Source organism: Lepus europaeus, unplaced genomic scaffold (genome assembly GCF_033115175.1).
Source record: "Lepus europaeus isolate LE1 unplaced genomic scaffold, mLepTim1.pri SCAFFOLD_3_1, whole genome shotgun sequence".
NCBI lineage: Eukaryota > Metazoa > Chordata > Mammalia > Lagomorpha > Leporidae > Lepus > Lepus europaeus.
In genome coordinates, this window is record NW_026909276.1 from 14285040 (window position 1) to 14357128 (window position 72089).

At 41.0% G+C, this 72089-nt stretch overlaps 2 pseudogenes; one reads left to right on the forward strand and one right to left on the reverse strand.

The window, feature by feature from the left end:
* The first annotated feature begins 20778 nt into the window (after positions 1-20778).
* On the forward strand, positions 20779-44383 carry LOC133755236 (protein-L-isoaspartate O-methyltransferase domain-containing protein 1-like; annotated as a pseudogene).
* Positions 44384-55493: 11110 nt separating this feature from the next.
* LOC133755143 (small ribosomal subunit protein eS24-like) lies at positions 55494-55869 on the reverse strand (annotated as a pseudogene).
* Between the last annotated feature and the right edge of the window lie 16220 nt (positions 55870-72089).

The window sequence follows — 72089 nt, forward strand, 5'->3', positions numbered from 1 at the left end:
CTGAAGGCAGGAGCCAAGTGTTTCTCCTGGTCTCCCATGGGGTGCAGAGACCAAGTACTTGGGCCATCCTCCACTGCACTCTATCTTGTGTAATTCAGAGAAAGAGATTTAAAACCATGACACATGGGGCCAATGCTGTGGTCCAATGTATTAAGCCACAGTCTAAGGCACTGGCATCCCATATCAGAGTTCCCAGTTCATTTCTCAACTGCTCCACTTCCAATCCTACTCCTACTAATGTGCCTGAGAAGGCAACAGAGGATGGCCCATGTGCCTCCCATGTGGGAGACCCAGATGGAGCTCCAGGCTCCTGGCACTGTCCTGGCCCAGCCCCAGCTGTTGTAGTCATTTGAGGGAGTAAATCAGTGTATGAGAGTGCCCCCCCCCCTTAACTCTGCCTTTCAAATTAACAAATATACTTTAAAAACCCGCCTATTTGCTACCCGCCATAGGTAGCAAAGCAGCCAGAATTATGCATGGTATTCTGAATTGTCTTGGTAGACTAAAGAAAGTACCAGAGGATGGGAGTTTTTCTAGGGCTGGCATCTTGGCATTGCTCTGTTTCTAGGATCTACATGTGCATTTAATTCATAGTAAATGCCCAATAAAAATGATCTTTAGTTAATATAAAATTTTAGTTACCTATAGAGACTCAATGACTAGGTTTGGTTAAACATATATCAAAATAAATGTTGTAAACTTGCACATTTTTCATCCTTTATAGATCAGTATGTTCCTGTTGGGAGGACTCTGTGGCCAACCAGTGGAAAGAGGCCACATTTGATAGGATCAGTGTTGTAGAATAATTGTGTGTGTGTGTTTTATGTGTGTGTATTTAGCATTGCTGCAGCTGGGTGATGTTCTCATAGAGGTTTTAGTCTATCTTTGTACATGTTTGGAAACATCTATAAAACACTTAAAAAATACAATGTGTTGGGTGACATTGTGGTACAGCAGGTAAGTTGCCGCCTAAAATCTTGACATCCCATATTGGTGCCTGTTCATGTCCTTGCTGCTTCACTTCCAATATAACTCCCTGAAAATGGTCTGGGAAAGCAGTGGAAGATGGCCCAAGTGTTTGTGCCCTTGGAACCCATGTGAGAGACCTGGATGAAGCTCTTGGCTCCTGTCTTCAGCCTAGCCCCACCCTGGACATTGTGACCATCTGGGAAGAGAATAAGCAGATGGAAGACCTCTGTCTCTCTCTCCCTACATAACTCTGACTTTCAAAGAAATAAACAAAAATCTTAAATAAAAGTGTGCACAAAGATTCCATGCATCAACAAAACGAAAAATTTGAGCTCTCTTATCCCATCCATCACCAGGAAAGGAAGTTGCCCTGCAGAGATGTTGACAGCATGTCAGAAGATGAGGAGGGGTCAGCATTGTGGCCTATTGGGTTAAGCTGCCACCTGCAATGTCAACATCCCATATGACCAATGATTCAAATCCCAGCTGCTCCAGTTCCAATCTAACTTTCTGCTAATGCACCTAAAAAAGCAGCACCCATGTGGAAGACTTTGGTCTCCTACACCCATGTGGGAGTCCTGGAAGAAACTCATGAATCTTGGCTTCAGTCTTGCCCAGCTCTGGCCTTTGGGGAGTGAATCTGTGGATGAAAGAGTTCTATCTCTCCATCTCTCTTCACCTTTCAAATAAATAAAACAAATATTAAAAAAGGAAGATGACAAAGTCTTCAGATATGTCACTCTGTGCCAAGTAGTGTATGATACCTAAAACAACAGACTACAAGCATTATAATTAAATATCAATATATGAGTATGTGTCATTGGATAGCTGAAAGAATGGGCTCTGGAGTCAGACAACCATATTCAAAAACCAAAATTTCCTCTGTAGTTTTCAGCTTGTAATTGAGTTCATTACTTAATTAACCTATGCCTTATTTTCTACCTATGTGAGATGGGAATAATTAGAATTTGGGGGTAAATTAAATAAGATATATGTAAGGGAGATAGAACAGTGCTTGGTTCATAATTGACTGCCGGTAGTTGCTACTGTTATCCTGGGGGAATGAAGTGGGAGGAATCCCGATACGTTCAGTTCCATGGATTGAAGGACCATGGTGAATTTCTATGAAGTAGTAACACTGATGCCAGCCAGATATCATGACCAATAGAATCCACAGTACCAACTTCATTAGAACTGGAGTGTTTGAACTTCAGCTCTTCCCATTTTGGTCTATGTCCTCAATAGTTTTTTGTGATGACACAAGAATAGTGAAGTTCAAGGTAGCTGACAGAATGGGTTGTAGAGAAACACTCTGACTCACAGAAGGAAGGCAAAGTGGCGTGACTCATGTTGGACAATAAATAGAGCTGTCTTACACACTTGGCAGAGATGACAATTTCCCACTTAGGCAGTTCCATGGATGCTGGGAAAGCCTTAGAGCCTCTTCCCAAATTCACCCTATACATTGATTGATGTCTCATATTTCCTTGTGAGACTCAATCATTTTATTTAAATGTGTAAGCCTTGTCAAAATGCACATTTCCTGATAATGTCACATTTTGAGTCATTCTAAGACTTTTTTTAAACTTTTATTTAATGAATATAAATTTCCAATGTACACCTTATGGATTACAATGGCTTCCCCCTCCCATAACTTCCCTCCCACCCACAACCCTCCCCTCTCCCACTCCTTCTCCTCTTCCATTCACATCAAGACTCATTTTCAATTCTCTTTATATACAGAAGATCAATTTAGTATATATTAAGTAAAGATTTCAACAGTTTGCATGCACATAGCAACACAAAGCGAAACATACTATTTGAGTACTAGTTATAGCATTAAATAAAAATGTACAGCACATTAAGGACAGAGATCCCACATGAGGAGCAAGTTCACAGTGGCTCCTGTTGTTGACCCAACAAATTCACACTCAGGTTTATGGTGCCAGTAACCACCCTAGGCTCTTGTCATGGGTTGCCAAGGCTATGGAAGCCTTCTAAGTTTGCCAACTCTTATCACATTTAGACAAGGTCATAAAAAACAGGATGAGGATACTAACCAATGATCCTAAGAGTGGCATTAACCAGGTCTGAACAATTATACAGCATTAAGTGGGGAAGAGGACCATCTGTACACACAGGTTGGGAGTAGAGCCATTGGTGGTAGAGTAGAGGTTATTATTACAAAGGAATGAGGCCCAAGTGCGCTAGACAGGGTCTAGAACAAAGGACAGAGTCATTAGTAGAGGAGCTAAGAAAGGTGCTGTCTAAGCTACAATTAAGTTTTCTGATTGAGAGGCAAATAGAACCTGACAGAAGGGGCTTGATAATAATGTGTTGAGCTTTAGGCCTTGTAAGTTAAGAGGCCCAGACCTATCTATCTCTTCACATGGGGTGCATCCTAAGGGAGGTGTGAACCTCCTAGGGGAAGGCACTCTGTTGACTTTCATGACTTGGCTGGCCTGGGAGGAGAGCTGGCCAGGTAAAGGCAGGGGGCATCTCTAACAAGAAATTTACAGTTCTGCCTGCAATGTTGCTGACCCTACTTGGCCGTCCCCTCAGCTGCAGTGGTCACTTTGGAAGCTAGGCTGAGTGAAGGGCTTTTCAGCTTAGAGCCAATAAGATCTCTGGACTCCAGGGCAGGTCCATTTCCAGTGATCCAACTCTTGGCAGAGCTGCCAGGGCTCTCCACAAGCTGACTTCTGCTGAAGCTCAGGCTTACCACATTGAAAGCCACTGCAGTGGACTGGTCTGTTGGGTCTCCTTGAGGGCAGATCACTGTACAGATCAGCCATTAATAGGCCTGCCACCCATTGCTTCTGAAGCCTAGCTTTCTTTTCCTCCTGGTTTTTGTTCAAGCAGACCAGAGGATACAAGTCAAGGGAGTGCCCAAGTCCAATCTCTAATCTTTGGTGGCCTAAACTACAAGCCTATAGTCACAGGCATGTTCTGTAGTAGTTTTTCTAAGGTAGACAATGCCCATGAGGAAAATTATATTCTCACTTTAAAACTTTCTTTCCCTTTGGTCTGAAAGGGAGGTTTTTTCTGCTTACTGTTTACTTTGCTGATGGCGAAGTAAATCTAGCTATGAAATTATAATTTAAGCTCTTATTTTGGATATTCTATTACAGAAAAATGTCAGCCATCTTTTTTATAAGGTCTAAAGATTAAATTGTGCATCCTACAGATTCCTTCATAATAGAATTAGTTTCCTACCTTGAAGAGAATAGAGAAATGAAAGAACAAGTTGGGCTTAGAATAGAGAAATGAGGGAGCAAGTCCTAGATTGCTTGCTGACAATAGCAATATCACAGAATACTTAGCAAACCGTTTCAACCATTAGATAACAACTTAAGAAAACATTTACCAGAAGGTCCAATGCCTTCTATAAATTTTAAGAATCATGTATTTGGAAATAACTCTTAAATATCTAACATGGTGTAGTTTGTTTAACCAGTAAACTTAAGCACAAACATATAAAATGTTTTTAGTTTCTTTCTACCAACAAGTTTAAAACATATGATACAGAGATTCAGGTCACATGAATTAAAATGTATCTTTGATTAATTTTAGCAGCTTAAATTTATGGACAATCTTATCTATAAGCCATTTAAAATAAAACTCTTAATAAAATTTCCCCATGTGGACATACAATATGTACACACATATAACATAACATAATAGACTAATATAGCAATTTTAATACTAGCTTTTAAAGTCTTTATCTCTTTTTGTAAATTGCCAATTGATTTGAATTGCTTTTTGTTTTTAGTACCCTCAGTTAACCATACTTTCTCTCAGTTGGTACTGTTCATACATTATTGGCTTCATCTGTTTACAGAGCCATCCCAAAGTACTGAATACAATAGAATTGGCTAGAAAAAGTCCATAGGAACCTATAGGAGGACAGCTAAACACAGAACCAACAACACTTTAGTTTCATGAGCAGCAAATCATATATAACTGTGGATGACAAAAGACTTTAAGTCGCCATGTTTAAAATTATAAACTCATCAACCAACAAGAGGCACTTGCTTACTTCACAGTATTTTTGAAAGCACCTGTAGGATTTTACAAGTATTTAACCTTTTAGGCCTCTGGGGCTTTCTCATTAAGATAACTATCATGTCTAGTAACATAAGATCATTAGACTTTTTAATTCTCAAACATTTGTATTAATAGCATTTTCCATTATAGAAACTTAAAATTTAGTACCATGTCACATCTTGAAAGTACTTCTAATATAATCCAAATAGCCTGATTAGTTGGTGTCTCTATAAGATGAGAGACATAGGTCCTTTGATTTTTTCAGTTGGGCCCAAACTGGAAAAACCAAAGTCCAGGATTTACTGGAAATTTTAGAGACCAGATTGTTTGAAACTTTGATTTTTTGAATGCCTCTCAAGAATGCCAAGAAGGCTCCAAATCCGAAATATCTGGTTGAAATAAGATTCCTTAAAATCATGACATAACATAGACCAAATTTGATCATTGTTACAAGGTGATTATTCAAATCTTTGAAAATAAGCACATATTTAAATAACCCATAGCTCTTAATAAAAATTCAGCTGTTTTTGAACAATTAGAATTTAACAGACATCAAGAGAATATAATAGATTACTTTAACACATTGCTTTAACAGAGCATCAGATTTTAATTCTATGTCAAAGAGAAATTGAGCTTCCTGTGATCTTTTGCTGTGAGGTTTCCTTCCTTTACCTTCTTTCATATTGGTGACCATGTTTCTGTGTTTCTGTGTGTAACACATCTTTAAGCATCTTTTGCAGGGCAGGACGAGTGGCAACAAATTCTTTCAATTTCTGTTTGCTATGAAAAGTCTTTATTTCATCTTCATTCATAAATGAGAGCTTTGCAGGATATAATATTCTGGGCTGGCAGTTTTTCTCTCTTAGTACCTGGGCTATGTCTCGCCATTCCCTTCTAGCTTGTAGGGTTTCTGATGAGAAGTCTGCTGTGAGTCTAATTGGAGATCCTCTGAGAGTAATCTGACATTTCTCTCTGCACATTTTAGAATCATTTCTTTATGTTTCACTGTGGTGAGTTTGATTACAACATATCGTGGTGAGGATCTCTTTTGGTCATGTTTATTAGGAGTTCTATACGCTTCATGTACTAACATGCCTCTGTCCTCCAAACCTGGGAAATTTTCTGCTAGTATCTCACTGAGAAGGCCTTCTAATCCTTTCTCTCTCTCCATGCCTTCAGGAACTCCTAGAACCCAAATGTTGGTTTTTTTAATAGTATCCCGTAGATTCCTGACAATATTTTTTAGGTTTCTAATTTCCTCTTCTTTTCTTTGGTTTGCCTGTTTCTTTTCCTGTTCTCTGTCTTCTAATTCCGATATTCTCTCTTCTGCTTCACCCATTCTGTTTTTAAGGCTCTCCAATGTGTTTGTCATTTGATCTATTGAATTCTTCATTTCATTATGATTTCTCATCACTATCACAGTTTCTCATTCTACTAGTTGTTTCATTTCATTTTGATTCCTCCTTAATATTTCATTTTCACGAGAGAGATGTTCTATCTCGTCCATTAAGGATTTCTGTAGCTCAAGAATTTGTTTTTGAGAATTTCTTAATGTTCTTATCAATTTTTTGAGATCTGCTTCTTGCATTTGTTCTTTCTCATCATCTTCATAATCTTGAATTGGGGTGTCTTTTTCATTTGGGGGCATCATAGTGTCTTCCTTGTTCTTGTTACCTCAGTTTTTGTGTTTGTTGTTTGGCATGTTGGGGATATTTGATTTCTTCACTGTGGTGTTTTTTCTTGTTATACTATGGCTCTAGATTAGGTAGACTGTCTGCTTTTGGTGGAGCCTTAGAGGCTTGAGATGAGTGTGGCCTGAGAGCTCTGTTTGGTTCCTCAGGGTTGAGGGTGTGCCAAAGGTGACACTCCCAGGTTAGGCGTGGTAAATCTCTTTCTTTCTTTCTTTCTTTCTTTCTTTCTTTCTTTCTTTCTTTCTTTCTTTCTTTCTTTCTTTCTTTTTTTGATTCAATAGGGAAGTAATTCCACACAGCTGAGTGGAATTGGAGGTAGTTAGCAGGCGAATGATATACCCACAGGAGCCAGAGATCAGAAGCTCTTTCCCAAGGACCACACAGGGAATCTGTGCTGCCCTCGGTGTGGGCTCCAATTCTCCTGCAGTCTCCCACTCGGTTGCCAACTTAGATCCTAATCTCCTGTTATTTCACCCCCCCAGAGTCAGGTGTTCCTGCTAGGCTCAGGGCCGGTGCAGACCTGAGGTTGCCTTGCTTATGACATATGTCCAAAATGGTGCCTGCTCTTTGTCTTGCATGCCTTTGAGAGGTGAGCAGAGAGAGAGAAACTCATGTCCATATCGGTCACTTTTTTTGTCTCTCTGTCTCTCTTCTAGTTAGCCTGGTGAGCTTTTCCCCAAGGAGTTTCAAGCCTCATTCCCTCTAGTCTCCTTTTTCCACTTGCCCACCAGTGTCTTGGGCTATTGAGGTTCGGCTCACCTCACGTTCCAGTGCTGGTGTGTTGAGTCTGCCACTGGTGTCCTGAACTTGGGCTCCCATGCTCTCCACGCAGGTTCACTGTGAATCACTAGTTCCAGGATAGTTTCCTCTGCTGTTTCTTCCCCTACTCTTCCTTGAACCTGCAGTATCTCCACTTTTATTAAACTGTCTCTTCCCGGACTATCAGTGTGCTCCCTTCCTATTCCGCCATGTTGCTGCTCTCTCTTTCCATTCTAAGACTTTTATACTTTATTCTAAATAAATATTCATATAATTTTATATGATTACATATATGTGTGATGGGCAAAGAAACTTGATAATTTCTGGATGTCTTTGGAGAAAATGTGGTGAGGACATTGCAGAAACAGTTGCAATGTGGAGAGACTGAAGGCCAGAAATCACTGCTTACATTTCACTTCTCTTTAGAGAGCTAGTTCTGGGTAAATGCAGTGGCCACACAGTTACAAAGCTCAGTAAATAGGCCCCTTCAGAGCCAATGTTGAGTAGTAGCATGGAACATGGACTCAGCCACCTGGGATTTTATTCTGGCTCTGCTAGTTTCCTCTTCCTTAACCAGCTTACTTAATCTGTTTTCTCATGTGTAAAATGTGGATAATAAAATTCTATAATTCTTAAGATTTATGTGAGAATTAGAGGAGTTAATCTTTCTAAAGTGCTTAAAATGGAAGCAAGTATGCAGGAAAATTTCAATAAATTTTAGGAACACATTTAATTTACTTGCTATGGTACATATTAGAGAGCATATATACTGAACAACCACCATTGATGTTGGGATGGAATGAGGGGTGATGTAAGACATGAAAGGGAGAAAATGGCTTCTGCCCTCATATAACTTCCAGTTATTTGGGGGATGTTGTATTTTATCAAATGCTTTCTCTGCATCTACTGAGATAATCATATAGCTTTGATTCTTCAATTTGTTAATGTGATGTATTACAGTTATTGATTTGTGTATATTGAACCATCCCTACATACCAGAGATAAATCCCAGTTGGTCTGGATGAGTGATCTTTCTGATGTGTCAATTACCTAGTATTTTGTTGAGAATTTTTCATCTATGTTCATAAGTGATATTATTTTATCACTCTCTTACCAGCACCCATATCAGATGCCGGCACTGCAGGTGGCAGCTTTACCTTCTATGCCACAGTGCTGGCCCTGATGATTCTTTTTTTATATGTGATATTCATTATAACATCTCTTTTTTCATCCCCAATTTTCAATATGGGTTTTCTTCCTTTTCTTGGGTTAGTTGGGCCAATGGTAAATATTTTTTTATTTTTTCCAAAAATCAGCTCTTCATTTCACTGATCTTTTCTATATTTTTGGCCTCAATTTTGTTTATTTCTTCTCTAATTTTAATTATTTCTTTCCTCCAAGTATGGATTTGGTGTGTTCTTGTTTTTCTGGGTCCTTGAGATACATCTTTAGATCATTTATTTGATGTCTTTCAAGTTTCTTGATGTAGCCACTGGTTGCTATAAATTTCCATCTTAACACTGTCTTTGATGTTCAATTCCTGGGTTTACAATCTACTAGCTGTGTGATCTTGGATAGTAACTTAACCTCTTTGAAAGCTCATGTGTCTAGTTTTAAAGATTTTATTTATTTACTTTGAGAGGTAGAGTTATAGACAGTGAGATGAAGAGACAGAGAGAAAGGTCTTCCTTCCATTGGTTCACTCCCCAAATGGCCGCAATGGCCAGAACTCTGCCAATCCAAGCCAGGAGCCAGGTGCTTCTTCCCAGTCTCCCACATGGGTGCAGGGGCCCAAGGACTTGGACCAACTTCTACTGATTTTCCAGGCCACAGCAGAGAGCTGGATTGGAAAAAGAGCAGCCAGGACTAGAACCAGTGCCATATGCGACACCAGCACTGCAGGCAGAGGATTAACCTATCGCATCATGGTGCAGACCTCATGAGCTCATGTGTCTTATATAAAAAGTGAATATGACAATGCCTTCCTCCTGAATTTTGAATTGCAAATATGTATTGTGAAGTTATTATCTTAAAACTACATTAAATGCTACAAAATGGCAATAACAATTATATGCAAGTTTACACAAAGATAATAAAACCTAGAATGATCTCAATTACTTTAGAAAGCAATTGAAGTTATTAAATAATTCAACACATACTTTATAAGAATTAAATTCATGTGCAAAAGAGTGAGTACAAGATCTGAGATGCCTGAGAAATCCCTTGCAGGGAATGGTTTAAGGGAGTGGAGGCCTGTGTTGGATGCTAGCAGAAGTCAGAGAGGCAGTAGCATTGTCCAGGGCACAGCCAAGTGTGGAGCTAAGCTGAGGGAAGGATGTTTGGAAGGAAAGTGAGTGGGACTGAGTGAAGGTGGCTAGGATTCAGAGCCAAGAATTTGGACTTCATCTTGTTTATAATGAGAAGAGAGGGATATCATGAAAGAAGTTTAGGTTTTAAGAAGTGTGGTGTGGCCCATGGACAGTGGGAGAAAGTTCAGAATCTGTGCTCTATGGTCTTGTGTTAGGAGACAGCCTCTTGACCTTATGTGGTGAGAACAGACTGGCAACAGTAAAAGTCAAGAGTGAAAAGGGCCTGAATAGGCAGGAGGGTGAGGTCTGATGCTGCAGGCAACTTGTGGAATCAGCACTTGGGTGAAGCTCTCATTTGGGCAGGCAGGAGTCATGAGAGATTGTTGGGCCAGAGGTTTCCTGAGTGAAGTGAGGCAGTAATCAAACTTTTGTGAACTGAACAAAATGGCTGATGAGAAAACTTGTCAATTTATTTCTCATTTTGACAAATATTTGTCACTGATGAAAGTGACATAGTTAACAAGAGGGAATTCTTTCCTGAGAGTTTAGATATCAGTGTTGGGGATATAGATGAGTTGGGGGCAAGGGCTATTTGATATGTCACTTACTATGTGAGTAGAGTGGTCTACACTGGGGCTCAAGTACTTGGGCTTAAGTGCTTGGACAATGAAGTGTTGGGTTCCTCACTGCAGCTGAGGGATCTTAGTCAAGGTGGCTTACTCTCTTCTTTTTGCTCATCTAAAAATGGAAAAAATAGTAGTATCACCCTCAGAGGGAGGTTGGGAGGCTGCTGCATGTAAAGACACTTGGCACACATAGGGGTTCTTATAGGCAAACTTATATGCATAGATGTGTGCCTGGTACATGGAAATGTTCACAAAAGCACATGTGCATGTATGGATATGTGCCAAGTACACAAAGGTGCTAACATACACACACATACATGTGTATGCATGCATACATGTGCCTGGTACACAAATGTATTGGCACACAGACATGCACATGCACTGATGTGAGCCTGGTACACAAATGTGCTCACACCTGCACATGAGCACACAGATGTATGCCTCATATACAAAGGTGTTCACACAAGCACATGTGCATTCATGGATGTGTGCCTGGTATACAGAAGGTACTGCTGTGTACATGTGAATGCACAGACATGTGCCTGGTACAAAATGTTTTTACACATAGAAATTACATGCACAAATGTGTGCCTGGTACACAAAGGTGCTCACACATGCCCATATGCATCCATGGCTATTTTCATGCTACACAGAAGGTATTCACCCTCCCATGTACAAATATGTCTCCAAAGATGGAGGTAGACACAGAATGTGTTGGGTATCCAGGCACCCAATTAAGACAGGAGAGCCCAGAGCTGCAGGTGAAGCTAATTAGGTAGAGTGGCAAGTCAGAGATGTCTGAACTTCTTTGCACATAGGAGGTACCAAATATAAGTTAGCTCTCTTCAGCCTACAGAAAATGTATGGCCCACAGGGCATGCAGGCCACAATGCCTTCTCATAGCATCTACTGGAGCACATAACTGCAGAGGAGGCATTGTTCAGGCCTGTCTTGTAGTGGGATCATTTTTCTTCTGATTTCATCTGTACTATTCAGAAGATTGTGCTTTTCTCAGTCTATCAGCAGGGATCTATCTGAAGTGGAACAGGAAGGACACAAACCAGCACCCATGTGTTATACCAGTGTTGCAGATAACAATATTATGTGTTATGTCACGATACCAGACCACAATGACAAGCTTTTTGTCTAATTGTTTGATGCACTCTTATTTGATCACAATGAAACTCTCATTTCTGCCTGACTTATTAAATTAAAAAATACAATAAATACAGGTTAATTTGAGGATCATAAAAGCAATGTGATTACTCTGGGTGACAGAGTAGGGAGGGAGCTTGCTGCTTTACTCTAGTAGAAGATAGTTTTAAAAAAGTGGGCCAGTGCTGCAGCTCAATAGGCTAATCCTCTGCCTTGCAGTGCCGGCACACTGGGTTTTAGTCCTGGTCAGGGCACCAGATTCTGTCCCAGTTGCCCCTCTTCCAGGCCAGCTCTCTGCTGTGGCCTGGGAGTGCAGTGGAGGATGGCCCAAGTACTTGGGCCCTGCACCCAATGGGAGACCAGGATAAGCACCTGGCTCTTGCCATCAGATCAGCGCAGTGCACCGGCCACAGTGCGCTGGCTGCAGCAACCATTGGAGGGTGAACCAACAGCAAAGGAAGACCTTTCTCTCTGTTTCTCTCTCTCACTGTCCACTCTGCCTGTAAAAAAAAAGTGGAAGGAGTGCAGTCTCAGGGGAAATTTAAAGAGAAAACAACAGCAAAACAAAAATAAACATCCTGCCTGGGTATACACAGACAATGTTACAGTTGAGAAAGAATTTCTAAGATCAATCCCTTTCACAATAGCTACAAAAATAATCAAATACCTTGGAATAAATTTAACCAAGAATGTCAAAGATCACTATGATGAGAATTACAAAACATTAAAGAAAGAAATAGAAGGTACAATAAAAATGGAAAAATCTTCCATGTTCATGAATTGAAAGAATTAGTATCATCAAAATATCCATTCTTCTAAAAGCAATTTACATTCAATGTGATATCAATCAACATAACAGAGACATTCTCCTCAGATCTAGGAAAAAAATGAAGCTGAAATTTATATGGAAATACAGGAGACCTCAAATAGCTAAAGCAATATTAGACAATATAAACAAAGCCAAAAGCATCACAATACCAGATTTCAAGACATACTGCAAGGCAGTTATATTCAAAAAAGCCTGGTACTGGTAGAAAAACAGATGGATAGAACAATGGAACAGAATAGAAATGCTAGAAATCAATCCAAGCATCTACAACCAACTTATATTTGACCAAAAAGCTAAAACCAATCCCTGGAGTAGGACAGCCTCTTTAACAAACGGTGCTGTGAAAATTGGATTTCCACATGCCAGAGTACGAAGCAGGACCCCTACCTTAGACAAAATTCCATTCAAAATGGATTAAAGACCTAAATCTATGACCTGATACCACCAAATTATTAGAAAACATTGGGGAAAACCTGCAATATATTGGCACAGGCAAAGAGTTCTTGGAAAAGACCCCAGAGGCACAGGCAATCAAAGCCAAAATTAACAAATAGGATTACATCAAATTGAGAAGCTTCCATACAGCAAAAGAAACTCAGGAAAGTGAAGAGAAAATCAACAGATTGGGAGAAATTATTTGCAAATAATACAATTGATAAAGAATTAATAACCAGAATACGTAGAGATCAAGAAACCCCATAACAACAAAATAAACAACCCAGTTAAGAAATGGGCAAATGGGGCCAGCACTGTGGTGTAGTGGGTAAAGATACCGCCTGCAGTGTCAGCATCCCATTTGAACTCCAGTTCAAGTCCTGGCTGCTTGATTCCAATCCAGCTCTCTGGATTGGACCTAGGAAATACAACCCAGCTCTCTGGATTGACCTAGGAAAGCAGTAGAAGTTGGCCAAATTCCTTGAGCCTCTGCACTCACGTGAGAAGACCTGGAGGAAGCCCATAGTTCCTGGCTTCAGATCAACATAGTCCCGGCTGTTGATGCCAATTGGGTAGTGAACCACCAGATGGAAGACCTCTCCTTCTCTCTCTGCCTCTCCTTCTCTATGTAACTCTTTCAAGTAAAGAAATTTTTTAAAGAATTATTTATGTTATTTGAGAGAGTTACATAGAGAAAGAAGGAGAGGCAGAGAGAGAGAAGCTCTCCATCCATTGGTTCACTCCCCAGTTGGCTGCAATGGCTGGAGTTGTTCTGAACTGAAACCAGGAGTCAGGAGCTTCTTCTGGGTCTCCCATGTGAGTGCAGGGGCCCAAGGACTTGGATCATCTACTGCTTTCCCAGTCTATAGAAGAGAGCTGAATCAGAAGTAGAGCAGCTAGGACTTGAACCGGTGCCCATATGGGATGCCAGCACTGTAGGCAGCAGCTTTACCTGCTACATCACAGTGCCAAACCTGATAAATAAAGAAATCTTTAAAAAAAGAAATGGGCAAAAAACTTAAACAGACATTTTTCAAAAGAGGAAATCCAAATAGCCAACATACACATGAAAATGTGTTCAAGATTACTGGCATCAGGGAAATGCAAATTAAAACCACAATCAGTTTGACCTCACCCCAGTTAGGGTGGCTTTCATACAGAAATCAACAAAGAACAAATGCTGGTGAGGATGTGGGTAAAAAGATACCCTAATCCACTGATGATGGGAATGTAAACTGATACAACCAAAATGGAAGACAATTTGGAGATACCTCAGAAATCTGAATATAGACCTACCATATAACCCTTCCATCCCACTCCTGGGAATTTATCAAAGGGAAATGAAATCAGCAAAAAAATAGTTATCTGCACCTCCATGTTTATTGCAGTTTAATTCACAATAGCTAAGACATTAAATCAACCTAAATGCTGGTCAACTAAAGACTGGATAAAGAAATTATAGCTTATATAATTATTATTATATATTATATCATACATAATAATATATAATAATATTATATATACAAACCTATATATATTATATGCATATAAACCTATATAATATATAGGTTATATATTCATAGGTACTCTATGAATTACTACACAGTGGTAAAAAAAATGAAATCCAGTCATTTGCAACAAAATGAATCAATCTGGAAAACATCTTCATGAAATAAGCCAATCTGAAAGGGTCAAATACCATATGTTCTCCCTGATCTGTGATATATAATAGAACACCTAAAAGGAAATATGTAGAAGTGAAATTGACACTTTGAGAAGCAACGACTTGAACATCCCTTGTCTTGACTGCTGAGGAACAGTTTTTTTTTTCTCTTCTTCATACCATTTGTCAAACTCTTTACTTAACATAGAGTTAATCACATGTGTATAAAGTCAGTTGAAAATAGATCTCTCTGGGTTATCCCAGCAGTTAGCCTGAGCCCAGGCACATTTCTCCCCACCCTCACTTTCTGCCAATCAGGTAAACTGATCCCAGGTGTGGCCCTGGCCCTTTAGGCCTCCCAGAAAAGCTGAGTGGAAAGGCATACTGGTATCAGTATCAGTTCTGCCCTATAGTCAGTGTTCCCCTGAGTTAGTTATGTTCCTTCTCCCTGCTCTTTAAAAAGCATATGTGGCTGTTAATAAATGGACGTGTTCCCCAAAACTTGTCTCTGGTGTTCTTTCTGGGAAAGGACACTGCTGCCCTACTCTTCCACAATGGTATGGCTTTGCAGGACAAGCTACAGTTGGTGACCTGAACAGGGACCCGAATATGTAAGGTAGGTGAAGAGCAGGGTCCTCTTTTGCTCACTGGTCAGGCCCCCGAAACCCTCCCTCCTGCTAGGTGAAACTCCTATACATCTCATTATAGAGATTCCCCCTCCCCCCACCGCACAGGCTTCTGGGCGTCTCTGCCAGGAGAGAGGAAATCATGTCTCGTTGCACAGATTACGCCCGTGACTGGCCCCAAAGATTTCCATCTGCCATAGCCACAAGCTCCCCATGTGGAAAGGGGACCCAGCAACATGGTGAGAAATGGCTGCCCAAGCCTTTTTGCTCTGCTCCTCCTCCTACACTAATTCGTCTCTGCCCTCTGCCCAGGCTGTGGGCAGGGATGGGGAAGGTGGGGCTTGGGTGTGCTCGCACTGTAGAGCATGTTCGCACAGACCTGCCTGAGACCTGTATTGGCTTCTGCCAATGCAAGAACTCCACAGCGGGGAAGGCACCTCGTTCACGGCGGTGGTGGTGTTCACCCACACCACGGCCACCTGCATTCTGGTGGTTCAGACATGCACTGCATTCCCAGGCCACCATGAGGCATGATGGCAGTGCCCGCTCCAGCAGGCCCACCCTGGGCTCCCATGGCTCTTCAGGCTCATATGTCAACTTGCTGCTCCCAAATACAGACACAGATGAGAAAGATTTTTCAATTTAACCCTATAGTTACTGTCACAGGTTGTCCCCACCTTGTAACTGAATACTGAGAAAATCTCTCTCTTTGAATCCAGCAGAATTGCTGCCTTCAAAATTATTGCTTTGTAACATGTCAAACTTATTTTGCAATATATATTTTAACAGGTTTCCAGTGCTAAAGAAATGGGTAATCAATCAGTACTAGATGAAAACAGCAATGGGTAATCAGTACTAGTTATAGATAAATGCAGTTTTGATTTTGATTAAGTTCAGATAGAGACATAATACAATATAATATAATATAATATCAGCATCATAAGTCATTTAGGTATTAAGTGCTAAATGTAAAATTGGGTAACGCTAATGAGATGAATGTGTCTATATAGAAAAACCACTTGGGCTTGCTAACATGTTTTCCTAAATTGTCCATATGAAAATAGTTCAACACCACTTGGAAATAACTAGGCTTGAAATTTGATGTATTACCATATTTTAAAAAGTGTTGTCTTAATTCAATGTGCACTATGAGAAGTTAGCTGAACGATACCTAGAGAAACAACGGAGACTGTCTTTACCAAGCACTTTTACCACGCGGCCTCCTCTGGAGCCATCTCATGTTGGAACTTTTAGTAATAATTTACTGGGCCGTAGACCTTTTATCTCACAAGAAAATGCAGGGACTTCAACAAGACCACAGCCTTCCTACCACAGCATGCTGCACCCTTCAAACATGGTTAGAAATAATTGTCATCTTTCTTTTAAGTTTCAGACTTTTTAAAATATTTTTTAATTTTGTAAAATACTGAATTTGACTCACTTATGTTAAATGTCATAATTATCTTCATTAGTATTCAAAGGGAACACATTTCCAACTTTTTAATAACTTTATTCAATGAATGTGACCCAACAGGCACATTTTAAAGTTCTTTAAAAAAAAAAGTGTTGTCTTAATGTGGAGAATCCTAGAGGGTTATTTCAAAATGTAAATCTATTCATCTATTTGACATAGAACTAAAATCTGATCCTCTGTTACAGCAATGAAGACTTTACAATGCATGTGTTAGTAAATATTCCAAAATATTGCTAAAAATCTATTTAAAAACCTGCAGCATCTCCTTTTGATAGCTTTGTTTAATCAGTGACTCTGCTCAGTTTTCTAGCCAGCTCCAGTAAGCTATTCTCTCTTCCCTAGTTCTGACCCTGTTAAGACATCCAAATTATGGGATTTGATTCAATATACCAGCTCTTAAATTTAAGGTTTTATTTATCACTTTTGGAACAACCAAAGAGATGCAGATGTTGTGTTAACTTAACCTATTATGTTATCTTAATGTCTCTGCTAGGTTCTAATTGTTTAAAACAGCTGAGTTTTTATTTGGGTTATGCTTTGTTTAAAATATATGCTTATTCTCAAATGCATATAATCACCTTATATCAATGATCAAATTTTATCTATATGATGTCATGATGTAAAGGGATCCTATTTTGACCCGATGTTTTGGATTTTGAGCCTTTTTGGCATCCTTGGCAGGCATTCAAAAATTCAGTTCCAAAAATTTTGGACTTTGGTATTTCCAGATAGGCCCCTGGAAATATCAAAGGACATGTCTCTCATCTTGTAGAGACACCAAATCATCAGGCTATTTGGGTTGTATTAGAAGTACTATCAAGATATGAAGTGGTGCTAAATTTTAAGTCTTTATAATATAAAATACTACCAATACAAATGTCTAAAGATTAAAGTCTAATGATCTTGTGTTACTAGATATGATGGTTATTTTAACGAGGAAGGCCCAGAGGCCTAAAAGGGTTATTTCTCTTACAAAATCCTACAAGTGATTTTTTTAAAAGATATTGTATGGAGTAAGCAAGCACCTCTTGTTGGTTAATAGGTTTGTAATTTTAAACATGGCTATTTAAAATTTTTGTCATCCACAGTTTTATATACCATATCTGCTGGTCATGAAACTAAAACCTTGTTGGTCCTATGTTTAAATGTGTCATTTTAGGTTTAAAAGGATGTCTTTTTCCCTGACCTCTATTGTGTTCAATACTCTGGAACAGTTCTGTAAACAGATAAAGCCAATCACGTACTACAGGTTCCAACTTCACCAAAGTTTGGTTAATTTAGGTTATTAAGAGCAGCATGTAATTCTAAATGGTTGTTGATAGGCCGGCGCCACTACTCAATAGGCTAATCCTCCGCCTGCGGTGCCGGCACACAGGGTTCTAGTCCTGGTTGGGGCGCTGGATTCTGTCCTGGTTACCCCTCTTCCAGGCCAGCTCTCTGCTATGGCCCAGGAATGCAGTGGAGGATGGCCCAAGTGCTTGGGCCCTGCACCCCATGGGAGACTACAATAAGCACCTGGCTCCTGCCTTCGGATCAGTGCAGTGTGCCAGCTGCAGCATGCTGGCTGTGGCAGCCATTGGAGAGTGAACCAACAGCAATGGAAGACTTTTCTCTCTGTCTCTCTCTCACTGTCCACTCTGCCTGTCAAAAATTTTTTTAAAAAATTAAAAAAAATTAAAAATGGTTGATGATAATAAAAAACAGCTAAAGATTTTAGGAAACTATTAACAAAACTGCTTCATTGTTCTGTCTTGTATGTTGTGTTATATGTGTGTATATATTGTACACCTACATAGGAAAATATAGTTAGAGCTCTGTCTTAATTAGCCTATAAATGAAAGATTGCTCATAAATTTAAACTGCTAAAATTAAATCAAAGACACATTTGATTCATGTGACCTAAATCTCTTTGTAAGATGTTTTAAATCTATTGGTAGAAAGAAACTAAAAATGCTTCATATGTGTGTGCTCAAGTTTGCTGGCTAAGCAAGCTACACTGTGTTATATATTTAAGAGATATTTCCAAACATATGTAAAGGTCCTGGCAAAGAAGTGCTCATTGTTCAAGAAAGGACCCACATGACTGTTCTCCAGGTCCAAAGAAATCCTGGGATGCCTTTCATTAACCTTGTTGTCCTGTTGCAAAAGGAAGTAATATCCCCCTGTTCCCTCAGCAAGGTAGAATGGATGAAATTAAAACCCAGGAGATCTAAATAAAAGCAGTTATTTTGGCCTTAGGGTTCTTTAAAGATCAACCCTTTAATCTTATTGCTGATTCTTGATATGTTATAATTTATTGTTTCATTTACCACATGCTCAAATTAGTCAGGCTGTGAGAAGTCAGATGGGTTAATAGGCAATCAGGGTAGTCGGAATGGAATTGGGGGTGTAAAATGCTTCCTTTCTCCAAAAAGTTGTCCTTAGCAAGGTCAGAAGTGCCTGCCTGCCCAGTCTTTAGAATCTCACAAATTTACCATGAGAATAGCAGGCAAGTAGTGAGCTCCTGAGCTCCCAGTTTATTGTGAAAACAAATTAGTCATCCTACCCTTGTGATTTTTTTTTAACATAAGCAAGCCAGATAAGAAAAGGATTGCAAATTGGGTCTTTTGATGGGTTTTGTCCCTGCCTCTTAGCTGAATGCCAATCTGTCAAGTTTTTTTCCTTTAAAATTGTACTTAAGAAATTGTACTTAAAAAACCTCAGGTGCGGGTGCCATGGAATCTCTTGGGTTTTGCTTTTCTTACAGTTCCCTTTCATGCCATTCTGGCTGGAGGTCTTTGACTCTAGTAAATCTTGCTTTTAAACCTTTAAATATTGCTTTTCTCTTTACCTTATCAGCTTGGAAATTCTTCTTCCATGTGAGACAAAAATCTAGGGTAATAATAATTTCTTTGCTGCTGTTTTCCCATAACACTACCAATGATCTTAATTTACTTAGTCATTTTTTATTAACCTTACACTCTGCTATGCCAATCCCTTTGCATGCTGCTATATTCACAGTCACTCCTCTTTACCAGGTTTTCTTTCAGAAGGCAACAGACATGTGGATGAAGCTTCACATGTCAGTGTCCTACTTATTGATCCTCTTCAGTCATGAATTTTTCATTAATCAGCTAAATCTCTCCATAAACAGTTTAAAATTCCTCTTCCTGATGTTCCTGAAACAATCTGTAATTGTTCCCAATGTGATCAAACTCCTCATTATTTTCCTTTTGCTGCTTTCAACCCTCAAGGCCATCATGCCAATGAGCTTTGACAAATGGACATAACTCATTGTCCTTTATCAAAATCCTTCTCTTATTGACATGTTATTATTAATACCCATTCAGGTTACATTTGGACAACTCCACTTAAAGGAGAATCTACTTGCTATGTCATTGTGTTCAATTTTTTTTTAATAAATCAAGCCCAGACATTTGTTTATAAAAATCTATTTGGAGGAAGGATGATGGTATAAACCATTTACATTAGTTTTATCTTGACAAGTAAAGCATTATCCATAATCTAAGATTTGTTACTTGTGCCCCCTACTTCTGTTTTTTTAAAGTGTATAAGTTTGTAATGTGGCAAAAAGAATATATGAATTATATAAAATATATATAAAAATTTCCTTTTATCTCTGCTATAAAGAAACTATTTCTCCAAATGAAAAATCATGGTTGTCATGGACAAACTTATTCAATTAAAGACTGATAGTGGGCCCACCTATACCTCTTCTGCATTCAATCATTTTTGTCAATTATAAGATATTAAACTTACTCATGGCATTCCCATAATCCTGCAGGTCAAGTCATTGTTGAGCACGCCCATCATATGCTTAAAACCCTTCTTTAAAAACAAAAGAAAAGGGGGAAACACCCCTGGGGAGATTAATCATAAAATGGCCATTCTTTTATTTACACTTAATAATTTAACTTATTTTTCAAAATTCAATTCTACCTCTCTTGATTCTGAAACCCTATCACAAAAGCATTCCCATCCAGCTCATGAAGAACCATGACTGTTAGTTTATAAGTAGCCCCCCCATCCTAACTCAAAGGGCTCTAAACCACTCAAAACATGGGGAAGAGGGTTTGTTTCTGTTTTATGCCTGTAAGACCCCCGAAAGGTGCCTCACACTTCTACCGACCCCAGAAACACGAATTCCATTCCAATCGCTGTAAAGAACATGAGGAAGTTTATTACATCTGCGCAGATGGGCCAACTCTTGAGCACAACAACACCCCCTGGTGCAGTGCGAGAAGAGAGGCCCCGACCATCAACTGCTCAAAGTATTTAAGGCTAAAAACCACAACATTAGCATATCTCCATAGCATTACACAAAGAATCACAAGATAAACCGCAGCATGACAAATTCTCATAAGATGCATGACAAATTCTCATAAGATGCAGGGTTTTTCCAGGGTGAGGGGACAGAAGACCTTGAGCAAGCATAAACACGGGGTCATCATGACCCACAACTCAACATAAACGCATTAGCACAATCATCACATGTTACAAGGTCAGCTAAAGTCTAGTTATCTTAAAAAAATGCATTTTGCAAGCCCAGCTATTTTATACAAAAGCAGAACAATATGCAGTTAGCTCAAGCAACTCCGTTTTAACCCCTTCCTGCCTTCTCATGCCTTTACAGGTCCTGTGTGGATTCCAGCCCACTGTGTCTGACCTACAGACACCATGAGTTGGCACCAGCAGTTACAGGATACAATTCCTCCTTTACAGCTAAAGAAGACAAAAACTCAGTGCCACTGTTTTACCCTCTTTCAAAGAATTAAAAACAAAGCCACTTCATTGCAAGTCCCCCAAGACAAATCGACCACCTGGGGAGATATGAAGTCATTGATTGCTGATTGCTTCTGCACAACAGAAACACATAGAAACTCCTGAGACTTTATTTACCACTATTTTTGCTCAACTTACATACAGTTCTACTTTGATCTTGTTAATCATTATGTTATGCTTTTCTCTCCCTGTTGGCTCTTATTGTTTAACAACTGTTACTCCTGAAGTAAAGATACCTGTAGGAAACCCTGTGTTGTTATCCTGTTTTTGGAATTGTTATCACCCATCTTCCTAGAAGAGCTTGCCTATTTAAAAAAAAAAAACTGCTAAGGCCATCGCTGCATTTAGAGTTAATTCAAATTCATGAAGGTGTTTTACAAAATTATGCTGCAACAGATAGACCAGTCTAAGTTTAAAAGTGATAATATAAATAACATCAAGTACCTGGTAAAAAATAGAATTAAAAAGGAAGGAAGGACCAACATGGGAAGCAGTTCACACAGCAGACTCCTAGAATGACTTTTGCAGTAAATAACATTCTGACCTCAGAATCAACCCTTAAGGCTTCCTGGTCAAGCTGAAAGGCCTGCAAGAGCATTTCAGGCATGGAAAGACAAAACTCTGACAAAAAAAATCCTACACGGAGGATCTCTGTGAGACCTCAGAGGAAAGAAAAGGTCATCAAAGGAGACACTGTTCTCTGAAGGAAGAAGAGAACATCCTCTTTGCTTATGGCCGTGTCCAAATACCAATGGCGTCTATGGTCACAAAAGGCTTCCATAGCCCTGGCAGCCCATGACAAGGGCATCAGATGATCACTGACATCATAAAAAGAGTGTTAATTGTTAAAGGAACAACAGTAGTCACTGTGCACTTGCTCCCCAGGTAGGACCTCTGTCCCTATTGAATTGTAATATGAGAATCAACTGCAAATTCTCTCCCTAAACTGTACCCTACATGTTGTGTGTTGGCATGGGGGCAAGTTGTTGAAATCTATGATTAGCATAGAGTTGGTCCTCTGTATATAAAGTCCTACTAAAAATGATCCATAATGAGGAAGGAGATGGGAGAGGGAATGGGAGGTGGGATGGGAGGGGGATGGAGGGTTAGGGGGAAAGAACCACTGTTCTGCTAAAGTTGTATCTATGTAAAAATGAATTCATTAAATTAAAAAATTGTGCTGCTATTGATTATTTACCACTTAAACATCAAATTGGATGACAATAATTTCCAGGATTGTGTTGTTTCAACATCACAGATAATTCTAATTTAATTCAAAAGGAAATTGATAACATCAGAAATGAAATTTCTCATTTAAATATTAAGCCTGAATGGTGGCAATTGGGATTCTGGCTGCATTGGCTGCTGCACTTTGTGGTACCAGTTATTATGGTCCTCATCCTGTGTTTGATACATGCATCATCTCATGCATACCTAATCTAGATCTATGCTTAAAGTAAAGAAAAGGGGGAAGTAGAGGATGCTGCCTAAGTGAGCACACTCCCCTGAAGTTAGAGGCATAGCCACAGTTTCTGATATCCACCAAAAGAGGCTGCAGAATGGGCACACTTACCCTCAAAGGAATGTGGCAGCAGAGACAGCAGGGGGCTAATGGACATTAATTGGTACCTGGCATGTTTTCCAGAATTTGTAGACTTCCAAGTATTTGAATGGACCTGTCTTTGAAGATTTACACCACTGCTCTATTCTCTGTCATGGATCACCAGACTGGATTCCTTTCCCACCTAAAGTTGTACACCACTGTGCCTATGTGCTTGCTAGCTTGTAGGCTTGCTGGTATCCTCTAATAAAAAGTGCTGGCCAGAGCAATCTGGGGAGCACTCTGTATGTGAAAATGTCTGTGTTCTGTCTCATTCATTTTTGAAACCCCACACCTTAGATGTATTGAAAGTTTGTTTATTTGGTGCCTTTCCAATTTTTTGATGTAGGCATTCAATTGTTATAAACTTCCCTCCTACACTACTTTGGCTGTATTCTATAAGTTTTGATGTGTTGTGTTATCTTCATTCATTTCCAGAACTTTTTTTTATTTCTATTTCTTCTATGACCCACTATTCATTCAGGCACATGTTCTTCAGTCTCCATGTGTTTGCATATGTTTTATAAATTCTTGAGTTGTTAATTTCCTGTTTAATTCCATTATGGTCAGAGAAGATGCATGGCATGATTCAGATTTTTTAAGATTTCTAAGACTTGCTTTATGGCCTAGCATATGGTCTATAATATAGAATGTTCCATACAATGATGAAAATAATGTGTCTTACAACTGTGGAATGAAAAGCTCTGTCAATATCATGTAGGTTTACTTAATCCATAATATCAATTAGCTCTGTTGTTTCTTTGTTGATTTTCTGTCTAGTTGATCTGTCCATTGAGGAAAATCAGTGTTGATGTCTCTCATTACTATTGTATTGGAATCTATGTCTCCCATTAGATCTGTTAATATTTCTTGTAAATAACCAAATGCCCTGGCATTGGATTTTAAACATTTATTATTGTCTCATCTTATGTTGAATTGATCACTTAATCTCCACATAGTGCCCTTCTTTGAATCTAATTAACAATATTTTGGTTAAAGTCTATGTTGTCTGATATTAGGATGACTACACTTGTTTTTTTTTGTTGTTGTTGTTGTTGTTAATTTATTTGACAGGTAGAGTTATAGACAGTGAGAGAGAGAGACAGAGAGAAAGGTTTTCCTTCCATTGGTTCACTCTCCAAATGGCCACTGGTGCTGCACCAATAAGAAACCAGGAGCCAGGTGCCTTCTCTTGGTCTCCCAAGTGAGTGCAGGGGCCCAAGCACTTGGGCCATCCTCTAGTGCCCCCTTGGGCCACAGCAGAGAGCTAGACTGGAAGAGGAGCAACCAGGACTAGAACCCAGTGCCCATATGGGATGCTAGCACCACAGGCAGAGGATTAACCAAGTGAGCCATGGTGCCAGCCCCTTTTTTGCTTTCCATTGGTGTGGAATAACTTTTCCCATTCTTTCACTTTCAATTTGCATTTCTCCTTGCTGTTGAGGTGTGTTTCTTGTAGGCAGCAAATAGACAGGTCTCGATTTTCAATCCATTCAACAAGTCTGTATCTTTTAACTGGAGAGTTCAGGCCATTTACATCAAGGTTATGATCAACAAGTAATGGCTTGGCCCTGTCATTTTTTTCTATATATATTCATATTGTTTGCTTTATATTTCTTTTGTACTTTTACTGCCTTCACATTCTTTCATAATGAAGTCTAACTTTCTGTGTTTCTGTGTGTAGCACATTCTTAAGGCACTTTTGTAAGGGTAAGCGAGTGGTGACACTCAATTTCTGTTTGTTATGGAAGCTCTTTATTTCACCTTAATTCATAAATGATAGCTTTACATGGTACAGTATGTGGGGTTGACTGTTTTTTCAAAGACTTGTATTATGTCTCTCCATTCTCTCCTAGCCTGCAGAGTTTCTGATGAGAATTCAGATGTGAGTGCAGTTGTAGACCCTGTGAGAGCAATTTGGTATTTTATGCTCATTTTAGAATCTTTTCTTTGTGTTTTATTGTTGAAAATTTGATTGTAATGTGTTGTGATGAAGACTTTTCTTGTCTTGGCTATAAGGAGTTCTGTGTGCCTCGTGTACTTTGACTTCTCTTTTTTTTTTTTTCCAAATTAGGGAAGTTTTTTGTAATTATTTCACTGAATATGTTTTCTAATCCATTTTCTCTTTCCACACCTTCAGGAACTCCTAAGACCCATATGCTGGGTCCTTTGATAGTATACCAACAGTTTCCAACACTGTTTTAAATTTTTCTCATTTCTTCTTCTTTTTTTTGTTGTTCTTACTGAAAAATTCCCAGTGATTGTGTTCTAGCTCAGATATTCTTTCTTCCGCCTCAACCAGTCTGTTGTTAGGACTTTCCACTGCCTTTTTATTTGACATATTTAACTTTTCATTTCTAATAATTTATTTTGGATTCTCTAAAAATTTCAACTGTATGGAACAAGTTTTCTTTCATGTCATTTATGAATTTCTTTCATTTTTGAATTTTTTCTCATTGCTTCTTTTTTTTTTTAAACAGGCAGAGTGGACAGTGAGAGAGAGAGACAGAGAGAAAGGTCTTCCTTTTTGCTGTTGGTTCACCCTCCAATGGCCACTGTGGCCGGCACATCTCGCTGATCTGAAGCCAGGAGCCAGGTGCTTCTCCTGGTCTCCCATGGGGTGCAGGGCCCAAGCACTTGGGCCATCCTCCACTGCCTTCCCGGGCCATAGCAGAGAGCTGGCCTGGAAGAGGAGCAACTGGGATAGAATCCAGCACCCCGACCATGACTAGAACCCGGTGTGCTGGTGCCGCAAGGCAGAGGATAAGCCTGTTAAGCCACGGTACCGGCCTTCTCATTGCTTCTTAATCCTTTAATTTTTTTTTTTTGACAGGCAGAGTGGATAGTGAGAGAGAGAGAGACAGAGAGGAAGGTCTTCCTTTTTGCCGTTGGTTCACCCTCCAATGGCCACTGTGGCCGGCACATCACGCTGATCCGAAGTCAGGAGCCAGGTGCTTCTCCTGGTCTCCCATGCGGGTGCAGGGCCCAAGCACTTGGGCCATCCTCCACTGCCTTCCCGGGCCATAGCAGAGAGCTGGCCTGGAAGAGGGGCAACCAGGATAGAATCCGGCGCCCCAACCGGGACTAGAACCCGGTGTGCCGGCACCACAATGCGGAGGATTAGCCTGTTAAGCCACGGAGCCGGCCACTTTGATTAATTTTTTGAATTACATTTCAGGTATTTCATCAACCTCTTCATCTTCAAAGTCTAATATTGAAGTGTTTGCATTCCTTTGGTGGAATTATGTTGTTTTCTTTTTTCTTTATCTTGAATTTCTGCATTTATTTTTAGGCATTTGTGGAAACATTTATTGGATTTTTCCTTTGATGGATTATTTTTGAACTATGCCTCTGTGGCTTAGTGGAGCATCTGCTCTTTCAGTGACTACCCAGATGCTTGAGCTGAGTGTGTCCTGGGGGCTCTAGTCTGTGCTCCAGGATATAGTGAGTATACAGGGTCACACCCATTTTGGACATGGTATGTCTTCTTAATTGTCAACAGAAAGGAGGGAATGACCACCTATGTTGGCATCATCAGACCTTTCCCTCTGCTCTTCTAAGGTTTCCAATGCCTGAGTGTTAGGCCCCAGTGGGTGTAACTTTCACCTATGCTGGTATATGAATTGCACAAAGGATGAGCACAGATCCTGCTGAAATGTCCCACCTTAATTAGGGAGCTCAGAGTGTCTGGAGATATAAACAGTAATTACCCAGAAAACCAGCAACACCCTGTACTCTCTCAGTCACAGAGTTCCCATAGTGTTATCCCACAAGGCACAATCACAGTCATGTTGTATATAGGATCCACTCTGCCCCACTAGCCTGACCCCATTCACAGAGAGGCAGAGATGTTCCCAGAGCCAGCTGCATGTGAGTATACTGCATAGACGGTTTGAACCTCATGGCAGCAATACATTGAGAAGCTGGGGGCACCTCACAGTTGTACATGGGTGCCCAGCCCCCATCAAACCAGCAGACTTAAAGACAGTGGGAAACATGGATTTTTTTCCCTCTGGTAAAATCCCTGGATCCCACATGTGCACAATACACACTGGCTGCAGCCTTACTCATTTCAAAATCACCCCTTCTTCCCACCAGTTACTGGGCACATACAAGAGTCTCTTCAACTGTTGCTAATGTCAGCATGGCACCTTATCTGCCCCCATTGCATGGAGCTGCCAAGATGGCATCTGTCCTTGCTAGTTTCTGGGCAAGTGCACAAGAGCTGCTATAGCTGCTAAGTACTTATATGCAAAATGGCACCCACCCTCTTTCAGTTGGTTTCCAGGCACTGTTGTGTGTGTGAGGGAGATAGATAGGTAGAAAGAATTATGCCCCTTTTTTTCCTGGGTGAGCATGCACCCTGTTCCCCTCAGGTCTCCTGGCCAGATTCAAAGTGTAGTCTACTAGGCTCTCATTCTGACTATATCACCAGTGTTACAGGATGCTGCAGTCTGATCACACCTCACCCTCCAAAGCTGGTACTTTCTCCAGCTCTTGGCTTCTGGGGTTATGTGGTGTGTCTGTGCACATTGCTGCACATCTGCACCTTCCATACAGATACACAATGTCTCTCCTCCTTCCACAGAATCTTCACTGCAGTTTTCCCTCCAACTCATTCCTGAAAATGCACTTTCTTTACCTTTTTTTATTATTTTCTTCTAGCCTAGTGTAGTCTGATCTTTCTCTATTCTGCTACCTTGGAATCCCTGGCAAAATAAATTTTGATTTGAAGTGTATAATTATTTAGATGTTTGTCATGACTGTCTTTGAAATGAAGTTTAAAACTTGAAAAAAAAATAAATTTTGGGGGCCAGCGCTGTGGCACAGTGGGTTAATGCCCTTGCCTGCAGTGCCAGCACCCCATATGGGTGCCAGTTTGAGACCTGGCTGCTCCACTTCCAATCCAGCTCTCTGCTATGGAGTGGGAAAGCAGTAGAAGATGGCCCAAGTCCTTGGACCCCTGCACCCAAGTGGGAGACCCAAAAGAAGCTCCTGGATCCTGGCTTCGGATCAGCACAGCACCAGCTGTTGCAGCCAACTGGGAAGTGAACCAGTGGATGGAAGATCTCTCTCTCTCTCTCTCTCTCACTCTTTCTCTCTCTCTCTCCTCCCCTCTCTCTGTGTAACTCTGTCTTTCAAATAAATATATAAATTTTGGTAAATAAATGTTGGTAAACATTCTTCCAGTATGAGAATAAGTGAAATCATGATATGCAGTATTGAAGCACATAATAAAAACATATAATAAAGCTCTTTTTGTAAGAAAAAAAGATGTTGATCAAGATATGTAGCATAATGTTAAAGAATGAAAAAGTCAATTATGACATGAAAATGATATTATATGCTTCCACAAAATCAAATTTAAAAATTAATTCTCAAGGTTGGTGTTGTGGTGTAGCAGATAAAGCCAGTGCCTGCAGTGCCAGCATCCCACATTGGTGCTAGTTCAAGTCACAGCTGCTCTACTTCCAATGCAGCTCTCTGCTATGGCCTAGGAAAGCAAAAAAATGGCCCAAGTCCTTGGGCCACTGCACCTGTGTGGGAATACCTGGATGAAGCTCCTGGCTCCTGGCATCAAATCATCCCAGCTCTGGCCATTGCAGCCAATTGGGGAGTGAACCAATGCCTGTTCTGGGAGCTGCTTGAATGAGCAGCTTGGATGAGGTAACTTGGCCACATTTTTCCTTGGTTTTTAACCAGAGTTTTTCTGATCAACTTGAAGATTAGTTAAGCCAGTTAGCAGCAGGATACCTTGAGTCATGCTTGACAATTGCAGTATAGAAAGGAAGAGGGTATCCCAGATGAAATTGGGGTGCTCTGCACGTGAGATGGGGACAGGGGCTTCAGTGTGGTTTGGGCAGTATCTGTCTGCAAGGGCTTCCTGCTAGCATTGTGGGAGTCTTGCCTGTACTGGGCTACTTTCTGAGTAAAGTGCTCACCAGCCCTATTGGCTCAATAAACAGCTTCAGTAAGGAGTGAATTTCCTCTCTCTCTCTCTCTCTTTCTCTCTCTCTCTCTCTCTCTCTCTCTGCTTCTCCTTTTTTCTCTGTATAACACTGACTTTCAAATATATAAATAAATCTTTAAAAAAGAAAATTGGCTGGCACCACGGCTCACTAGGCTAATCCTCCACCTGTGGTGCCCACACACCAGGTTCTAGTTCCAGTTGGGGTGCCAGATTCTATCCCGGTTGCCCCTCTTCCAGTCCAGCTCTCTGCTGTGGCCCAAGAGTGCAGTGGAGGATGGCCCAAGTGCTTGGGCCCTGCACCCGCATGAGAGACCAGGAGAAGCACCTGGCTTCTGGCTTCGGATCAGCACGGTGCGCCAGCCACAGTGCACTGGCCACAGTGCACTGGCCACAGCGGCCATTGGAGGGTGAACCAACGGTAAAGGAAGACCTTTCTCCCTCTCTCTCTCTCTCTCACTGTCCACTCTGCCTTTCAAAAAAAAGAAAGAAAATTAATTCTCAAAGTTATTAATGTTACTCCAGTGTATATTCATTATATCAGACTAAAATGATAATGTTGGGAATTTGCCCACTATGGTATTCAAAATGTATGGTATTTCAATGTACTGTATGTATCCAATTAGACCAAACATTCTGCACTTTTTATTTGATAAAGCTGGCAATCTTAATTGCTTGAAATGACATTACCTGGTGCCATGAAATTTAAAAATAATTATTTTAGGTGTGAATTTTGTACTGGAGGTCTGGTGGACAGTGTTGCTGATCTGGGCCAGCTCTGGCTAATCTTGCCTGATCTTCTATAACATCCCAGTATGCTATTATAGGATGGCCTTATATTTTTATGTCAATTTGCTCACCATTGAGTGGATGTTTGGCACAGATGTTAAATCACTATTTGGTGTTCCTTCATCTGATACATGAATGCCTGGGTTTATATCCCAACTACTTCTGGTTTGTGCTGCTGTACACTCTGGGATGCAGCAAATGATAACTCAAGTGAATGGCTCCTTGCTCCTTTTGTTGGACCTCTCAGTTGCAGAGATGCCCACTTGCTCGGGAGGACGCCCAAAGATCCAGACTCCAGACCAGTTGATGCAAAAAGCACGAGGTTTTTATTGAACGTTTGCGCAAACGGGCCCCCACCTCAGGTAGTGAGGAGCCCTGAGCAGCAGTTTCACACAGGTTATATAGGCAACGAATTAGCATATTCCTAATGCGCATGCGTAGGATTGGTCAGTTCAGAGGGACCATTAGCATATGGGAGAATGCTGGCGAAGAATGCTGGTGGAGAGTGCTGGTGGAAAATGCAGAGGTGGCACGGGATTGGCTGGTTCGGAGGGACAATTAGCATACCGGAGAATGCTGAGGGAGAGTGCTGAGGTGTTACAGGATTGGCCGGTCGCAGTGACATCATAAGTGCGCGCCTAGAGACTCTCCAAAGGGGAGGGGCAGCTCTGCTCTGGGTGCACCCAGAGGTTTCCCGGAGGGGAGGGGCAGTTCTGCTCTGGGAATGCCTAGAGGTTCTCTGAAGGGGATTGACTTTTCCTTCCCAGAGAATGTCCTGCCCGCTAGACTCTGGGGAACATCTAACCTCTTAAGAAGCCCCTGATATTTGCCCAGGCCTAGTTTCTTGTCCCTCTCCCCCATAAGGGTCCTTCACTTTCATGAGAGGACTCATTGAATTCCTCTCTCATGATTTATCTGACTTAGCACTTGTTATTGTGGAAATTTGGAGAAATGAACGACTATTTCTCTGTATCTGTATGTGCCTTTCAAGAAAATAAAAATTAGATAACAACTTAAGATTTAAAACAAATAAATTCAAGTTTGTTTGATATTTGTGTACTTGAGGCAATTTTATCTTGATGCTCACTATGAGGCTTGAGAACAAATGGGAAAAATTACTTCAGGTTGGAAATATGCACATGTATATTAGCATTTTTATAGAATTCTTAACAGTGTCTATGTTTTATGGAACCATTAGTTCAAGTGATAAAAACTTACATATCCGAAGACATGTCAACACATCTAGTCATTAAACTAGAAAGACTCATAGGTTATTGTGCACCCCATATCTGCTAAAATATAGCTTTTCTTATTTATTATGATCTTTGAACCATTACTTGTCAATATCGTCCACTACAATTGCTGGAATTTAGCCCCTCTTGCTGGTTACCTCAGCTAGATCTGAGTTTCCCAGGAATCTTTCTGATTCTTGCTTTTTCTCCTTTACAACATTGAGTTGGGACACAGAACCCTAAGACATTGCCACCTCAGTGCCCACAGTTTCCCTCATGAGTATAGAGTTGGCCTTCAAACTGTGCTGGATGGTTTTCAGGATGACCACAGTCTGTCTCAGATAGGAAGTTGCATTGCTCTCCCAGCCAACTAAACTGTTATAGTTGACTTTCTAACTTCCCACAAAACACCTCAGAGCAAGTTTTACAATTACCAAGAACTTACTGAAGATTTTGAGATAAGTAGGAACATAACACAGGCACATCTCTGCATATCCATCAAGGAAAAAAACCAAAGCTGCCCATAAGCCTACATCAAGTTAGAAGACACCTCCATCTTACATTGTAATGATTCCATCGACTACACCAGACTTTGGAAATCTGCATAATTTGACTGTAGTCTCAGATAGGAAGAACAGTTTCATGTTTGTTTGCGTCTTAAGCACACTTACAAGGCCTACCCTGAAATTCTTATTTTCTGGATCGTATTTTTTTCTAAGATGGTGGCTCCCCTTGGGCCTTCTTTAAGAGATTTTAGCCTGACCCCCTGAGACTCAGGGACCCACTGGCTCCTTTCTGACCATTGGCCACAATTAAGGAATAGATGTCTTTAACCCTGGGACACAACCTATATAATGGTGCAGAAAAAGGCAAGCTCAATCAGGCACAGAGTGAGACCTCAGAATGGCCCTCCCCTTGTGCAGAAGAGGCCTCAGCACTGCATAAACCACAACTACCTCACATCCAGCTCCATCCCTGCCAGTTACCCTGGATCACTCACCGGGTCAGTCAGCTCTAATCTAATGTTCACCAGGATGAGCACTGTGATGGCAGCCAGAAACAGGGTCCCAACCCTATGGAGACCTGTCTTATCTCAAGGCAGGTGTTTCTAAAAATGGTCTCACAACTAGGATGAGATGCAGACCAATGACTCACTGCAGGAACCCCAACCCATCTATGACTAGGCAGCAGCTCACATCCTTCTCCTCCCTAGGCCCCACCTGCTTCCCTCCTTTGTAATGCTGCAACCAACAAGGAGACTCAGGTGAATGACCAGAGGCACTTGGAGTCTAGGGGCAGCAGGGCAGCCTGTCTGTCCTGAGGGATCCCAGGGCCCTGTGACCACAGGCACAGAACAAGGTTGGATTCTTCCTCCTTTGTGGAGTATCCAGGTCTGTAACTGCTCATCCTTGGCCACGGTGTCTGCTCACCCGTTTGCCTACTACACCTTCAGGGCCCATATCTGCAAGAAGCTACAAGACAAAAACATTTTCATAAAACAATACTGGATAACTGCAGGGAACTACCCTTCACAGAGCTCTTGTCCATTTCATCAAAGGAAGATTCAGGTCCACAGACAGGTGTATGACACCTGGAGTCTAGTTTCCAGAAAGGTGACTTCTTTGAAGTACAGGGACAGAGGGAGCATCAGACTTAGAGTCTTTGTCCAACTTCTTTGACACACAGGAAGACTGCTCCTCACACAGATTGGGTTATGAGTATCCTCCAGCAGTCACATTTTCCATCATAAAGGGCCATTCCCATCACATTATAGGTCATGAAGTCTCTGAGTCTGGTGCACCCACAGCTCTGAGATCACTGTTGACTATAATGGCTCCCTAGGGATTCATGTCCCTCCACAGATCCATATCAAAGGGAAATTTGCACCCATCCCACAGGGTCAGAAACAACTATATTCATATGCAGTATACAGTGGACACCACTGGGGGTACAGCAAATATCACCTTCCTCATTAGCCAGGAGAAGTCAGGGCCACATACCTTGTAGGGACTGTCCCCAACTCAGCAGGAAATGAAGAAAGCAGGTCCCAGCCACCTGTGTTCTCCTGTGATGAATGAGCTTCCTAAATTAAAAAAAAAACTCCAAGTCAGTAAGCCTCTAACTGCAGTAGAACATAGAGGGGTGCTAGGCAACAGTGACATCATGGAACCAGCCCTGTCACAATGGTACACTCCACAGATACTAGGGCCAAAGTCAGCCTCCTCAACACACTAAATAACCAAAATCTCCAGGGATAGATCTTGGTGTCTCTCTAGGAAACGGGCAAAAAGTAAGATCTGCGGTAGGTATTCCATGTGACTAGCTATACCAGTTCCTTTCTACACTTGCTATACAAAGTCCCAGGTTCCTGCAAGCCTCTACCTCAAACCCATCCTCCTTCCCCCAATGCAATTATATTTTGTAACAGTTTTTTAAGCCCTTTTAATTTTGAATCAAAATTTTTGCAATGAGTCCCCACACAAACCTACTACATCTTCCTAAGGTTCCCATACTCTGTTTCCATTCCTTCAATAAGAACTGAGTAATACAATGGTAAAACCTCCTCCACATAAGAGTCTTCACACAAGCCCTGCTGATCCAATCTGATGCCTTCTGCTCTAGTACTGCCCCATCTCTCGTGCTGTCAACATTGGGCTCCAGGGAGTCCTCCTGGAATGGTGGAAAGGGGAGAGTGTAACTGAGCACAGCCTGCCTGGGATCTTGAGCTGTACAATCTGTATGAAGAACAGGGACACTTTTCTTGATGCAGGTGAGGGGTTAAGGGGTGGATCACTCTTACTTTTCCTGACACTCATGTGCCCAACACTAAGGCTGATGTTGAGAGTACCTAGGATATCTGCACACTAGGAGGACCCTGACTCAGAGTGGCAGACATCCCTGTCACAAAGAGCAGCCCCATCTCTCCAAGTCCTACTCTCCTCCTGTTCTCTTCTGGCCCTGCAGAGGCAGCAAGAGACTGGTCAGTTTTCTGTAGGTTGAAAAACTAGCTCCTGCTGTACTCCAGCTGTTTCTTGCTCTCCCCACCCTGGACTGCATTCCCCTGTGTAGTTCATGGTTGTGCCACTGTGCATGTGAATAAGTCCATGAGTATCCTGTGGGTGTGTATGTTCTACCACTCTAGCAGGGCCTTGCTGATTCATGCTCAATGTACAAAACTCATTGTCACTGTCACCTCTTGAATGAGACTTCCATCAGAGTTGCAGCAGGTGCCTCCCAGTTTTCCCAGCATACTCCAGGGGCCATCATGGGAAAGTATGTGGGAGTTGGCAGAGTCTGAAGCCCTATTAGGAAACACACCTGTTACTAGGGGGATCTAGGTAGTATGGTAGGAACAGAAAAATAAGTCACAAAATTCTACTCATATGTGAAGTATAATAAAGCAGATCTCAGAAGTTGGGGTATTTGGATAGTTACCAGAGTCTGAAGTGACTATGGTGAGAGAGGATAGGAAAATGTAAATGGTACAAGTGATAGTAAAATCCTACACTACACATTGGGGATGAAAGTTCTGTTGTTGCATTGCACAGTAGAGTGACAATACATAATGATAATGCTTATTTTATTTTAAGTAAATGTTAAATGTTTATTTAGATACTATGCTCCTAAATCTGCATTTATGAAATAAATGAAATTTGTTTACCATAAGAAATTTTAAAACAAATGAAAATTAATAGAAAGAACTTAGGGTATTTTCACCATAAGATATATTTGGGGACGACACTGTGGCATAGCAGGTAAAGCCACTGCCTGCAGTACTAGTATCCCATATGGGTGCCAGTTTAAGTCCCAGCTGTCCCATTTCTGATCCAGCTCTCTGCTATTCCTTGGGAAAGCAGTAGATGATGCCCTAAGTCCATGGGCCACTGTATCCACATGGAAGATCCAGAAGAAGTTCCAGGCTTTTGGCTTTGGATTGGCCCAGCTCTGGCCATTGTGGCCATTTGGGGAATGAACCAGCAGTGGAAAACTTTCTCTACTTGGGAACAAATAACAAATATTATGTAATACCCCATGCTATGAAAAACAAAATATTCATGATAGTATATAAAGAAGATCCAAATGAAGTGGAAAGTCATAATACCTGCATTGACTATAAAACTCAATGTCGGTGTGGTCATTGTCATGCAGTGGGTTAAGTTGCCATTTGGGGTGCTAATGTCCCATATTAGTCTACTTCTGATCAAATCCCACCTCCACATCTGACTACTGTGTCTGGGGGACAGAAATGATATACTGAGTGCTTGGGCCCCTGCCACTCATGTGGCAGACCTAGATAGATTATTGTGTTTTTGAGTTTTGTTTTGTTTTTATCTTTGTTTTGTTTTTGGCTTCACATAGCTCTGTCTATTACAAGTATTTGGAGATTAAAACTACAGATAGAAGATTCATTTCTATTTTTCCCTCTGTCACCCTGACTTTCAGACAAATAAAGCTAAGAAAATTCAGTAATTTGAGACATGAATTTCCCCAAATTTATTTTAAAATATGAAGAAATGCCATTACAATTCCAACAACTCTGTGTGTGTGTGTGTGTATCCTCATGAAAAACCACCTTCTAAATGAAAAACATACTTTAAAATGAAAAGGACATAAAACAGTAAAGCTAATTTTAAGAAAGATCAAATATTGTGATTTTCAACTACCTCATACCAAGAGTTAAAATGGGAGAATGACATTTTGGCATAGTGCATAAAGCTGCTGCCTGTGGTGCTGACATCCCATAAGGGTGCCAGTTCATGTTCTGGCTGCTCCACTTCCAATCCAGCTCTCTGCTAATGCACTTAGGATAGCTGTGGAATATGGCCCAAGTGCTTGGGCCTCTGCATCCACATGAGAGACCCAGAAGAACCTCCTGACCCCTGGCTTCAGCCTGGTCCAGCCCTGGCTGTTGTGGCCACTTGGGGAGTAAATCAGCATGTGGAAGATGTCTCTCTCTCTCTCTCTCTCTCTCTCTCTCTCTCTCTCTTTCTCTCTCTCTCCTGTGTGTTTGTGGAGGGTGTCTCCTTCTCTCTCTGGAACTCTGTTTTTCAAATATGTGACTACTAGAGTCCAAAAACTGACCTGATTTCATTTGATGATATTCAACTAATGCACTCATGTAATCAAAGTGTTAAAGGTTAGTTAAAGCTTCAGTGAATGACATACCACACAGAACCCCAAGTTATCCCATAAGATTATATTGACAAGTAATGGCATAGATCTTGACTTGTGTAGATATGTTTTGTGATGTTCATCAGTAACAAAATTGCCTAATGATGAACTTCCCAAAATGTATTCTCATTGTAATACATGACTATTACATGGAAGCCACTTACTTGGGGAATAAATTCACCAAGATTTGAATTATGTATTTATATTCATTTGATTTGAAAAGCAGAGAGAGATACACACAGAGAGAAAGATATAGAAAGAGAAATGGAGGGGCCAGCAGTGTGATGTAGAGGGTAAAGCCAACCCCTGCAGTGCTGGCATCCCATATGGGCTCCAGTTCAAGTCCTGGCTGCTTCAGTTCTGATCCAGCTCTCTGCTATGACCTGGGAAAGCAGTGGAAGGGCCTTGGGCCCCTGCACCCATGTGAGTGAGCCAGAAAAATCTCCTGGCTCTGGGCTTCAGATTGGCCCAGTTCCAGCCTTTGTGGCCATTTGGGGAATGAACCAACAGATGGGAGATTTCTCTGTCTCTGCCTCTGTCTCTGCTTCTCTGTAATTCTGCCTTCCAAAAAAATAAATAAATCTTTTTAAAAAGAGAGGAGTGGAGAGGGAGATACAGTGACAGAAGAAGATCTTCCCTATGCTGCTTCATTCCCCAAATGATTGTAACAGCCTCACAGTGCCTAATTAAAAATCATAGCCCTGGACTCATTCCAAGCTCCTGTACGGATAGTAGGATCCAAAGTGCAGCCAAAAGTTGCAAGCAGGCATTTGGATATGAATGTAAGTATCCCAAGCAGCATCTTACTTGCTACATGAAATGCCCACAGCCAAGCCAAACTTTTATAAATCAGACATATGAAGAACTCTAATAATTCAATAATAATAAAACAGTAAGTCCTATGATACATGAAAAATACTTCAAAAGATGTTTTAAAGGAGCTTTGTGTATGCCTACTAGTGTCAAGAAAAGAAACTCAACATAAGTCCTATTAATGGAAGTTCAAATTAAAACACTTTCACATATCACTAAATACCAGCAGACTGACTAAATTTAAGAAGACTGAGGATACCAAACATTGGTTAGGATGTGGAATCACTGAAACTTTCATATATTGCTGTTCAGAATATAAATGGAACAACATTTGGTGGCTTGACAAATTTACACAATTAAAACACGTATTCCATGAGTTACCAACTGCACTTCTATGTATTTTCCCAAGAGAAAAGAAAAAAAAATACACACCAATATTTTTACAAGAATTTCACCGAAGATCTATTCATAAGGGTCATTAATTAGGGATTAAAATTTTGTATCACCTAGAGTAAATTTATAGAACCACAGATATTCTCATCATTGAAAAATGTTAAAAACACCATCCTGGAGAAAATGTGGTAAGATGGTTGTCTTAGATAAGGGCTATTTGAGGGAGTGAATCCAAAGGGAGCTTTCTGGAATGATGGAATTATTAGAAATCTCAAGTGTGGTGGTTACACTAATGTTTATATTTATTAAAACTCACCCAACATTGTACTTTGAAGGGATACATTTCATTATCATAAATTATATTTACACAAGTGCTAAAAATAAGGCATAAACTAAATGGTGCATAAATTTGGTATTTTTGGAAAACTATAGAGATATACACTTGTCACCTAACGCATGAGCAAAAGTCCCCCAAATTGAAAATGTTTTCATGAGGAATTAGCTCCCTCACAGATTTCTGTGTGGAATTCAAATTGTCACAGCTTCTGTGGAAGTGAACATGAAGATTTTTAGGAAACTATCTGTTCATTATGTTTTGATGCAATGATCCCACATACAGAAAATCTATCCCATAATTATTTAAATTGACAAAAATAAGGATGATTTCTCTCTCTATCTCTCCCTCTATGTCACACTGTCTTTCAAGTAAATAAATAAACCAATAAAATTTTAAAAAGAAAATGGAAAAGGAATGTAGCAAAACTGCATATCATGTGTTAATGTGATATATATATATAAATAAAATTATAGTCACATGAAGGAGAGAATATGTATAGGGACAAAACCAGATAAAACATTATTTTGGTTTTTCTATGCCAAAATTCTATAGCTTTTTTATATGTCAAATTTCAAATTTCAATGACCTTTATGTCCCTGTCATTTCCAAATATGAGAGAGAGAGAGAGAGAGAGAATAAGTCTTCCATCTGCTGATCCACTTCTGAAGTGCTCACAACACTTGGGGCGAGGTAGACTGAAGCCAGGAATCTAGAATTGAATTTAGGTTTCCCTAAATGTGGACCACATACCTGCTGCCTCCCAGGGTATGCACTGGTCAAAAGTAGAGTTGGAAATAGAGCCTGGACTCAAACCCAGCTACTCTGATATAGAATGTGGTCAACCCAAGTAGTGGTGGGAAGTAACATTGTGGCAGGGATGGCAGGGTCAGTGCCAGGATGTCCAATGTGGCAAGGACAGGTGGTGAGGAAGGCTATGACAGGATTTCAGGTGGCAGCAGGGACATCGTAGATACCAAAGAGGAAGATTTGCATGGAATATAACTCTCATTCAAACTCCACATGCTGTAATCAGGGAGGGCCCATGGTTTGGCCTTCTGGTTTGGTGTTGCTCTTATTGGCTCCATAAAGACCATGTGGCTATGCCTGGGCATGACAGATCCCCTGTCACACTGTTACCAGATCTGGTACCTGCTCCAATCACCACCATTTGCCAAGGCTAGAGGAATGCTTTCAGGAACATATCAGCTTTGTGCACTTGGAACTTTCTATACCATATGGATAGCAGTTGCTGCCCATGTCCTGGACCTCAGCACATGTCATTGTCATATTTTACATAAGATCACATCAGGGGAACCATCATCCTGACCTTGATTTGACATCTGCAGTCACAGCCCTGTTGGCCTGACAACTGCACCTGGGTGGGATGGGAGGAGAGGAACAGCTGCTAATGAGCCCAGCTGGCTGGAAACTCCATTTCAACTACCACACCTTGGTTACCATGGGTTTGGCAAGCTGTTTTTTAGTAAATTATATATTTTTGGAAATGAACCAGTGTCAGTTGACAGACTTCCTGAAAAAAACCAGCCAGGTGGGCTCAGCCAGCAACCCCTTCTCTCCTTAGACTCAGAGGCTCAGTGGTGAGGGGTAGCCCTGATGAGTAGCCAGGGGAGATTGAAGGCAAGCCCTGGGGGGCCCTCTCAACCAGACTTTCCTTCACATTTGAATGTACAACCCATTCCAACTGTCAGAAGGCCTCCACCCTTAGGCCTTGCTTTCTGCTGTTATGCTGTCTCTCAGGCCTGCAGGTCCCTCTCCCACCGCACACTAAGAGCTGGAACAGGTGGCCTGGAGGGAAGGACAGACACCATGGGCCACTTGGGGTAGACACAGAAACGTCAATATCTGCCATAGAAGGTGTCCCATCCTCTTCATTCACAGCTAATGTTAAGCCCATTTCCCTCCATATACATGGCTGCTACAGTCCCTACTGCCATGACAGCATTTTGCTCCCTCCCACCCATGGGAGGGGCCAGGCAGAGACCTCATACTCCAAGTACAGGAAAAATAAATAGTGGAAATATATGTTTTGAACAATAAATATGGTATCTAGAATGTAACACTGCATGACATTTAAAAATGTTACAAAAGCGCTTTTATAGAATTATAATCAATATATATCAGTTGGATACAGTAACACAATGGAAACCAGTAACTTTATTACTGTTATTGATTCTGAAACAGACAATGAAGATAGACTCATTTATTTGATGGGAGGAATGTCTCTGAAAGAGTGGAAATTGAAATGATACCATACACTGCCTTTAAGGGTGAATACACACATAACTGAACAACAAGGAAGATTGTTTTTCACTAGGTTGATGTCTCAAATTAAAATGTCTAACTCATTAAACTTAGAGCATCTTATCAACCCCATCACACCACACTCCTTGTCAACCTCCCAAATTCACCATCTCTGTATATTAGGAAAATGATTTTTTTTTGACAGGCAGAGTGGACAGTGAGAGAGAGACAAAGAGAAAGGTCTTCCTTTGCTGTTGGTTCACCCTCCAATGGCCACCGCAGCCAGCACGCAGCAGCCAGTGCACCATGCTGATCTGAAGCCAGGAGCCAGGTGCTTCTCCTGGTCTCCCATGGGGTACAGGGCCCAAGGACTTGGGCCATCGTCCACTGCACTCCCGGGCCATAGCAGAGAGCTGGCCTGGAAGAGGGGAAACCGGGACAGAATCCGGCGCCCCAAATGGGACTAGAATCCAGTGTGCCGGCGCCACTAGGTGGAGGATTAGCCTGTTGAGCCATGGCGCCAGCCAGGAAAATGATTTTTACCTAAAAATATGCACACTATAGGATAATCATTTTTATTTTCAATGTTTATTTTGATCTTCTGCTTTGTTTCAGTTTGTCTGTTTCTGAATAATTTATTTTCCATCCATAATCAGATTTTTAGGCCCTATGCTTTTAATGTTAATTTTCCATGTAATACCTTCAAATGTATTAAAATTGTATTGTTATTTTTCAATTCATTTTTGCTTTCTTAATTTTATTTTTGAATAAAGAACAAAGAGCTAACTTTGAACATTTTCTTATATTTTTTCATGTGTATCAACAAGACTTGCATAAAATCTGTTAGCTTATCTTGCTTAATAGCTGCTACTGTAATTCACAACACATGAGCAAAAATATCTGTTGTGATGTATTTTCTTGATAACTAAGATGAAAGTGGAAGTCATTGAGATACTTTTGTTGGAATGTTGATTATAAAGGAGGAAGTTTTACCTGCAAAATCATTTTCTTTATTCCTTCCTAGAACACAGTGTGTTGGTCATATATGTAGCCATGAGATAAGAGTATGGAGACTATAAGCCACATGATCATGATCATGTTAATGTTACACTCTCAGACTACTGTATTATCCCCAGATCATATAATTTGGGGAGCTTGTTAGAAAAATACAAATGATTTAGAAAAGCCCATGAGTTCAATTATCTATTATACTCAATCAGGTTTATTCTTAACTGAATGGAAACAATATTTTATTTAGTTATTTATTTATAATCATTATCAATTGCCCTCCTTATCTCTTACCCAGGTTGTCCATTATGGTAATTTAGTCTCCCACAAATGATGCATGAAGCCCCTCTGGTATTAGGGAAAAGACTTCCCAGTGTCTGTCCCCCTCAGCTTCAACACAATCCTAGCATTACTTCAGGAGCATAACTGTGAAAGATTTACCAAATCATATAGATATATTGTACACTATAATATTTTTAGAGTCTAAAACGATGCTTGTTTTTCCTCTTTTCTATTAAAAGAGACAGCTGGGGAAGCAGGACACACAGCAGACTCATAGAATGGCAAATGCCCAAAACAGCACTCCTGTCTCAGAATCAACCCTTGGGACATTCGGATCTGGCTAAAAGGTCCATGAGAGTCTCACAGGCATGGAAAGCCATGACACGATGGCTAAATGAAAGACCCTGGTGAACAAGACCCCAGCAGAAGAAACAGCCATCAAGGAGAGAGGCGCCTTTCTCTGAAGGGAGGAAGGAACCTCCACTGTGACACGGCCTTGACTAAAAAAGTTCAGAGTCAGTGAACTCAAGGGACTTCCATAGCCTAGACAGCTCATAGCAAGAGTCTTGGGTGATTTCTGACATCACAAATAAGAGTGCCAATTGTTAAATCAACAACGGGAGTCACTGGGTACATGCTCCCCACACAGGATCTCTGTCCTTAATGTGTTTTACTATGAAACTTTAAAACACTACTAATCGAACAATACCCTATACCTTGTGCGGTTGTGTGAATGCAGCCTGTTGAAATCCTTGCTTAGTATATACTAAGTTGATCTTCAGTATATGAAGGTAATTGAAAATGAAACTCGATAAAGGGTGGGATGGGAGTGGGAGAGGGGAGGGCCACGGGAGGGAGGGAGGTTGGGGGGGAAGCCACAACAATACAAAAGTTGCACTTTGTAAATCCACATTTATGAAATAAAAAATTAAAAAAAGAGAGACAGCTGATTATAATTAATTTAATCAAAACAACAGTATTATTTTTACTTCAATATGACTTCACTATTGTAGTTTTTTCCTACAATAAGCAAACATGTAGAGAAAGCAATTTTCAAGACATTTCTTAAAATTTTCCCTTTAATTTAATAAATAGATGGCAGTCAGAAAGCTAGAGAAATTAAGAAAAGGTATTATAATTTAAATAAATACCTATTGGGGACATACTAATACTTGCCTGTTAATTATACACATTCAATTCTTGCTATTAATGCCTGGCTCATTTTGTTATCACTTATTTTTATCCACAAAATAATTGTAATCATAGCACATCAGGTTAATCTGACACTTAGAGTGTACATAGCAATCCGCCTTCCTGATAATTCACTTGTGAGGAAGCAGATAGTGGCTCAACTAGATGGGTTCCCCCCACAGACACAGGAGACCTGGATTGAGTTTCTGCCTCCTGGCTTTGGCCTGGCCAAGCTGAAGCTATTTAGGGCACTTGGGAATGGAACTAAAAAGAAGATTCATTCTCTTCTCTCTCCCCCTCTCCCTCTCTCTCCCTCTCTCTCCCTCTCTCTCCCTCTCTCTCCCTCTCTCTCCCTCTCTCTCCCTCTCTCTCCCTCTCTCTCCCTCTCTCTCCCTCTCTCTCCCTCTCTCCCTCTCTCCCTCTCCCTCTCTCCCTACCTCCATCTCTACAATTCTGCCCTTTCAAAAAAAAAATAAATGAATACTTTTTTTTTTTGACAGGCAGAGTTAGACAGTGAGAGAGAGATACAGAGAGAAAGGTCTTCCTTCTTTTGGTTCACCCCCAAATGGCTGCTATGGCCGGCATGCTGCAGCGATCCAAAGCCAGGAGTCAGGTGCTTCCTCCTGGTCTCCCATGCGGGTGCAGGGCCCAAGCACTTGGGTCATACTCCACTGCCTTCCTGGGCCACAGCAGAGAGCTGGACTGGAAGAGGAGCAACCAGGACAGAATCCAGCCCCCAACCAGGACTAGAACCCAGGGTTCTGGCACCGCAGGCAGAGTATTAGCCTAGTGAGCCATGGCACTGGCATGAATAGTTTTTTGAAAAGATTTATTTTATTTGAAAGGCAGAGGCAAGAAAGAGAGGTCTTCCATCTGCTGGTTCATTCCCCAAATGGCTGCAGCTGCTGCAGCTGCACCAATCCAAAGCCAGGAGTCAGGAGCTTCTTCCATGTCTCCTGCACTAGTGCAGGGGCCCAAGCACTTGAGCAATCTTTGACTGCTTTCCCAGGCCACAGCCGACAGCTGGATCAGAAGTGGACCAGCCAGGACATGAACTGGAGCCCATATGGAAAGCCAGCACTGCAGGCAGCAGCTTTATCTGCTATGCCAAATGCCAGCCCCAGTGAACACAATTTTAAAATAATACATTTTTAAAAGTTGGCGGTATTGTGGCAGCAGCTGGCTTCCAGGAAGCTCACCAATTATTAAGAGCCTGGCCCTGCACATTGCTACAGTGAGCTGGGCTGAACCGCTGTGCCACAGGTCCTTTTAGAATAAATCATGGGATTGAGCTTCATTCAGATGTAGTGGAATATGCCAAGGAAAAACTGGAGAGCTTTGTCAAAAATAATAGCTTTGATAAATTTGAGTTCTGTGAACCTGCATTTGTAGTTGGTAATCACCTCTAGAAATGTCCTACAGTTATCAGTATGATCGAATTTACTGTGGTGCTAGGGTCCAAAAAGGCCATGAAAACTATGTGAAAATTTTACTGAATGTGGGAGGCATGCTAGTCATGCCTATAGAAGATCAGTTAACACAGATTATGTGACCGGGACAAAACACTTGGGAAAGTAAAAATATCCTTGCTGTTTCATTTGCTCCACTTGTGCAGCCAAGTAAGAATGGTTATGGCAAGCCTGCTTCTGTGGGACTCCCCCCTGTGCTGTCAGGAACCTGCAGGACTTGGCTTGTATTTATATTCACAGCCCACTTAGAAATTTCATAAACAATGAAATGCAGGCCAAAGGTTTTCCCAAAAGGTTCCACCCAAAAGGAAAAGAAAGAGAGTGAAACAGAATTAACAGGCACATCCTTGTAGGTAATCAGCTTATGCCTCAGCCTCTTAGTGAGGAGGAAGAGAAAATGGAAGATCCCAAAGAAGAGGAGAAAGATCACAGTGAAGCTATGAAGCCAGAAGAGCTGCCTCAGAATTCATGGAGAAAGAAAATCATCAGCTGCCCTCCCTGAGTCTTTAAAAGCTTAATTGGCTGGCACCGTGGCTCAGTAGGCTAATCCTCTGCCTGCAGTGCCAGCACACCGGGTTCTAGATGGGGCACTGGATTCTGTCCCCGTTGCTCCTCTTCCAGTCCAGCTGTGGCCCAGGAGTGTAGTGGAGGATGGCCCAAGTGTTTAGGAGACCAGGAGGAAGCACCTGGCTCCTGGTTTCAGATTGCTGCAGCCCACCAGCTGTGGCAACCATTTAGGGAGTGAACCAATGGAAGGAAGACTTTTCTCTCTGTCTCTCTCACTGTCTATAATTCTACCTGTCAAATAAATTTTAAAATATTTCTTAAAAAGAAAAAAAAGGGCCGGCACCATGGCTCACAATGCTAATCTTCCCCCTGTGGCACCGGCACCCCAGATTCTAGTCCTGGATGGGGTACCGGACTCTGTCCCGGTTGCTCTTCTTCTAGTCCAGCTCTCTGCTGTGGCCCGGGAGTGCAGTGGATGATGGCCCAAGTGCTTGGGCCCTGCACCCGCATGGGAGACCAGGAGAAGCACCTGGCTCCTGGCTTCGGATCAGTGCAGTGCTTTGAACTACAGCGGCCATTGGGGGGTGAACCAATGGAAAAGGAAGACCTTTCTCTCTATCTCTCTCTCTCACTGTCCACTCTGCCTGTCAAAAAAAAAAAAAAAGCTTGATTGACATGTTTTACAGACAAAAAACAGATTGAGAATAAAAAATGCCTACTGATAATTCCTGTAGACTTGAGCATGCAGCATTTGTTAGGAGTTAAAATAACTATTTCTTTCATCAGAGTGAATTTTAGGGAGGAAAAAGTATAACTTGTTTCTGTTAGTAACAAAAATAATGTACTGAGACATTAAAAAGAATCCCTTTTATAAAATCTATTTTTTTTAAACCTTGGGAAAATGCTGCTGTATAAGAGTCACCCACAATGCTGGAGCTCTTAAACCAAATACTTTTTTTTATTTTATTTATTTTTTTTATTTTTGACAGGCAGAGTGGACAGTGAGAGAGAGAGAGACAGTGAGAGAAAGGCCTTCCTTTTGCCGTTGGTTCACCCTCCAATGGCCACCGCGGCCGGCGCGCTGCGCTGGTCTGATGGCAGGAGCCAGGTGCTCATCCTGGTCTCCCATGGGGTGCAGAGCCCAAGTACTTGGGCCATCCTCCACTGCACTCCCTGGCCACAGCAGAGAGCTGGCCTGGAAGAGGGGCAACCGGGACAGAATCCGGCTCCCCGACCGGGACTAGAACCTGGTGTGCCAGCACCGCTAGGTGGAGGACTAGCCTATTGAGCCATGGCGCCGGCCAAACCAAATACTTGTTACACTGAACTATAGAAAAATGATCCTTAATAGACCTTGAAAATCGCCAGAGTCAAGATAACCTCACTAACTTTAAATACTGAAAATATAAAGGAGCAATAAAAACTGAGGGTTATATTAAGTGTATATTTTTTTTTAACAGATAGAGTTAGAGAAAAAGATCTTCCTTCCGTTGGTTCACTCCTCAAATGGCTGCCACAGCTGGAACTACACTGATCTGAAGCCAGGATCCAGGTGCTTCCTCCTGGTCTCCTACACACTTGGGCCATCCTCCACTGCCTTCCCAGGCCACAGCAGAGAGCTGGACTGGAAGAGGAACAACCGGTACTAGAACCTGGCACCCATATGGAATGCCAGTGCCGCAGGCAGAGGATTATCCTAGTGAGCCATGGCACCGGCCCCAAGTATATACTTTCTAATATTCACTTGCTGTGCTCTTAAAAACCTCTGAGAAAGCAGATATCCCCACCCATCCACACCCCCCACACACACACACACAGGTCTTTTGGCAACAGATTAAAAAGCAAAAGTTGCAGGGCTATAAAATTTCATGAAACTTGTGTTTTTTAAAAGATAAATTACTTCATATGTTGCATTATTATTGCACTCATATATTGCCTGGAATATATTTACAGCAACTCAGAAATAGTAATTGCAACAAAAGTAAGGTAAATAGGTCTACAGAGCATTTGATTTCCTTATAAGATAAGTTTTCATACAGAAAATAAAATAACTGCAATTCAAATCAGATTTATATGCTTAAGAAACAGGCAAAGAACTTGAACAGATGTTTTTCACATGAGGAAATTCAAATGGTCAGCACATGAAAAAATACTCAGGATCACTTGCCATCAGGAAAATGCAAATAAATACCAAAATGAGGTTGCACCTCACCCCACACAGAAATCAATAAAAAAATTAATGCTGATGAGGATGTGTGGAAAAGGGTACCCTAACCACTATTGTTGGGGTTGTAAACTAGTACAGACGTTGTGGAAGACAGATGTCCATCAACCAATGACTGGATATAGGAAATGTGATACACACACACACTATGGAATACTATTCAGCTGGAAAAAAGAAATCCTGTATTTTGCAATAAAATGGATGCAACTGAAAACCATTATATTTAGTGATATATGCCAGTCTCAGAAAGACAAATACCATATTATTTCCCTGATCTATGGTAACTAATAGTATACACAAAAAGTTTTTATATGAGCAAAAATGACATTTTGATATTTAATATTTGTTTACAGCCTTGTCTCTGCTTTTGAGGAACAGTGCTATTTCCTGCTTACTCTTTGTTGAATTCTTTACTTAGTTTAGGGTTAATCTTATGAGTGTAATAGATTATGAAAATGGATTATGAAAATTATAGCATAAGGAAGGAGGAGGAAGGGTGACAGCATGGGTAGGAAGTATCCCTGCATGCCCAAATTTGTTATATGAATTCTGTTTACCTTAAAAATAAATTAAAAGGGACTGGCACTGTGGTGCAGTAGGTTAATTCTCCACCTGTAGTGCTGGCATCCCATATGGATGGCAGTTCTAGTCCCAGTTGCTCCTCTTCCAATCCAGCTCTCTGCTATGTCCTGGGAAAGCAGCAAATGGCCCAAGTGCTTACGCCCCTGTACCTGTGTGAGAGACCAGGAAGAAGCTCCTGGTTCCTGGCTTCTGATCAGCCCAGCTCCTGCCATTGAATTAACCGGTGGATGGAAGACCTCTCTCTGTGTCTCTCCCTCTCACTGTCTGTAACTCTACCTGTTAAGTAAATAAATAAAATCTACAAAAATTAATTAGTTAAAATGGAAAAAAGAAAAAAGTATGTGAAACCAAATCAGATTACTCTGCTGGAATTTCATCAATGACTGTTAACTTCCCATTAGAGTTGTGGTTGTGCTGCTCATTCTAACACTTAGGAATGATCTTTCTTCCTAACGTTCCTCTATTAAGTGGACACCTAGACTTTAGTAACCAGAGGTAATTAGGAAGAAAATCTCATGAGCACATTGTGTGGGATTAAACAGAAACTTTAATTTTGGTTCTAAAGAGCAAAAGGCTAGTATATGCCAAGGTAATCTGATGTAAAGATGAAGAAAATTATCATAATGGGCAGAGTACACAGAAACTTCTCAAACAATCTGGAATTATGTCAGTGTGCTACATTTTGGTGAGGATCAAACATGTAGTTAAAAAAGAGACCAAAGAGTAAGAAGAGTTACTGACTTTGTAAAACAAAGACAGTGATCTTGTGATGAAGAAATTAATGTTTTAAACAATTCAACCATAATTCCAAGTTCTGATATTTGCATTTTAGATATGAAAATGAGGCTTACTATATATATATATATATATATATATATGTATAAGCACACACATACATACACACACACACACATATATATATATATATATTTAAAGATTTATTTGTTTTGAAAGTTAGAGAGTGAGGGAAAGACAAAGCGGTAGTTCTTCCATTTGCTGGTTAACTCCCTAGATAGACACTATGGCCAGCACTAGGCCAGGCTGAAGTCAAGAGCTAAGAGCTTCATCTAGGTCTCCCACATGGGTGGGTCATGGCCAAATCAGCCATCTTCTGTTGCTTTTCCCAGGTCAGTAACAGGGAGCTGTATTGGAAGCATAATAGCTGGGACATGAACCCGTGCCCATATGAGATTCTGGCATTTCAGGTAGTAGCTTTATCCACTATGTCACAACGACAGCCCCACAAAAATATTTTTAAGTTTTTAACATCATAAGAATTTTTATTTGAAAATAACATATTCTCATATAAATCACATTACGTGCCTATGCCCTATATTCTTGACCTTAAATTCCAAACAGGATCAAATCTAGTTAAGGTAAGAAAGTAGACCATGGAATTACTGGGATGACCTCGATGGGGATTCCCTTATGCCACTAATCCCTGACACTCTGAATCTTTCCTGAAATCAGCGATCACAATGAAGTGACTGGCATAGCCTGCCACGATCTTTCCCTGAGTCAGGCAGCGTCTCTGGGTGTTGATCCAGGTCACTGAGGGTTAAACCATACAGCAGCATGTCCCTGGGAGACAAATCTTGTCCCTTCTGCAGGGTTTGAGCAAATATACCGGTGACAAGAAGAAAAGTGAGGAGAGTGAAACACCTCAGATATGCTTTTGTCTCCACAGCTGAGAGTGAAACAGGAGCAACTAAATCTTGTCTGTATTCCCACTTCCTCCCAGGCTGCGGGGCCAGGACCCACCAGCAGAGAGTGCTGAAGGCTTATTTCATGTCTCTTCTTGTTATCATTGAAGGTGCCAGAAGTTATTTATCCTTAACCATCCCCTCTACCTGGGTCAAATGTGTTTAAACGATTATTGTTCATTCAAAATGCACACTAATAGAAAACAATCAATAATATAATATTATACATTTGCTAATGATCTAAAAAAGGCTACCAATGACAAGGACAACAAATAATCATTGGTTTAACTTACAGTGATTTTTTTTTTTTTGTAAGACGTCTAATTAGAAGTTACAAACACTTTATCTTCAAGCTCCCCTTCAGACAATGTGGCTGTTGGGCCAGGAAGAACTGGTGGGGCAAGAAGCTGGGGAGCGACTGAAAGAGCGAATATGGAGAGGCCCAAAAGGAGAAAGTGGAGAAGCAGGAGGGGAGCCCGACCCAGCCGAACAGTCTCCTCGGAGAAGAAAAAATGGCTATGCTAGAGGGGCTGGCATAGGGAATGGTGGCATCTGAGGAGGACACAGTCACTGCCGGTGAGGGCGCCCCTCACTCCCCCAGGCTCCGGGTGGTGAGGAGAGTGGCCCGGCCCACTGTGCAGCACCCAGCACTGCCATGGCCGCCCCCATAGCACAAAAAAAAGGCGCGGGTTCAGCCTCTACCTGGGCTCCGTGTCAGGCTCGCCCACTGTCTTCTCCTTGGCGCCAAAGCGGCCTTCAGACAGGGTCCATGACTGGGAAGCAGCAAGCAGCGAGGACCCGCTCTTGTAGTAGGCAGGTGCAGGGAAGATACTGGAGAGGAGGGCGGCCCCGGAGTGCCGCCGTAGTCACAGGGACGGAGGCGTGTTAACTGTCAGCATCTCTGACCCTGGTGCCATCGCTGCCCCTGTAACAGGGAAGAGGCCAACGTTCCTCTTCCCGGCTCAGTGTCACCCCGGACAAGGTCGGGTGAGCACACCATTGGCTCATGGGAGTGACTTGGTCCATCTGGGCTCCTGAGTGTGGGCCGGGGTTCGGACGGTGTGGCCCCTGGTACGCCTGGGCTGGAAGTGACACAACCCGAGGCCTCGGAGCGTCATAAAGCCTAGCAGACACTGTGGCTGTGATCCAAGCTCTGAGCCGAGGGCAGCGAGGAGGGACTGCTGGGCGCCAGGAGCCTCTACTGGGCCTCCCGTCGCATGGATTTCTCAAGCGCTAAGGAAGCCTTGAGAAAAGAAGCGGGGACCCTCGCCCGCGTGCTGATTTGTGCAGCCTTGCCACAGAACAGAACGCCTGAGATCGGCAGTGGTTGCTGTCCTGGGTAGGTATGGGGACTTTTTGTTAGTTCCTGAATGCCGAGTTGTTGTTGTTTTTTTTTTTTTTTTAAGATTTATTTATATTGTTTGAAAGAGTTACACACAGAGAGAAGGAGAGGCAGAGAGAGAGAGAGAGAGAGAGAGAGAGAGAGAGAGGTCTTCCATCTGCTGATTCACTCCCCAGTTGGGCAAAACAGCCTGAGCTTCACCAACATGAAGCCAGGTGCCAGGAGCTTCTTCCAGGTCTCCCATATGGGTGCAGCAGCCCAAGGACCTGGGCCATCTTCTATGCTTTCCCAGGCCATAGCAGAGAGCTGGATCAGAAGTGGAGCAGCTGGGTCTTGAACTGGGGCCCATATGGAATGCTGGCACTGCAGGGGCTTTACCCACTATACCACAATGCTGGGCTGGCCCCATTTCCTGGCTGCTGGTTTTTATTTCGTCTTCGAAGACCCGAGATTGTGTTACAGGTATTCCTTATACATCTCTGCCCTCTTCATTATGATTGTCTCTTGTCTGGAAAGGTGCAGCAGGTTTTGATCTTAGACATGCAGGCCGCACCTGCCTTCATCCTCATGTTTTGTATGTCACAGAATCTATACCAATAGATTATTTCCCCTCTGTATTTTCTTCCACATTAGGAACAAATACTGACTCCAAGATGGATGAACTAACTTTTTTTCCTTCAACACTTCCCATTGGAGCTTTTTATCAGCTTTCCCCACCCAACCTGTCCATAAGCTTATACTATTTCTGTTTGATAGGAAATGCTTGAAACACACCTGTTTTCTCTTCCTGCTTTTTCTAACCTTGCAGAGTAGGGGAAAAAGCTAGATTTGTGTAACTTCAGGGTGAACCATATATCCTGAGACTGAAGAGAGTCAACTGATGTTACTGTCAAATCATTTTCTGGTAAGATTGTTTTCCCTAATTTATATGCAAGGTGCCTAAGGTAACACAATATTTGTATCATGAATCCTTAAAAACAGCACTCCATTGTGCTTGTTTACTCAAAAGAATTAAGTTTTTAATATTAAGTAATTCTTCCAGATGTAATGTAAAACTTACATATGAATGAGGGGGGTTTGAGACTGCACCTGTACTAGATTTTAAGTAGATAATGTTTTTGTGTTACTTATAAGTTTCTGATTTCTTTCATGCAATACTAGCTGGGAATGAAGTCCTGTTACTTCCATTTTACTGAGGTGCTGCAACTGACCCAGATGAGAAATGTGCCCATGTTACAGGTGTAATAAGTGAAAACATGGTTGTGATCTAACCCCTTGGACATGTCTGTTCAGGCAAACAGCTGTATCAATTTACCCCATTTGTAACAGTGTTCAGATTTTCTTTTAAAAACTAGTTGTTTAATATTGAAAATATTGTCAAGGATTCATAACCTTTATTTGCTTGCCCAACTCTTGTTTCCCTGGAAGAAGATACACATGTATGCATGCACACAGATTATGCATAGTGTCAGCTGAAGTCAGCACTGCTGTGGGCCATTTGTTGTTGCTCTTGTGTTTTGATTAGAAGTCTTTTTAATGAGAACTTTAAAAAGGTTTGTGACACTTATTGTTTTATGGTAAAAAAAAAAAAATACAAGTGGTATGGCAATGTGTGTGTTCCTGTTAAGAATGATCCAAGTTTTTGTTAGCAGTCTTTGAAGTGAAAGAGTTTGACTAGGGAGTTACTTCAGAACTGCCAGGCTCCTAGAGGTTTCTAAAGCAGTAAGCATTGGGTGAGGCAGTGCATGTGCACTTCTTAGCATCACAGGTAATTCTGATGCACACTGATCTCATTCCAAACATCCATGACAAAAGATAGCAAAACTTTGGATGTTTCACCTTCTGAAATGCAGCTGAGGAACTTTTAAAATCTTTGATCCTTTTTGGAAATTATGTATTGATAGAGAGGTCAGTGCTAAGTGATGATACATCCAACAATCCTCAGCCCTTTTACCCTCAAACCACACTGGAACCCTATAGGATGTGCTTTGTTTCTCTGAACCCTTAATACAGTACCTGGTGCAGAGTGAGTGTGAAGCGGATATGAATGCTTTTCCCAAGGACATTGTATGATGAGCGATATTTCATTGTTCCAATGTGTACAGATGAACTCAGTTAAAACATGGTTTGGTGACTTCCTTGAGCTAGGATGTAACCAGGGATTCCTTGCCCAGAGTTCAGTGGATTGACCCCTTTGTTCTCTCCATTGTACCAGTGATTCCCTGGGCAGATCTTTTTGACAACACTTACCAGGCTGTTCTATCATCAATCTGATTGATTTTTCTGTCAGCTTCTGAGCCAGAACTGTATTGTACCAATTTATTTTGCACAGAATAAACATTTTGCCATCAAATGTTATTTTAAATCTGTAAATAACAAATATTGAGTCAATGAAAATAAAATTTTGATTAGACAGTGGTTGTAGATGTGCTAAATTTCTCAAATTATTATAAAACAGAAATTTTTACTTGTAAATGTTCTGATTTTTGTGTGCATAAATAATATTTTAATGTAAATTAATGACTGATAACTTTTGTAGTCTTAGATGGGAGATTTAACACCTTCATATGTATTTGTCTACAAGTTTATATCACTGTTCTGTAATAGTACATGTTTATTGCTATATATAATAATCTTATCAGACATGTAATTTGTAGAATTGCATATGGCTGTAAAATAACTTTAAACCTCGACAATTTATAAATGTGAGGCTAGCAGTGACCTAGAAGTTTGGGGTGAGGTTCAACTAAGAATGGCTGTCCACAGGCAGGTCCTATGGTGACAGATAATAGGAACTTTATCCTGGACTGGAAGTTTGTGTACACAAACATAACAAGTGAACATGGCTATCAAAATGATCCCAGGCATGGTGGACACAGGTCTGTTCATCAACATGGCTGAAACAGTCTTCTTTGGGATTCAGGAGGCTAAGTGAATGTGTGGGAGAAACCCTTCTGTTGACTCCATGAGGAGCAGATGTGTTCACCTCGATCTCCAGCCCACATTCAGGATGGACATGCCTTTCCTGGAGCCTTTGCCTTAATATATCTTTGTGTGGGTGGAGGGACTAAATCCAATCTTCTGTAGTACTGTTACTATATGTCTTTATAAACAGAAATTTAAAGATACATATTTTACTATTAAAAATATTCAGTTTATTTAGTGGGAGACACAGCAGACTCATAGAATGGCAGATGTCCTAAATAGCACTCTGGCCTCAGATATCAGCCCTTAAGGCATTTGGATCTGGCTCAAGAGCCCATGAGAGTATTTCAGGCATGGAAAGCCAAGATACTTTGAAAAAAAAAAAAGACCTAAATGAAAGATCTCTATGAGTGAGATCCCAGTGGAAAGAACAGGGCCATCAAAGAAGGAGGTATCTTTCTCTGAAGGGAGGAGAGAACTTCCACTTTGACTATGACCCTGTTGAAATAAGATTGATGTCGGCTAACCCTAAAGGCTTCCATAGCCTTGGCAACTCATGACTAGAGTCTAGGGAGATTACTGATGCCATAAACAAGAGTGTCAAATTGTTAAATCAACAACAGGAGTCACTGTGTACTTACGTCTCATATGGGATCTGTCCTTAATGTGTTGTCCAATGTGAAGTAATGCTATAACTAGTACTGAAACAGTATTATTACACCTTGTGTTTCTGTGTGCGTGCAAACTGATGAAATCTTTACTTAGTATATACTAAATCAATCTTCTTTATATAAAGATAATTGAAAATGAAATAAAAAACTTGGTGTTAAATTGGAAATTGCATAGAAAATTAATCATTTTTTTTAAAAAAAAATCATGTAGGATCTCTGTCCTTAATGTGCTGTACATTTTGATTTAATGCTATAACTAGTACTCCAACAGTATGTTTCACTTTGTGTTGCTATGTGGGAGCAAATTGTTGAAATCTTTACTTAATATATACTAAACTGATCTTCTGTATATAAAGAGAATTGAAAATGAATCTTGATGTGAATGGAAGGGGAGAGGGAGTGGGAAAGGGGAGGGTTGCGGGTGGGAGGGAAGTTATGGATGGGGGAGCCATTGTAATCCATAAGCTGTACTTTGGAAATTTATATTCATTAAATAAAAGTCTAAAAAAATTCAGTTTTTATATAAAGCAGAGTTTGATTTCATGGTTTGTCTGAAATATTTACCAAAAAATAAAAATAATAGGGCAAAAAGGGGAAGACTATCTCTAAAACCTTTGACTTGAGCCTGCTGGGTAAGCTTCTGAATATTGGGTTTGCTGAGAAATGAATATCAGAGTTTTTCTTGAAGCTGATAACATGAAGGACCTGGCCAGCAGTGATCTTCTGATGCCTAACAGGATGCTTTGTTTCCTTTTCTGCCATTATCTGTTGTGTTTTTAGTCTGTTCTCATTGTAATCATGCACAATACAGTTACTTATGAAGATCAAGTTTACAAAGTCTGCTGAGTGGAGCAGTGTGACATGTAGTGACTCAGAATGTAAACTCTCAGGGGCAAATGTGGTAGTACCTTTGCTCAGATCAGGGAGTTGTTCAAATCCCTCATTTTTGAAGAAGTTGGCCAGAAATACTTGCCAATGCTGCCAGAGCACTGCTGCAAAATGTGACATGTTTGTTTTTTAAATAATTTTCTTTTTGTTGTTAATTGTTTTGCTGTTCCTTTATTATCACTGGCATGGTTTGGCATCAGATGTCATCATGTCTTTATATTCTTTGAAGATTCAAATAAAAAGTGTGGTGCCAAAAGAAGAAATACAAAATAAAATTCAAAGATAAGATTAGTAATATTTTTATGAGAATAATGGTATCAGTGACTCAACTTTGACAAGAAATGTATAAAAGTTTCATTATTTGATGAGATCCTTCAAGGTATGCTCAGCAGAGAACCTGGAAAACTTTCTTTAAAGCACTGCTGCTGTGAGGGGATGATTGGGTTACAGAAAAAAAGTATTCCAACCACTGGTTGGACTTCATCATCCAAGTGCAATTTGCTAGAATAAACAGTGCAGGAAAAGGAAAAGCTAGAACATGGCTGTGCCTGAGATTGAGCTAATAATTGCCCCACACTCAATTATTTGCAGCACAAAGTAGTCACTGTAGACTGTCATCATTTCTTCTTTGTAGTTTCTCCTGCATCATTTAACTGAGTAAAGCACTAGTACCCCACAGTTCACTCCATACATTTATTTTTTTAAAGTTGTACAGTTTATTAATTCTTATGAAAAATTCACAAAATCACCATAAAGTCAATACAAAATCTTTACTCCTTCAACTTTTTGCCAGCACTAACATTGGATTTGGCAGTTCCCCTGAACTTCTTCAATGTGTTGTAACACTCCTGTTGCTGTTGTGTTGAGATCTTTTTCTTCTCATACAGGCTATGTCTTGCAAGTCAATGTTTGATTTCATTTTTTTAACATAATCCAAGGAATCATAAATCATACCAAAGTCCATTGTCTTGCCACCGCCAAAATGGGTTCTAAAACCAAATACAAAGATGACATCAGGAGTTGTCTAGCACATTTTGGCTAGTTTTTCCCAAATCTCTGTGGAACAGTTGCCTGCCCAGAGTGGAGCATGTCAATGACCATTTGTTCCCTCTGAAGTGGTCGGTTAGTCATGAACTTCCTGGTACAAATAGTACTGTGTCATTCATTATGTCAGCTGATCACTACAAAAAGAAAAATGCTACTATATTGCTATAAATCTCAAATAAAATATAATTTAATTCAACTGAGACAAAAGGTATAAAGAGTGATACCTGGGGCTGGCGCTGTGGTGCAGCAGTTTAAAGCCCTGCCCTGAAGTGCTGGCATCCCATATGGTTGCCAATTCTAGTTTCGGCTGCTCCTCTTCTGATCCAGCTCTCTGCTATGGCCTGGGAAAGCAGTAGAAGATGGCCCAAGTGCTTGGGCCCCTGTGCCCATGTGGGAGACCCAGAAGAAGTTCCTGGCTCCTAGCTTTGGATCAGCTCAGCTCCAGCAGTTGCAGCCATCTAGGGAGTGAACCAGCAGATGGAAGACCTCTCTCTATGTCTCTACCTCTCTCTGTAACTCTTTCAAACAAATAAAATAAATCTTTAATAAAAATAGTGATACCTTATTCATAAAGTTACAGTCCACAAATAAGATAAAATAGCTGTGATTTTTTTATATACTTTCACAGCAGTCTCATATTCACAAGAACTAATCTGATGAAAACAAGTTGATATTACAAAAACAATACTATGACAGATAAATTTGGAATGTTCTTACTGTGAATGAACAGATCAAACATGGTAAAAAGTTTTATAAAATAAGATTCTACTAGTTAACCTTCAAGTACTAAGAAAAAAATCTGTTGTTCCTCAAAACAAATATTGTGCATGTTATAATCACTGATCAGCATGCAATATTGAAATTATGGCAAAAAATAGAATACATATATATGATTGTACTTTGGATAATTCATGGAAGAATGGAATTAAAGATGTGTTTTGAAATCCATTTATAATTTTAATAGCATAAATATTTCATACAAAATTCAAAAATTTGTTGTATACATGGATTTCAAAATTCCATTTTCGGGGCCAGCATTGTGGCATTGCAAATGGTGCCTACATAAAGAAATTGGGAAGACAAAAAATAAATGAGCTATCAATGCATCTCAAGGATTTAAAAAAAAAAAAACACACAGCAAACCAAACCCAAAACCAGTAGAAGAAAGAAATAATTAAAATTAGAGAAGAAATTAACAAAATTGAAACAAAAATACAAAATATCAGCAAAATGAAGAGATGATTTTTTGAAAAAATAAAACTGATACATCATTGGCTGCACTAGCAAAAAAAAAGAAGACCCAAATTAATAAAATTAGACATGAAAGAGGGAATGTAACAGACACCATAGAAATAAAAGGAATCTTAAGAAATTACTACAAAGAGCTGTATGCCAACAAACTAGGAAGCCTAGAAGAAATGGATAGATTCCTAGACATATGCAACCAACCAAAATTGAGCCATGAACACACAGAAAACCTAATCAGACCCATAACAAAGACAGAAATTGAATCATTAATAAAGGCTCTCCAAAAAGAGAAAAACCTAGGACTGGATGGCTTTACTGCTGAATTCTACCAGACATTTAAAGAAATAATCCCAATTCTTCTCAAGCTATTCAAAATAATTGAAAAGGAGGGAATTCTCCCAAGTTCTTTCTATGAAGCCAACATCACCTTAATCCCTAAACCTGAAAAAGACGCAACTGAGAAAGAGAACTACAGACCAATTTGCCATGAACACAAATGAAAAAATTCTGTACAAAACTCTAGCCAAACAAGTCCAACAACACATCAGAAAAATCATTGACCCCAACCAAGTGCGATTTATCTCTGGTATGCATGGATGGTTCAATATTAAAAATCAGTAGGAGCCAAGATGGTGTAATAAGAAGGGAGCAAAATGAAGAGCTGTTTTTTTTTAAATAAACGAAAATTGACACCCCATTGGCCCAACTAACTAAAAAAATAAAAGACCCAAATCAATAAAATCAGAGATGAAAAAGGGAATGTAACAACAGACACCACAGAAATAAAAAGAGTCATCAGAAATTACTACAAGGACTTGCCAGCAAACAGGGTAATCTATCAGAAATGGATAGATTCCTGGACACATACAACCTACCTAAATTGAACCATGAAGACACAGAAAATCTAAACACTCATAACTGAGACAGAAATTGAATCAGTATTAAAGGCCCTCCCAGCAAAGAAAAGCCCAGGATTGGATGGATTCACTGCTGAATTCTACCAGACATTTAAAGAAGAACTAACTCCAATTCTTCTCAAACTATTCAGAACAAGTAGAAAAGAGGGAATCCTCCCAAATTCTTTCTATGAAGCCAGGATCACCTTAATTCCTAAACGTGAAAAAGATACAGCATCAAAAGAGAATTACAAAAAAATTTCCCAGATCAACATAGATGCAAAAATCCTCAATAAAATTCTAACCAATAGAATGCAACAACATGTCAGAAAGATCATCCACCCAGACCAAGTGGAATTTATCCCTGGTATGCAGGGATGGTTCAACATTTGCAAATAAATCAATATGATACACCACGTTAACAAACTGCATAAGAAAAACAATATGATTATCTCAATAGATGCAGAAAAGCATTTGATAAAATGCAACACCTTTTCATGATGAAAACTCTAAGCAAATTGGGTATAGAATGAACATTCCTCAATACAATCAAAGCAATTTATGAAAAACCCATGGCCAGTATCCTATTGAATGGGGAAAAGTTGGAAGCATTTCCTCTGAGATCTGGTACCAGACAGGGATGCCCACTCTCACCACTGCTATTCAAATTATTACTGGAATTTTAAGCCAGGGCCATTAGACAAGAAAAAGAAATTAAAGGGATACAAATTGGGAAGGAAGAACTCAAACTATCCCTCTTTGCAGATGATATGATTCTTTATTTAGGGGATCCAAAGAACTCTACTAAGTGACTATTGGAACTCATAGAGGAGTTTGGCAAAGTAGCAGGATATAAAATCAATGCACAAAAATCAATAGCCTTTGTATACACAGGCAATGCCATGGCTGAGAAAGAACTTCTAAGATCAGTCCCATTCACAAGCTACAAAAAAAAATCAAATACCTTGGAATAAACTTATCCAAGGACTTAAAAGATCTCTATGATGAAAATTACAAAACCTTAAAGAAAGAAATAGAAGAGGATACCAAAAAATGGAGAAATCTTCCATGCTCATGGATTGGAAGAATCAATATCATCAAAAGCAATTTATACATTCAATGCAATACCAATCAAAATACCCAAGACATTCTTCTCAGATCTGGAAAAAATGATGCTGAAATTCATATGGAAGCACAGGAGACCTCGAATAGCTACAGTAATCTTGTACAACAAAAACAAAGCCAGAGGCATCACAATACCAGATTTCAGGACATACTACAGGGCAGTTGTAATTAAAATAGCATGGTACTGGTACAGAAACAGATGGATTAGACAATAGAACAGAATAGAAACATCAGAAATGAATCCAAACATCTACAGCCAACTTATATTTGATCAAGGATCTAAAACCAGCTCCTGGAACAAGGACAGTCTATTCAATAATCGGTGCTTGGAAAACTGGATTTCCACGTGAGGAAGCATGAAGCAAGACCCCTGCCTTACACATTACTCAAACATGGATAAAAGATCCAAATCTATGACCTGATACAATCAAATTATTAGAGAACATTGGAAAAACCCTGCAAGATATAGACAGCAGCAAAGACTTCTTGGAAAAGACCCTGGAGGCACAGGCAGTCAAAACCAAATTAACAATTGGGATTACATGAACTTGAGAAGTTTCTGTACTGCAAAAGTAACAGGAAAGTGAAGAGGCAACCGACAGAATGGGAAAAAATATTTGCAAACGATGCAACAGATAAAGGATTAATAACCAGAATCTATAAAGAGATCAAGAAACTCCACAACAACAAAACAAACAACCCACTTAAGAAATGGGCCAAGGACCTCAATAGACATTTTTCAAAAGAGGAAATCCAAATAGCCAACAGACACATGAAAAAATGTTCAGGATCACTAGCAATCAGGGAAATGCAAATCAAAACCACAATGAGGTTTCACCTCACCCCAGGTAGATTGGCTCACATACAGAAATCTACCAACAACAGATGCTGGAGAGGATGTGGGGAAAAAGGGGCACTAATCCACTGTTGGTGGAATGCAAACTGGTAAAGCCATTACGGAAGTCAGTTTCGAGATTGCTCAGAAACCTGAATATAATTCTACCATACAACCCACTCCTTGGAATTTACCCAAAGGAAGTTAAATTGGTAAACAAGCTGTCTGCATCTCAATTTTTATTGCAGCTCAATTCACAATAGCTAAGACCTGGAACCAATTTAAATGTCCATCACCGGTAGACTGGATAAAGAAATTATGGGACATGTACTCTATAGAATACTATGCAGCAGTAAAAAACATTGAAATCCGGTCATTTACAACAAAATGGAGGAATCTGGAAAACATCATGCTGAGTGAAATAAGCCAGTCCCAAAGGGACAAATATCTTATGTTCTCCCTGATCAGTGACAACTAACTGAGCATCTTAAGGAAACCTGTTGAAGTGAAACTGATACTATGAGAAACAATTTTTTTATCCGCCCTTGTACTGATTGTCGAGGAACAACTTACTACTTTATTACTCTTAGTATTTTTTTTGTTCTACTTAATACCATTGGTTGAACTCTTTAATTAACACACAATTATTCTTAGGTGTTTAAATTTAACTGAAAAGTGATTCCTGTTAAATATAAGAGTGGGAATAAGAAACGGAGGAGATGTACAGTTCAGCACATGCTCAATCGGACTTACCCCTAATGGTAGAGTTAGAAACGTGCTAGGGGATTCCAATTCAATCCCATCAAGGTGACATGTACCAATGCCATGTCACTAGCCAAATTGATCAGCTTTAGTTCATAATTGATCACAATGATAGGATTAAGTGTCAAAGGGATCACATAAACAAGACTAGTGTCTGCTAATACTATCTGATATAATTAAAAAGGAGAGAATGATCCAACATGGGAAGCAGAATACACAGCAGACTCATAGAATGGCGGATGTCCTAAACAGCACTCTGGCCTCAGAATCAGCCCTCAAGGCATTCGGATCTGGCTAAAAAGCCCCATGAGAGTATTTCAGGCATGGAAAGCCAAGACACTCTGTCAAAAAAAAAAAAAAAAAAAAAACTAAATGAAAGATCTCTGTGAGTGAGAGCCCAGTTGAAAGAATGGGCCATTAAAGAAGGAGGTAACTTTCTCTGAAGGGAGGAGAGAACTTCCACTTTAACTATGAGCTTGTCTAAAAAAGATCAGAGTTGGTGAACTGAACGGCATCCATAGCCTTGACAGCTCATGACAAGAGCCTCAGGTGATTACTGATGTCATAAATAAGAGTGTCAATTGTTAAATCAACAATAGGAGTCATTATGCACTTACTCCCCATGTAGGATCTTTGTCCTTAATATGTTGTACTATGTGAATTAATGGTATAACTAGTACTCAAACAGTACTTTATACTTTGTGTTTCTGTGTGGGTGCAAATTGTTGAAATCTTTACTTAGTATATACTAAACTTATCTTCTGTACATAAAGATAATTGAAACTGAATCTTGATGTGAATGGGATGGGAGAGGGAGTGGGAGATGGGATGATTGCAGATGGGAGGGTATTTATGGGGGGGGGAGCCACTATAATCCAAACGCTGTACTTTGGAAATGTATATTTATTAAATAAGTTTAAAAAAAAAACAGAGAACCCAAGATATGCTACACATGAAGTTCTCATTTCCTAGCTCAGTTACTAAAACAGCAAAGAAGAAACTCTTGAATAGAATTAGACTCATATTCGCCCTACTACTTAGAACAATTTAAATACCTCAAGAAAAGCTAGAGGTCAGAATCAAATCACCCTGCTCTCTAAACTTTTAAGCTACAGGAGCTGACTGACAAACTGAGGAAGTTTCCAACTAAATGCAAACTGTAAAAAAAAGAAAAGTTGCAACATGGAAAATTACAATCAAATATGGGTTGAAAAACTCTAAGAGCAGAGTTCAAAAGTCAAAGATCAAAAATTCTTGTCAACATTTTTCCTAACAGAAAACCTGGTTGTTTTAACATTAATATGTAGGACCAAATTCTATCTTCATGTCAATGTGCCTTTTGTATTAATGCTCAATTTCCAGAAACTCATGTGGCCAATTCCATGATAACCTCAGCCAATCTACCACAAATCTACAACACTTTATATTTTCCTCAGCTGATTGTCCTGTTTTGTTCCTCTTTCTCTGTGCCAAACACCATTGTACTTTAGGACAAATATTACTTTTTCCTTTATTTAAAACATATCTCTTATATTCCATAACTTCACTAAAAGTATGTCTGTGTATCACAGTTTTTTAACCTTTTCTCTTAATTTTGGTTACCATATACTTGTTAGAATTATTCCTTATTCTAAGTAACTTAATTTCTAACAAAAGCTTAGTAAACAATTTTGAACTGACATACTTCAATAATTGATGAAAGCACAGTTACTTGTAGGTCCAGTGCCTTTTATATAATTTAAGATGTCAAGAGTTCATGAATTTACATTTAGGAGCATTTACCTCTTTCAGGGGTTAATCTGGTAATGCACAACTATAGTAAAAAGGGTGGTCCTTACTAGCACTTCTTGCAGGCTTATGCCAGGTGCTTGGCTGAGGGATCTACACATCTTAAGCTTTTTGATCCTCATCACAGCTTTCTGGGGCTATAACTATGGTTATCTCTACTTCTCAGTTAAGACATGACAAACATACCCTGAGTAAATTTCCTCTAGTCACAAGTGAGCATAAATTCTAACATGATAAAAAGCTTCAGAATATTAGATAATATGAACTTACCATGTGTAAAATGTTTATGGAAAATATGTATCATGACAAAGTTACGCATGGATTATCAAAAAATTTTTATACCAAAAAAAATATACAATTTTTCTTCCCACAAACTTTTTCAAGTACAATAATGTTGCTCCTGGCAGTTATGGGAGGGGGGAAGCCATTGTAACCCATAAGCTGTACTTTGGAAATTTATATCATTAAATAAAAGTTTAATAAATGAAAAAAAATAAAAATAATAAAATATATGTTTATGCATTAAAAAAAAGAAAAAAAAGCTGTCAAATAACAGATAACTCTTCCAAAGCCAAGAAACACTTCTTTAGTGAGCCAGAGTGTTCTGCCCCAATTCAGTCCTACAAAGTGATCACAAGCCAAAAAATGTTTCATTCTCAGCCTAAGTCAAATTCTCCATTTTCTCAAACTCCTTATCAACCCAGTTTTCTTTCAGGTAAGCTCCTTCTTGAATCCCAATATCCTGGAGACCTTTCTTTGAAGTTTCCTAATTAACACTGCACTCATGCTCCAGTCCTTTCAGAAAGGTCCCTCCTCCCAAATTCTCCTTTCCCCCACTTTTCCTAAGGATTTTCCACAGGCCCCATCTCACTTATCCCATGAATCCCTGCTACAGCTCTTGCAAAAGTCATCTGCTTTCAGCAATAATATTCTTCCCTTTTCCTATCTATCCTCGGATGGAGACACACACAAATTACATGTTCTCCCCTCTCCCAGCTCTTTCAAGGCACCTAACCCTCAACCAGAGTTTCCCTCCAGTTCTGTCAACCTTGGTCCTGAACTCTAAACCCTGACCTTTTTTCTCAGTCTTTCAAATCCAGAAGTGCTGGGGTTTTACTCTTTGTCAACAGCACACGACTTTCCCCCCAGGTCTACCTCCCATGCCGCCACAGCCAAGTCTTCTCGGCCCCCTGATTCCCTGCAGAACCCCAGAGAAACTCAGTCCCCAATATCCCTTCTTCCCCTCCTGTCTCTGTGGCCCCTAATTCTCCTCTAGGTGCCCTTGGACCCCAGATTTCTCCCCATACCTGCGGCCCCTCTCTGCTGCAGGACAGAGGCCCACCTCACTGCCTCCAGGGCTTGGGGGTCCTTTCCCTTAACCTTGGTGCCCCCAGGCTGCTGACAGCGTCGGTCCGGCCAGACTGGCTCACCTGCTGTTCCTGTCCCGGAGGAAGGCACAGGCGGCCAGGTTAAGCCAATGCCGAGCAGCATCTGAAACTCGGAGAGGAGCACGTCATTGTTGAACTTCGGTATCACTTTCAGGTCCAGCTCCAGCCCCGTGTCCTCCAGGGCCTGGCCGACTCCAGTCTCTGCTCCTCTTCACGTCTGACCCTCTGCTGCTGGGACCCTAAGAGGCCTGCTGCCAGCAGGTGCTGCGAGTGCACTCCACTGAGGTAGGCCCCGGATCTGTCACTGCCTCAAAGATAAACTCAATCACCAGTGAGCTCCTCAGGCCAGCGCCGTGGCCGCCACCTCTGCTGAAGTCCCAGGCTCCCCCACGGCAGCCCCAGGCTTCCTCACTGCACAGAAGCCTCCCACTCTTCATGGACTCAGCCTTCGCCAACGTCCAGAATTCGTGGTTGCTACTTCTGCCGCTTGGTGATATCGCACCTGCTGTGTCACACGCCCGGCCCCGCCCCTTCCTCCTGGTCTCACTTGTCCCCCTCCTACTTTCACTTTCACCTGTCCGGTGGACTCCATGGAGTTGACTGTCTCAGAGAGCTTTTCCCTTCCCACTGACCCGGGGGCATAGGGCCCTCTTCTGACATCTCTAAGTAGTAAACTTCTACTACTTCATAGATGTGGTTGAGTTGCCTTGACTCACACTGAATCTAACTTTACTGCTGGTCAGAGCTCTCCTAGAGAGGCCACCTTGGTAGAAATAAGCTAGAAACAGATCAGACAAGTCTCAAGGGCATCTGGAAATCTTAATACGTGTCCTGTAGAAGGAACGCCTGGTTGTTGGCTGCACACTCCCCTGGGCCCTCAGTTCCCTCTGTGACATGTCCTGCCTGGTGGCCATGGTTTTGCGTGAACTGCATGCTCCTGGACATGGCGTGCACTGCAATGTCACTAGATGATGGACGGTAACAGTCCCATCCTCTGATGACCACTGTTGTATATGCAGTCTGTCAGTGACTGTCACGTTGGCACGTGGTGACTGTTTTCTTAGAAGTTCTGTAATGGAGGTTAATAGCTCCCAGGTGTGTGAGTATCCAGGCCATACCAATTGGGGTTGAGTGGTGGAAACCAGGCCCTCGGGGCACATGGCTTTCTGTAATTCTCTGATCATCTTCAATGTATGTATATACTGTATTTATTTATTCCCAAATAAAAATTATGTTTAGAGACATAGGACAAGAATATCTGAATTGTTTGTTATAGCCTCCTTTAAGTCAGAAGTTTGTGTTGCTTGTGTTTAACTTTCCAACTCTCCAATAAGAGTTTTTGACGCTGCCAATTCTTTCTTCCGTAGTGCAATGATAATTGATAAGATAAACAATCATAGTTTCAATTATATACATACATATTTAGAGATTTTTTTGAATATGTATTTTTGGCACAATCCACTCTAATTGATCCTGCTAGCTGTTAAAATTTCTTGTTTCACAGTATAGTGGAGAGTGTTTCCCAACACAGATTTTCAACTCTTTCATGTTCATATTAGAGACAAAATATATTATAAAATCTCATTTTGTTGCAGTTATACTTCACAATAAAAACAATCTACACACTAATTGAATATCCCTATTTTGAATTTTTTATGTGTTTGTACATAAAGATTGAAATGGCAACAAAGAAAACTAGGTTAAAGTAAATGTCAAAGGGCTGGCACTGTGGTGCAGTGGGTTAATGCCCTGGCCAGAAGCGCCAGCATCCTATATGGGCACCAGTTCAAAACACAGCTGCTCCACTTCCAGTCCAACTCTCTGCTGTGGCCTGGGGAAGGCAGTGGAGGATGGCCCAAGTCTTTGGGCCCTGCACCTGCATGGGAGACCAGGAGGAAGCACCTGACTCCTGGCTTCAGATTGGTGCAGCGCCGGCCATGGCATCCATTTGGGGAGTGAACCAGCAGATGGAAGAACTTTCTCTCTGTTTCCCCTTCTCACTGTCTGTAACTCTAAATCTCAAATAAATGAATAAAATATTTCTTAAAAAAAGTAAATGTCAAAGCACATTGTCATGCTCTAGTATTTAACAATCTGAGTAAAAAAAAGTTAATAGAAGACATGGCTTTTTAAAGTTACAATTGTTTGAAATATTAATTTTTAATAATATGTATATACATGAACCTTTTGAGGACCTCTTCCTACTACAGTAGTAGAGCAAAGCCTGAACATCTGCATATTACAATAAAAGGATAGAAGTAGCACTAATAAATTGTAATAAAAGGATAGAAGAAGCATGAAGCACTTTACTAAAGAGCCTGAAGGTATAAGCTTCTAATGTTAAAATATTGGAAAAGAGTGTTACTGGGGCCAGCATTGTGGTATAGCAGGTTAAGCCATTGCTTGCAAAGCGAGAGACCCATATGGGTGCTAGCTCCTTTGTGGTCATTCTACTTCTGATCCAGCTCCCACATGTGAGACCTGGATGAAACTCCTGGATCCTGGCTTCAATCTGGCCCAGCCCTGGCCATTGTGGCCGTTTGAGGAGTGAACCAGCTGAGGGAGATTTCTATCTCTCTATGTCTCCCTATCACTCTATAAGTTTGCCTTTCAAATACATAGATAAATAAATATTTTAAGAAGGAAAAGAGTGGCATTTTCAAACCCAAAGACAAAAGGAGTTTGCCTACATTTTATATTGCAGTTGATATGGCTACACTGTTGGCTGCACTTGTTAATTCTAAATCACTGTACATACATTCTGAAGCAGAATTATTATGTGATGGGAATCAAGATTTTCACTGTTAAGGAGAGAGTAGAGACGATGAGTAGGGAAGAATGAAGCAGTAACATTGAACTAAATACATAGTATAAATTCATGTTTTCTTAATATAGATATGTTACCAAAAGCAAGGTAAAGTTTTTCTCTGCTTGCAAACCAATATTTAAGAGTCAAGAACTGAAGCATAAAAGTAGGTTAATTCAAGAAGCCAGAAATGTTGGGAGAAGGAGGATGTGATTGTCACCAAAACTATCGCAGCATCTCAGGGTAGCAGGATTGTTTCAGATGAGACCAGAATGGGGAATCAGGACTAAGGGGCATCAATGATAGGCCCTGCTGCATGTTGGGCTCTGGCCAGAAAATAAGGAGGATGGTCAGAGTCAAAGAGGTTAACTTTGAGTCTGTCATCACAAATCCCAGCCTCTGGTCCTGCTGACTGGGGTAGGCTGTTTACTTGGCAAATTCAGCTGACTTTCTCAAGACTATATTCTAAAATCCTCAAGCAGGCATAACTTGTTTCTTAAGCATAAGTCTAGTCACAAAGACAACAGTTTTTACAAAGCAAAATGGAGTCATTTGGGCTACTATCACAGTTAAAATGCTGCATGTAAAATCTTTACTGCTATGTGTATTATAATGAAGAGTAAGATTCTGGTTGTTTTTTTTTTTTAAACAGTTATGTATAATTACTGGCCACAGGAAACTGTATTTTGTTTTTTTTTATTTTTATTTATTTATTTTTGACAGGCAGAGTGGACAGTGAGAGACAGAGAGACAGAGAGAAAGGTCTTCCTTTGCCGTTGGTTCACCCTCCAATGGCCGCCACGGCCAGCACACTGCAGCCGGCGCACCGAGCTGATCCGAAGGCAGGAGTCAGGTGCTTCTCCTGGTCTCCCATGGGGTGCAGGGCCCAAGCACTTGAGCCATCCTCCACTGCACTCCCGGGCCATAGCAGAGAGCTGGCCTGGAAGAGGGGCAACTGGGACAGAATCCGGCGCCCCAACCGGGACTAGAACCCGGTGTGCCAGTGCCGCAAGGCAGAGGATTAGCCTGTTGAGCCATGGCGCCGGCCTTTTTTTTTTTTTTTTTAATTTTAACTGGGGCATCTTTGAAGTCTCACCCAAGTGACTTCTACTACTTTTCTACATCTAGGGAGGCTGTTAAGAAAACCCAAGTGTTCCTTCTTTGCACCAGTATAAATTCAAGTCAAACACATGGTCCTTCATCCCAGCCCAAACTGTAACTCTTACAAAACCAGAAACAAATCTCCTTTCCCTGCTATTTCAAGTTATGTGTTTGAACCTCCTGGGAAGCCACTCTTCTCTCTCCAGAAATTCATTTTGTGTGAAATAATACATAACAAATTCTCATAGTCTATGTGTGTGTGTGCACACATGGAATCATTGTTCTCAATATCCAAACAAAGTTTGAGTGAGAGTCTTGTTTGTTTCTACACAATGGCAATAACATGTATCCGCATAGGTTACTTAATATGGTTACTCCTGCTATTAGCTGAGTGGGCCTAAAAGTAACTTCTTCTCTGTAGCAGCATGCATACCTCATAATCTGATCCTCAGTTTTCATGCCATTCTCCAATTAAAGGCACCCAAACTCTTCAGATGAATGACTGAGTTAAGATGAGGCAAGTAATATACAAAGTAAGCCAGGAACATCTTGCAGCACTAGAAGTAATGAAGTGCTGAAAAGAAATGGTTGTGAGTATGGCCAAGAATACAGAAACCAATTGAAAAACCTCCTGATGACCAAAGTTGGAATATGTCCATAAGAAAGTAAATGAAATATCATTGGAATATACCCAAGATATAAAATAGCTATCTATAAATCTACACTTACAGAAACAACTGGATGCATAAATACATATGATAGAGCATAAAAACCCTATGCAGAAGAGTTTGTATAATTTACATGTAAACTCTGCTCTCATGGAGAAGTTATAACATTCCAAACTGCTAGTGTAAGCTGCTCATAATAGCCTTCATCTAAAAGTAACAGATGTAGCCAGTGTTGTTTTGCAGCAAAGCAAGCTGCTGTGAGCAATGCTACCATCCCATATTAGAGTACTGATTTGATTCCCAGCTACTCCACTTCCAATCCAGTTTCCTGATAATATGCTTCCCCGGGTTGGGGATGGGAAGGGCAACAGAAGATGGGCCAAGCATTTGGATTCCTGCATCAATGTAAGAGACCCAGGTTGGGCTCTAGGGTATTGGCTTTAGCCCATAGTAACCTTGGCTGCTACAGGCATTTAGGGAGTGAATTATTTCTGCCGATTGCCAGGTTGGTCCAGCCACCCCTGTGTGTTGGCAGATAAAAATCTACTCAGGGGCACATTCAGGTAGAAAAAATGTGAGGGCCAGGGGACTGCAGATTCACAGGTCTGAGCCCTGCCTTTCAATGTTCATATACTTTTATTTGCTTTACATGGGTCAGGGTTGAGGGTCAGGTAGCCTAAACCATCTCTTGTGTAGGCATATCTGTTCCCTAGGGCTGTGGCCTTTTGCATGCTCTAGGTCAGCCTCTGCAGACACAAGTGTTGCCTGTTTCTCTCTGCCTCCAACCTTTCACATACATTTTAGAAAACCAAGAATTGACAGAAGTGGTAGTTAATAGAATGACAAGTCAGCTACTAAAATGTCCAAATCATGAGGGAGGGAGTAGTTGGTGATGGAATATGATGCCATCACCTTCAATGGCTTCCAATACCTTTATTGCTCATCAGTGAAGTTTGATACTGTTCATCAATGAAATATTTTCATTTTTCCCAACTTGAACTCATTCATCAATTCAGACTCTTAAGGAAGAAGCTTGAGTAATAGAAAAAGTAGAAACATGGTAATATGTGGCCTTACTATTTCCCTGGGAGCTATATCACAGTGCTAAGATGATGTCCAGCACCTAGTATTATCACATAGATACTCAATTAATATTTATTGAATGGCTTTATGATGACAAAAATGTCAAAACAACCTAAGTGACCAATAAATTTAACCTGCCTTTGTATAAGAAGTTATCATATATCAGGCCGGCGCCGCTGCTCACTAGTCTAATCCTCCGCCTTGTGGCGCCGGCACACCAGGTTCTAGTTCCGGTCGGGGCACTGATCCTGTCCCGGTTGCCCCTCTTCCAGGCCAGCTCTCTGCTGTGGCCCGGGAAGGCAGTGGAGGATGGCCCAGGTCCTTGGGCCCTGCACCCCATGGGAGACCAGGAGAAGCACCTGGCTCCTGCCATCGGATCAGCGTGGTGCACCAGCCACAGCGCGCTACCTTGGCAGCCATTGGCAAAAGGAAGACCTTTCTCTCTGTCTCTCTCTCACTGTCCACTCTGCCTGTCAAAAATTTAAAAAAAAATTAAAGAAATTTTAAAAAATTAAGAAGTTATCACATATCTATTTAATGGAACATCAGAGTCATAAAAAATATGCTTCCAAAAATTATCAATGTATGACATGAAGTGGTGGTTAGTCTGGTGATTAAGGTGCCTGCATCCCATATCAGAGTGTCTGGGTTCAAATTGAAGTCTAGCTCTTTAGTCCAGCTTCCTTAGCCACAGGTGATCGTTTAAGTAATTGGATCCTTGCACATGAGAGATTTGGAATGAGTTCTTGGCTTCTGGCTTTTTCCCAGCCTATCCTGCATTGTTGAAGGCATTTGGAAAGTAAATCAGTGGATGAGGGTGCTCTGTTTCTCTGTTGTATCTCTCAAATAAATAGTAAACATTTTTAAGAGCCAGGATAAAACATTGTAGATACATTATATCTGTGTAAAAAATTGGGATAAGAAAAAGGGTCAACACTATAAAAGCTGTGGCTTTGGGGGCTGGCACCATGGTGTAGAGGGTAAAGTTGCCACCTGCAGTGCCAACATCCCATATGGGCTCCAGTTCGAATCCTGGCTGCTCCACTTCCAATCCAGCTCTCTGCTATGGCCTGGAAAAACAGTAGATGGCCCAAGTCCTTAGGCCTCTGCACCTGTGTGTAAGACCCAGAAAAAGCTCCTGGCTCCTGGCTTCAACTCAGCCCATCTCCAACCCTTGCGGCCATCTGGGGAGTGAACCAGAAGATGGAAGACCTCTCTCTCTCTGCCTCTCCTTCTCTCTCTGTGTAACTCTGAGTTTCAAGTAAATAAATAAATCTGTAAAAAAGAAAAATAGCTGTGGCCTTACCAAGCTCACAAAATCTTGGATTTTTTTTTCTTTTTACTTTAATCTAATACAATGTGGTTCATTTTGGAAAAAAGGGAAATGCTGAAAAGATCAATCAGGAAAAAAAAAAAAAAACAGTACCTCCATCATCCAGGAATGCCACTACCAATACCCAAGTAGGTTCTGCTTTGTGTCTGGCCTTTCCCCACTAAGCCTATTCTTTGATACATCATAATCTATTTATGTACAACAGTGTTTAGCATAACTTGTTTGCAGCTTTTCACTGGAAAAAATAAAGATCAGAGCCACATCTTTACTCAAATTCAAAAACCTCTTGGGGAAGAAGCCATTGAAGAGGGGAAGCCTGCTAGAGAGCAGGGTTGTGTAGGGGTTAGGTCCACCTCCAGTGGAGACTTCAGAAATCTGCCCCCGTGAGGACTTCTGGAGAAGCTATTCTGCACGGCTTAATGAAGTGAGACCTCTGAGTTTTCCACTAAAATGATGGAATCGCCATACAGAGGGCCAGATAGGCTGCAGCACTCCTGACCTCTGAGCTCCATCCTGCACAAAAGTGACTGCACTCTGAATGGGGGCTGTGGAGAGACCTAGAGAGGTGTCCTCCCCTTTGGAAGTCTCACACTGAGCTCTGGGCTGAGGCACTGCAGGGTGCAGCTGAAGCCCAGGATGGCTGTGCTAGGGTGCCAAAGAGGGAACTTCAGGGCCCATTGACGGAGTCTGGCGTTCCTTGTCCAGGGAGCCTTCCCAGAGCTGACCACAGAAACCAACAGATGTTGGATGTTTAGAAAGACACAGGTGGGTGCTAGGAAACTGTAGACGGCAAGGAGGAAACAAAACAGCGACCACCATGAGAAAGGAGCAAGCTGATGAGGGCTTTCTGAGTGAGCTAGTGAATGGAGCGGCCAGGTCCTGTAGCAAGGATGCCCCTAGTGTGACTGGGATACCTATGAGATGCTTGACGGGCAGCAGCGGGGCCCAGGTCAGAAATGCGGGGATGCAGAATGGCGGGGTCGTGCACCTCTGGCGGGCGCTTGACCCTTTGCTCCCATTACAGTGCCCACGATTTCCTTCTTTCCTTGAAGAACACCAGATTCGGTGGTGGCGGAGGGCAGGGGTCTGGTCTAGCGCGGGCAGGCGACCAGAGGGGCAGGATGAAGTGAACGTCTTGTATCGCGGGGGGTTGGGCGCCAGACTGGGAGCGGGGAGCAAACTTCGAAGGCTGAGGACGGGAGCTGCCGCCTAGGGTCGCCCAGAGACCCAGATTCCCAAGCAGGCTGGCGCTGCAGTCGCCTCTGGCGACAAGGCCGGTAGCCACC